The sequence below is a fragment of the Hibiscus syriacus genome, unplaced genomic scaffold (genome assembly GCF_006381635.1).
Source record: "Hibiscus syriacus cultivar Baekdansim isolate YM2019G1 unplaced genomic scaffold, ASM638163v2 tig00112530_pilon, whole genome shotgun sequence".
NCBI classification, from domain to species: Eukaryota; Viridiplantae; Streptophyta; class Magnoliopsida; order Malvales; family Malvaceae; genus Hibiscus; species Hibiscus syriacus.
The window spans coordinates 371,742-441,495 of NW_024063358.1; the positions used below are offsets into that span (position 1 = coordinate 371,742).

General features: G+C 35.4%; 8 protein-coding genes, 1 non-coding gene and 2 pseudogenes across 10 annotated transcripts; 7 read left to right on the top strand and 4 right to left on the bottom strand.

The window, feature by feature from the left end:
- Positions 1–5,540: 5,540 nt before the first annotated feature.
- On the top strand, positions 5,541–7,565 carry LOC120181671 (pentatricopeptide repeat-containing protein At5g39350-like). Its single transcript, XM_039186758.1, is given in 2 exon segments — positions 5,541–6,163; positions 6,166–7,565. Coding segments are annotated over 2 exon segments (1,995 nt in total). The 5' UTR covers positions 5,541–5,568.
- Positions 7,566–8,330: 765 nt separating this feature from the next.
- Positions 8,331–8,401, bottom strand: TRNAC-GCA. Its single transcript has one exon. It is a non-coding gene; the product is annotated as a tRNA-Cys (tRNA).
- A 452-nt stretch (positions 8,402–8,853) lies between these two features.
- LOC120181617 (membrane-anchored ubiquitin-fold protein 1-like) lies at positions 8,854–10,384 on the top strand. The gene is made up of 4 exons (XM_039186707.1): positions 8,854–9,132; positions 9,867–10,028; positions 10,118–10,205; positions 10,296–10,384. The coding sequence occupies exons 1-3, from the start codon at positions 9,000–9,002 to the stop codon at positions 10,168–10,170; spliced, it is 348 nt and encodes a 115-aa protein (XP_039042638.1). The 5' UTR covers positions 8,854–8,999; the 3' UTR covers positions 10,171–10,205; positions 10,296–10,384.
- A 331-nt stretch (positions 10,385–10,715) lies between these two features.
- LOC120181615 lies at positions 10,716–13,123 on the bottom strand. The gene is made up of 6 exons (XM_039186706.1): positions 12,794–13,123; positions 12,536–12,685; positions 11,922–12,180; positions 11,620–11,838; positions 11,359–11,501; positions 10,716–11,137 (listed from the first exon to the last, which is right to left on the bottom strand). Exons 1-6 carry the CDS (start codon positions 13,097–13,099, stop codon positions 10,838–10,840), a joined length of 1,377 nt encoding a protein of 458 aa, XP_039042637.1. The 5' UTR covers positions 13,100–13,123; the 3' UTR covers positions 10,716–10,837.
- A 10,044-nt stretch (positions 13,124–23,167) lies between these two features.
- LOC120181737 (phosphatidylinositol 3,4,5-trisphosphate 3-phosphatase and protein-tyrosine-phosphatase PTEN1-like) lies at positions 23,168–24,982 on the top strand. Its single transcript, XM_039186816.1, has 6 exons — positions 23,168–23,632; positions 23,716–23,829; positions 23,973–24,161; positions 24,268–24,504; positions 24,652–24,753; positions 24,830–24,982. The coding sequence occupies exons 1-6, from the start codon at positions 23,168–23,170 to the stop codon at positions 24,980–24,982; spliced, it is 1,260 nt and encodes a 419-aa protein (XP_039042747.1).
- A 565-nt stretch (positions 24,983–25,547) lies between these two features.
- On the bottom strand, positions 25,548–28,069 carry LOC120181674 (tRNA (guanosine(18)-2'-O)-methyltransferase-like). Its single transcript, XM_039186762.1, has 6 exons — positions 27,878–28,069; positions 27,178–27,631; positions 26,851–26,989; positions 26,593–26,654; positions 26,239–26,377; positions 25,548–25,595 (listed from the first exon to the last, which is right to left on the bottom strand). The coding sequence occupies exons 1-5, from the start codon at positions 27,987–27,989 to the stop codon at positions 26,251–26,253; spliced, it is 894 nt and encodes a 297-aa protein (XP_039042693.1). The 5' UTR covers positions 27,990–28,069; the 3' UTR covers positions 25,548–25,595; positions 26,239–26,250.
- A 1,194-nt stretch (positions 28,070–29,263) lies between these two features.
- Positions 29,264–35,675, top strand: LOC120181738 (chorismate mutase 1, chloroplastic-like). The gene is made up of 5 exons (XM_039186817.1): positions 29,264–29,542; positions 29,626–29,928; positions 30,007–30,250; positions 30,347–30,547; positions 35,622–35,675. The coding sequence occupies exons 1-5, from the start codon at positions 29,358–29,360 to the stop codon at positions 35,673–35,675; spliced, it is 987 nt and encodes a 328-aa protein (XP_039042748.1). The 5' UTR covers positions 29,264–29,357.
- Positions 35,676–36,095: 420 nt separating this feature from the next.
- On the top strand, positions 36,096–37,820 carry LOC120181676 (annotated as a pseudogene).
- Positions 37,821–38,851: 1,031 nt separating this feature from the next.
- LOC120181673 lies at positions 38,852–43,215 on the bottom strand. Of its 2 annotated transcripts, XM_039186760.1 has the most exons (10): positions 42,987–43,215; positions 41,865–42,135; positions 41,652–41,735; positions 40,953–41,276; positions 40,705–40,840; positions 40,454–40,616; positions 40,235–40,363; positions 39,872–40,066; positions 39,446–39,568; positions 38,868–39,114 (listed from the first exon to the last, which is right to left on the bottom strand). In XM_039186760.1, exons 2-10 carry the CDS (start codon positions 42,046–42,048, stop codon positions 39,001–39,003), a joined length of 1,452 nt encoding a protein of 483 aa, XP_039042691.1. In that variant the 5' UTR covers positions 42,049–42,135; positions 42,987–43,215; the 3' UTR covers positions 38,868–39,000. The 2 variants fall into 2 exon arrangements, with proteins under 2 accessions (XP_039042692.1, XP_039042691.1); XM_039186761.1 differs by lacking the exon at positions 39,446–39,568 and having other exon boundaries at positions 38,852–39,114.
- Positions 43,216–45,507: 2,292 nt separating this feature from the next.
- LOC120181677 lies at positions 45,508–46,878 on the top strand (annotated as a pseudogene).
- Positions 46,879–48,207: 1,329 nt separating this feature from the next.
- LOC120181675 (vesicle transport v-SNARE 13-like) lies at positions 48,208–50,881 on the top strand. Its single transcript, XM_039186764.1, has 5 exons — positions 48,208–48,352; positions 49,484–49,542; positions 49,628–49,816; positions 49,917–50,087; positions 50,641–50,881. The coding sequence occupies exons 1-5, from the start codon at positions 48,259–48,261 to the stop codon at positions 50,791–50,793; spliced, it is 666 nt and encodes a 221-aa protein (XP_039042695.1). The 5' UTR covers positions 48,208–48,258; the 3' UTR covers positions 50,794–50,881.
- The last annotated feature ends 18,873 nt before the right edge of the window (positions 50,882–69,754 follow it).

Sequence of the window (69,754 nt, forward strand, 5' to 3'; positions counted from 1 at the left end):
CGGCTCAAATAATCAGAAATTGAAATGGTGGATTCCCTCGGAAGCCTAACAGTTTAGGGAAAGACTCTCATGCTCACACATCTTTTGTACGATCTGAATCTTCGAAACACATGTCAACTTTCGAGAAAGATTTGGGGTGAAGAAATAGAAGGACTCAGCATTTGATATTCACTATATTTGTCCATTGTTTTTCCTTTGTATATACTTGTTTTCTTGTCCCAAAAGATTGTACTTTCTCATTACCTATCTTCAGTGAAATTTTTGAATTTGATTCAATATCCTTGAATATATTCACCAAATTACTAATCAATAACATCGGTTATTATGCCTTACTCGGAAAAGTGTCAGAGTATGGGGATTTTGAAACAGGTGTTCGCCAGAGAACACATACAAAGGCACGCTCCCATCAATCATTAAACAAATCATTGAGAAAAAAGAGGGTTTAAATTAAAGAAATCAGTTTCAACATAATCATACTTTTCCCAAGCAAAGAAGTCCCAATTTAAAGGCATGCCACAAGGAAAGACCATTCTGAATGAATTTTCTCTGAAAAATCAATCAATGACCAAAGAATCAAAGAGGCAAGATAAACTCTCTCGGGGTAGATCAGAAGGACCAAGTCAAAGAATATTTAATGAGAGGTCAAGGAAGTAACCAGGCATGGACAAACGCATAAATATCGCATATTCCGGTCAAAGAGTATGAGAGATTCCCAATGCCAGGATCGAACTGAGCATAACCCTTTAAACATGCATTTAGATCATCCTTAGGGCATATTGCTAACATGAAATCATGGCATATGACCATTTTTACAGGATCTTCAAGACTTATTTCATTATTGAAGCAATGAATCAGTCAACATCAACTGACCAGATCTCCTCATCACATAGGAGAGTGTCAACATTAGGATAACCAGCCGTCCTCATCACGTAGGAACCGAGTTATCACCCTTCCTAAAGATGGCCAGAGTTCTTCATCATGTATGAACCATGTCATCTACCCTTAGACGACCAGACTTCCTCATCACGTAGGAGCCGTGTCAACCTTAGATAATCAGCCGTCCTCATCACGTAGGAACCGAGTTATCACCCTTCTTAAAGATGACCAGAACTCTTCATCGCGTATGAGCCGTGTCATCCCTTGATCAGCCGTCCTCATCACGTAGGAACCGAGTTATCACCCTTCTTAAAGATGACCAGAACTCTTCATCGCGTATGAGCCGTGTCATCCCTCGACCAGATTTCCTCATCACGTAGGAACCGCGTTAACCTTAAAACGACCCGAACCTTTCATCACGTATGAGCAGTGTCGTCTCCACCAACAAAACTATCCATTTTTTTTAAACCAAAAAGGGAGAAAACCAGACAAAAAATGTGATGACTTGTCATCTTTGCCATATTCTTGTTAACACAAGAATGTGCAAAGAGGGGCAGCTGTAGACACCCGTTTTTGTCCGGGTCTTTTCTATCTAATTATTATTATTATTATTATTATTATTATTATTATTATTATGCTTATTTTTATTAACATATTAATACAATTTTTGCAGGCCAATTATTGAGGCCCGATCAGCTAACCTACCCATGAGCCCAATTACAACATTTTCCAGGCCCAGTACAATGACCAGAAGCCCACTTGGATGGCCCAACAACTAACCCTAACTCTAGGGTTTCTCCTTCTCTGCTTTAGCCGTCCCTCTCACCAGCCGTTGGATCTGGACCTAAATCAATGGTCCAGATCAGGAGATATTTAGGGTTTCAACCCTAATCCCCTAACTACACAGCCGCCGCTCAAGCCAGATTCCAATCCCCAGCCGCACGTTGATCTTCACCGGTCATTCCTGAGCCGCGTGAGTTGCTATCGAGCCAACCCAAGCCACCGGGCATCTCTCAAGTCAAGTTCATCATCAACAGTGGATGAAAAATAATCCATCAGTCAGTGATTCAAAGAAAAAATCAAATAAAATCAAGCAAGTACACAAGAAATCCCGAAAAATCGGGATGTAATCATGCAAAGTTAGTGAGACCCATCCCCTATTTTTCCTAGATATCATCATCATCTCACCAGAAATCCACATGGAAGCAAACATAAAAGAGAAAAGAAGAGTAATCCGTGAAAGAGGACACGAAAAAAGAAAAAAGGAAAAAAAAATAAAAACCAGGCAAAGAGAAAGAGAAAAAGACCGAAAGGTCTTACCTTCCGAGCTATCACCGTCGTGAGCTTCACTGGACCAAACCCCTTTTGTTTCGAAGGTAAAGATTTAGTTGTTTTAGTTTGGTTGTGGGAAAAGGGGCTCTGTTTCTATGTTGGGTTTTTAGGAAAGTAGAGGAGAAAGAAAGAGAGGAGGGGCTTTTATGGCGTTTAACCCCGTGGCCAACGTTCGCGGTGGCCGGGGCTTTGGTTTGCCACATACGGCGGCGTGAGGGTTGTAGCAGAGAGAACTCTCTCTTTCTGTTTGTGATTTTGCTGAGAAGAGCAAATGAAATGGTTAAAGGGAGAGATGAAACCCTATTTTGGGTTTTAATCAATACGACACCGTTTAAGGGTTAAAAGGAGGTCTACGTGTTTCATATTTAGGGTTAATATCAGAATAGGTCACCGTAATTCTGTAATCTCACGCGTTTTCTTTTCATTTTCGGGGTAAATTACATTTTAAATCCCTTTAGCTTTGTAATGTTTGTAATATGATCCTTAATGAAATTTCATCTTTCTATTTTGAGCTCTTTATTTATTTCTTGTTTCGTTTTAATCCTATATGATTAGTATTATATTTTCTAAGTGTTTAGATTTTTGGTTGCTTGTTTTGTATAGTGTTCGTTTTAGTCCTCATTTACATGTTTTGTGTAATTATTTGATTTTGAGCCTTAGAGTTTAGATTTGCTTCATTCCAGTCCTTATTTCATGTTGTTTCTTATTTTTTACGTCATTTAATTTCGTGCATATTATTTTGTAGATCTCCATTTTAATCTTATTGGTATTGGTTTTATTTGATTCTAGTGCATGTTTCTTTTCTGAAATTTATTATCAGGTCCTTGTTCTTTCTCATCATTGTTGTATAATCTTAAGGCTGATTATTTCTTTAGATCTGGTCAACATGATGTAATATTTATTTTATATTATATATATATATATATATATATATATATATATATTCCCTTATATTTTCTACAACTCACGCATAGTACTTTGTGTAATAAATCATTATTTTATAGATAACGTATATATATATACTAAATATGTTTTATTTTGTGTTATATTATGCGCATATTTATTTATCTATTTCAATTTATATTCTTATTTTTATAATCTCTTTACATGTTTAAATATGCATTTAGCTATTAATTTTTACTCATTTATGTGTTGTTATTCGAATGTATTTCAAGAACACGTATTTGTAGAATGGGCGTGGAGAGTATCACTTGATCGAAGTGGTACAATCTAATACGACGTTCAAACAAGAATAAAAAAAAATGCAAATTCTTCCTTTTACAAGCTTATAGAAATTATTTTTATTGTTATTCTATTTTTTATTTGATGTTCATATTGTTTAATATTTAAATTTTAATCTTTATTATTATTTCTTCATTGAATCTTAATATGAGTGATGTATGTTTTGGAAAAATAAAATGCATTTTATGTCAATTTTCGATATTATTTTTTAATTTAAAGAGAAAATATTCTTTACAAGTAAGAAATAGACGAGGTAGCTTTCCCGACGGAGGATTGCAAATCTCGGGATTTCTTGTCAAGAAAAGGGTTTTTTCTTTTATTTTAACTAATATTCAATAAATAGATCATAATTTATTTATTATTCTATTTTTATAATTTTTATTGTATTAACGGTTTTTATGTTAATATTAACGATACATGTTTTAGATAAATTAAGCATATTTTATTTTCTACTCATGTCGATATTATTTGGTGGTAATTCAAAGATAGAACATACTTTATAGATAAGAAATAGATGAGATAGCTTTCCCGTTGGAGGATTGCAAATCTTGAGATTTCTTACCAAGTGAAGTATTTCTATTATTTTAACAAATATTCAATAAATAGATCATATTTTTACTTCTGATTCAAACTTTAAGTTCTACCATTTATGACGATATATTAAGCGACTAAGTACCGATTGTGGGCGTTGTGGATGTTTATCTTTTCCACAGACGTAACCGACTTCCGAACCCCTAAATTTTCTTCTGATAACGCAGACTTGTATTTGTATAAAAAATGATTTTCCTTAAAATTGTTTTTTAAATTAAAAACGTTTTTTAGGTATTCGACCTACCTAACCCAAAGGTCGATGGCGACTCATTTTCAATTTAATTTTAATTAATCCATAATCTCTAATTTTTTTAAATTAAAGTCATAATTGTTTTTTTAAAAAATAATAAAAAAATAGTTTTATAAAAAATGGTTATGACAGAAGGTATATAACCTAATCTAAATGAATCGAGCTTGTGTATTCGTTGGCTAGAATTTGTGGTCCCTTTAGTGATTAATGCTGTGGTGGATTAAATCTTAAGAGCTTGTCTAGGGTTGTTCATTAACTAGGGAAATAATCAAAGAGCTTCTCTTGATTATCGAGAAACTAAGGAGAGACAAGTTGTTAGAGCTTCTCAATAATCATAACCAATTTAGTGAAAAGTAGAATATTTTATCATTGCATCTATGATCAATTCTATGAACCAATTATGAAATTATGCCTTTAGTTGGATATTTGCTTAATATTAATTTCTCTAAATTCTTAGTTAATTATAATTGTTTTTTCTTTTTATCTTTCTCAATTTTAAACCCTTTTATTTGTTTTAATTTTCATTAAAATAAATCTACCAAATCTATGTGGATTCTACCTTACTTATCGTTACTATAATTTTATATTTTCTAAAGCAAATATTATTATTTGTTGGATTCGGCCCTCACCAAGTTATGTTGTACCTTGTTTTCCCCAAAGTGAGCCAAAGCATAACCGAAAGTTTACCATCATGATGAAGATAAAAGAAAGGCTATCCGTTATGCCTAATATTCTTCTTGTTTGTTAGGGAACTTTTGTTCTTGTTCGATTTAATTATAAAAAAAAAAATCATGATTAGTTATTTTAAATTAATCACTTTCAAAGTTATTAAGATTAAATAATTTTAATATATTAAATTTTTAAATATCAAAATTGAGGTCTTTTTTTGGAAGGTTAATTAGATAAACTACCTATTTGGTCATTTATTTATTATTTTATTTATGTTTTGATTATTCAATTATTATTTCTTTAAAATTATATCTTATTAAGTTATGTTATAGTTTTGTTTTGATCATCTACTGTTAAAAAAGTTAACGGTGATATTGATGTATCACTGTAGTTACGTCAATATTAAAAATAAAAAAAAATTAATGATAGGCTCATAAATATAATTTTATATATAATTTTGAGAAAATAATAATTAGAGAAACAAAACGTAAACTAAATAATTGGGGTAGGTGACCAAGTAGCTAGTTTACCCAATTAATTAATGTATAGAAACATTAATTTCAGGACAAAAAAAGGGGGGCAATATTGCTGACAGAGAGGCAGACTTAATGAATGTGCAACCTCTGGTCTTGTCCATAAGCAAACAATGCAAATCTCTCTTAAAACACTACACTGCTGCTAAGTCCCTCACCAAAACAACACAACTCCATGCCTTGATCATAACGTCAGGCCTCCTTTGCCCCCGTTTATCCTCAGACCTTTTATGTTTTTATGCTTCTTGCGGTCACATCGAAAATGCTCGCAAACTGTTGTATGAAATGCCTCAACCAACTTTGTTTTCATATAACATGATGTTCAAAATGTACTCAAAGCGTGGGTTTTTTTTGGAAACCCTTAATTTGTTTGTTGAGATGATTAGCTCGGGAAAATGTATGGCGGATAATTTCACTTACCCTTTTGCTTTTAAGGCTATTGGGGAAGAAAAATTGGTTGGTTTTGGTAGGGTAGTTCATGGGAGAGCTTTGATGGGTGGTCTTGAAAATGATAGTTTTGTGATGAATTCTTTGTTGGCAATGTATATGAATTGTGGGAAGAAAGAGGAAGGAGGAAAAGTTTTTGATTTTATGTGGAAGCCTAACGTTGTATCATGGAATTCGATGATTAGTGGGTACTTTAAAAATGTATGGGCCAAGGAAGCTTTGGGATTTTTAATAAGATGGTGGATGATGAGGTGATAGTGGACATTGCTACCGTTGTTTCGGTTTTGCCTGTTAGTGGATTTTTGAAGGCTCTGGAGGTTGGGAAAAGGGTTTATGAGTTGGTAAAAGAGAAGGGTTGGGAGAAGGAAATAGTTGTAAGGAATGCATTGGTGGATATGTTTGCAAAGTGTGGGAGCATGGCGGAAGCTAGGTCGGTTTTCAATGGGATGGATCAGAGAGATGTGGTTACTTGTACTTCTTTGATCAATGCGCATATTTTGAATGGCGATTTACGAGCTGCAGTGAGACTCTGCTTCTCGATGGTACTTGAAGGTGTGAGGCCGAATTCGGTTACCCTTGCATCTCTTCTTTCAGTTTGCGGGGAGTCGAACAATTTAATGGACGGCAGGTGTTTGCATGGTTGGGCAATAAGGCAAAAGCTCGAGTCTGATGTTATGGTGGAGACTTCATTGATTGATATGTATGCTAAATGCAATTGTATTGATCTTAGCTTTCAAGTTTTCAAGAGAACTTCGAAAAAGAAAACGGTTCCATGGAATGCAATTCTTGCTGGGTGCATTCATAATAGACTTGGAAACGAAGCTATAAAACTTTTTAAAGAAATGCTGATAGAAGGTGTGAAACCTGATGGTGCTACCTTGAAGAGCTTTCTACCTGCATATGCCATTCATGCGAATTTACAGCAAGCAATGAACATGCATTCTTATTTGGTAAGGTCTGGATTATTGTCAAACAGTGAAATCGCTATAGCGGTGGTTGATATATATTCAAAATGCGGTTGTTTAGAATCTGCTCACATGGTCTTTAACGGGATACCGGACTTGAACAAGGACATTTATGCATGGAGTGTGATAATACCTGGTTATGGAGCACATGGGAACGGTGAGGTTGCTGTTTCTCTTTTCACAGAGATGGTTCGAGCCGGGGTAAAGCCTAACGAAGTGACTTTCGGTTCTGTGCTGCATGCCTGCAGCCATGCTGGTTTGGTGGACGAGGGTTTGGATTTGTTCAACTTCATGCTTAGGAACTACCAAATAAGCCCCAAAACCGATCATTACACTTGCATTGTCGACCTTCTTGGCCGTTCTGGAAGACCGGACGAAGCTTATGATATCATTCGAACAATGCCGTTCTCACCTAATCATGCCGTTTGGGGTGCATTGCTCGGTGCTTGCGTGATACATGGGAATGTTGATCTAGGGGAGATAGCTGCAAAGCGGCTTTTCGAGCTGGAGCCGGGAAACACTGGAAATTATGTCCTGATGGCTAAAATATATTCTGCTGTTGGAAGGTGGGAAGATGCGGAAAATATGAGACGAATAATAAATGAAATCGGATTGCGGAAAGCACCAGCTCACAATTTGATTCAGGTCAGAAATATGTAAAATTTTGTGCTTGGATAATTATTTTGAATGATTCAAAACCATACCTAACGTTTAGTACCTAAACTATGTATTTAGTACCTAAATTATTAGTTTTGAACCGTTTTAGTATCTAAACTTTTATTTTTTTTAAATCATACTTAACGTTTAGTTTTTATTTCATTTTAATATCTCGGCATTAAAAACTTCAACATTTTTAGTACTTAAATTATCAGTTTTGGTCTATTTTAAAAACTTAACACGTTTAGTACTTAAACTATACAAATGAGTTTGTTAGGAGCTGTAACATTTTGCAATGGTAGTTAAGTGAATTGACGGTTTAGAAGGAACGGTATACGTAGAAGAGAAGCAAGCTAGTCGAGTGGGGTTAGTTTTATCGCAGCCTGAACATTTTCTGGAGGCTTATTAAGAAGGTGAGATTACAAATTGGGCAAGAAAGCAACAATTTTGACAACAGGATTGGTTCTATTGACATTTTTTTAGGAAGGAACTGCTGGTTACGTAATTGGTTCTATTAGTTTGTAACATAGCAAGCAATGGTTTTCTGGGTTCTCACATTGCTTTTCCTATATACTTGTCTGGAACAAGGTGCAAAAATATACAGACAGATTAGAAATGGGGAAAGAGAACTTTGACTCTATTTTTTTCCCCTTTCCAATGAGAAAATATATTCTTTTATTGGTTTCATTATCTTTCTGCCCTCTCCATTTTGAATTTCTTATTTAAATTTGTTAAATATTTTAAAATATATATATATATATGCAAATTAGGGCCCAACCGGACTTGAACCGGTGACCTCTTGATCTGCAGTCAAATGCTCTACACTGAGCTACGGGCCCTGCTTATAGTAAGTAAAAACATATTTTAATGATTATTTTAATTACTAATTATTTTCTCCTTTGAATTAGGCTTGATCATTAACTTTTTTATAAAAAAATTATCCATTTTGTACTTAGATTTTATTATTTTAATGATGTAAAAATTTTGAGATTGAATCATATAATATAATTTTAAAGTACTATGTTTTCAAAAGGATTAAAGATGAAAGAGTTATTAAATTCAAGATAGAGATAAAAGTAGATTAAAAATATCTTCTTCTTTATCAATTTAAAGATGAAAGAGTTTTTAAATTCAAGATAGAGTTATTGAATCATATAATATAATATAATTTTGAGAAAGAATCATATAATATAATTTTAAAGTTGCAGCCTTTTATGGTTCCCCTGCATATCTGTTTCTACCTTGTTTATGAATTAAATTGTTCAATTTTTCTTTTTTATCAAAAGAGTTGCAGATGATGGTATTCGAAGTTTGAACTGGTTGAATGCCCACCTTTTGGTGTCTTTACAGCATTCCAGACCGAGGTTCTTGTTTACACTAAAGGAGAAGGGGCCAAGTAAAGATCTTCAGGAGTAGGGATTTTCAAGGTTCCTGGAGATGGCCTGTGTTCAAGATCAATTGGAGATCAAATTTAGATTGACCGATGGATCGGATATCGGTCCTAAAACCTTTCCTGCTGCTACCAGTGTTGCAACCTTGAAGGAAAGTTTTCTTGCACAATGGCCTAAAGGTCAGTTCGAAGTTTGACTAAATCAGAAATTTATTTGTGATAGTCAGACTTATCAGGTTTATTGTATTTAAATGTATCTGTTCTTCATCTAATTGTCTTTTGATTACTGTTTCATTCTTCAATATGGCTTGAACTAGGAAGATGGGATCATGATATTGGTTTTAGCAATTTGTTTTGTATTGCTGGTTGAATATCCAGATGAATAGAAACTATGCATGAAAATATTATCTTATGCTAGAAAAATTCATGGCAGAGAAACTGGAATGTGTTCTTTGATCATTAAATTTTATTAGAAATGGTGATTATTTACTGTTGTATGAAATGCCTAACAATGAAATATTTCCTAGGCAACCAAAATAATATGTTACCAAATATGAACAAAGAATGATTTGAGCCTTTCCCCATGAACAGAAAGGTCATTTTTTCTTCTATTTGTATAAACTTGTATCATTTGATGAGTCAGTGTGTCACTGAATACTTCTCTTTCTTATCACTTAAACCATCATATTGTACTGGTATTCGGTTTGCTTCAGTGCATCATTGGTGTTTTTATTGGAAATGGGTGTGTATCGGATGCCGGGTTTTCAAACTTCTTCAGAGATTATCTGGGCTGAAGTTCAAAGATTTATGGTAGTATATCGTTGCTGTCGGTTTGTTTTTGCCTGTTTTTTTGTGTGCATTGTCATGTTAAAGTTGTTCCAAGCAAGTAATCACACTTGTTTAATTTTGTTCAGAGGAGGAGGATGGTCCAAGAACAGTGAAAGATCTCAAGTTAATTAGTGCTGGAAAAATATTGGAGAACAACAGAACACTGGGGGAGTGCCAAAGCCCTCTTTGTGATATTCCTGGCGGGTTGACAACGATGCATGTCGTCGTTCAGACTCCTCCAGGGAAAGGTACAGTTATTATCTGTGGGGATCCATAAATTATAATCTGAACTTTCTCATATGCAGTTTAGAATTAATTTTCTTTCCTTATCAAGCAGAAAAGGCAGCAAATAAAACACAGCAGAACAAATATGTCTCTGTCATATTATAATCCACAGCTCGCCGAGAGGATAACGTCATTTTCAGGTGGTTTTCGTTACTCTACTGTTTCTTTTGCAGCTAACATAACATAACCCTTGGTTTTTAAACCGAATTTCATTCAAAAAAATTCTGCAGACGAGGAGTGCTTGAACTGGTATAGAAGTTCAACTTGGGGACTTTTACGATTGATGAAGGTGATCAGCAACTCAGCATCTTGCATATTTATCATATAGGTTGTGTTTTTTAGCTTCCGGTTTACAGATCACCATCCACGCTTTCCTTTCCTTTCCTTTCCTTTCCTTTCACTTCTCTCGTTTCAAGTTATCAAATCGCAGATTTTGTCCAACTTCGTCACACCAAATGCATTTTCTGTGCTCCGATTCGTCTTCCCTTGTACAATATCGCCTTTTATCTTGTAATCGAACTCATGTTGGTTGTCATACTTTTTACCGATTATAAAGATCCATGTTGACCTCCTTTTGCAAATGCTGCCAATATTTCATCATCTCATTTTTGCATTTCATTTCAAATAAACAGTAAAATTTCAAAGAAGGGTAATAAAAAATCTTGTTTTGTTGCCCTTAAGATTATAAACATGTTTGCATAATTGTGAAATGGTATACGATGATGTATAAGCTTAGACATATCTAAGTTCCTGCGGGTTAAGGAGCTCCATGTCATCGTTTCCGACCTGAGACCGTCTTTTTAACAGCTCTGACGGACACTAAAAACTCATCGAGGGATGATAAGGTCCTCATATCATCTGGCGGGAAGTAACTGGCTGCCTTCCCCATGAGTGATGTGAAGAGAAGAGAGAGTGAAGGCCGAGTGACATAACGCTCACCCAAAAGATCATCAAGAAATACAAATGCAGTTAACAGTTCGGCTCGGCCTGCTTTGATTGGTCCTGCGAAATGTGCTGGGATTATCCTCTTAAATTTCCAGTCCCTTGCAATGCCATCGATCCAATCCCGAACCTGAATTTCGGAGAAGGATGAACAATAGTTAAACAGTTACACCCAAAATCAAATCACTTAAATGGAAACATACAAAACGACTAGGCCAGGGATTCTTGACAGATGAAATAATCTCTTCTGGTTTATGCTGTAAGAAAATCGGTGTGTCAAATATACTAGTTGGAAACGGAAAAATGTTAGAGTTCGGGATAACATAGATCAAATGGGCTCTTAGTTCTTACCTTTTCTGGAACTTTGCTGAAGACTAGTGTCTTTACAATCGGAGAAACAATTAACTTTTGAGACATCTGAGCAAAACTAGCATTTGGTTCCAAAAGATTCGACGGACCGAGGAACAGTATCTGTAGAACCATTCTTTCCCATCCTGTGACATCATGCATTACTCTCATTCAAGTTCGAGTATACGTGAACACAGTCAAGTTATATCAAACTAATTTGAAAGTATTTGAGCTCTTCAAAATAATTCGACATGAAAATCTAACCTTTTTGACGGTTTCTTTCGTTGTCAACAACCGGTTCATCAATAACTTTCTTCCCTTTGCTAAGAATCTTCACTGCCAATCCATTTTTGGCTGATGCCAAGAGGTACTCTTTGTTGATACACTCTGGTGGCTTTTTCGGAACATATATGACAGCGTCTGTAACCAGAAGTGTTCTCGAACGTTTATGATAGAAAGCAACCTCTACGTATGGTCCAATCCCTGAAATGGTTCAAGGAAATCGAGCTCGAACTTTGAACATCTTTAGAGATATAGTTGAAAGCAGCAGCTAATATTTAACTTACCAACTTCTGGTGAGCTCAGAACTTTCTGTTCAATCTCATCCGCCCATGGAGTTGATGGATCGTTGTTTTTCAAGATTTTGGCACGAAAAATCCCGAAAAACTCGAGGGGTAAATTCAAGGGCCAGCTCCACTGCCTCGGTGCCACCCAAACTTGAGCCTTTGGAAATTTTCTAGAAAATGGACCCACGAAAATCTTATGCTCGTATGCAAATGTAGGCAGGACAATGTATTCTACCGGAGCTCCTAATTCCTTCAGAAGCTGGGAAATAACAGACAAATCCCTATTCCCTTGTTAGATTATGCATAACGAGTTCGTTAAAGAGCAAAACCGGAGTAGAGGTCAAACACTCAAACCAATGATGCCTTTGAGCCACCAGTTCTTTTGGTCCGATTGTTCAGATCAAATGTTTAACTACAGAACTTGAAGTTCTATAACAAATAACAGACAGTAGCTGGTTCATGCCACTATTCGTTAAGGTTTTCATCTTCTAAGATGAAGCAATTCAATGAATTTTCTTGTTTTCATTTTACAGGATTCATATCCTACTCAAAGCAGCTGCAATCAAAATCGATGCATAATCGAAAAGTCGAGAATTTAGAGAGGAAAAATGAACCTCAATGCACTCTTTGGTAGGGGCAATAGGTGCATGAACCCATAGTCCCCCAGATTTCAGTTTGATGACTGTCATCCGAATGTTTGTGGACACACTGCTGAACCCTAAAGCTTGCTCTTGTTCGAATAGCCATATGGAGCCTTTCACAGCCTTGCAAAACACGAAAAAGAAGAAGAATCAGTATAAGAAATTATAGATCGATTAAACTTCAAAATTCAAACTTTGGCATGACATTAATTAAAAGAAGAAAAATCTGACCTCAGTCCTAGTGGTGCGCCTGTTAAGAAAAGGACCGAGGGGGAAAGGGAAGCCAGTGATATTAAAGTAAAACCTGTTGGCGGAGCCACCACTATCTCTTCCAGCTGCGGCGGCGGTGGAACCAGAACCAGCTGAAGCAACCACCAAGCTGAAATTGCAATCCTTTTGCTGGCTTCTTCTTGGTTTCAACTCTAAAGAAAATCCCTTCAAGGAATTACCAAGGAAACTCAAATTGGAATCTCTTAAAGAGATTGGACTATGAAAAAGAGTTGAATTTGGAGAAGAAACAGCGATGACTGCCACCATTTTTTTTCCTTTTGGGAATCTTTGTTTAGTAAATGTGGCAGTTTTAACTTGAAACAACAGCCAGAAAGTTCTTGCACGGAGGAGAAAGACAAGATGCAATTACGGGACATGGTTCCGACACGTGGAGGTTCATAGTCCAACTTGGATTTATGTGAGGAAGGAAAAATAATGAAACAAAAGGAATCATGAAAGTTAAAGGCTTATACACTGTGGCCCTAAATTGAAGCTTAAATAATTTTTTGATTTAAAATAAGTGTTTAACGTTTTATTCATTATATTTTTAATTTTTAGATATTTTTTATTATATTTTTTATTTTTAAGCCATAATACATTTTTAGGTGTGCGATAACTTAACTATTTTTTTAAGTTTATATATAATGCTATATTTTGGTTATGTTTTGATCATCGATAGTTAAAAAATAATGATTTTGACATACCACATTATCATTGAAAAATAAAAAAAATTACCACGTCAATATTTATATTTATTTTCTAACGATGAGTGATCAAAACATAAATAAAATATATCTAACATTAGTTATGATTTAAAAAAATAATTAGGTGATCAAAATAAAATCATATGAATAAATAGGTGACTAAATACGTAGTTTACTCTTGAAGACACTAGTTTTTTCTTATATATTTGGTTTTTTTATTATATTTATTATTTTTATTACTATTATTATTATTTTTATTATTAATATTATTTTTATTATTAATATTATTATTTTATTACAGATACAACCCAAGGCCCAACTCTGGCCCGATTACAACCAGGCCCGATCAGAAATGGCCCAAGCATAACCCTAAACCCATTTATAGTTGGCCCAAACTAGATAGAAATCCTAAAACATTTAGGGTTTCAGCTAGGGTTTTCTAACCCTAGCCCCGCGTGGCGCCGCCTCATGTTTCCATATCATCCAGCCGCCTCAGCATCACAGCCGTTGGATCTGAGAGATCCAACGGCCCACACGCATCCAGCACAAACCCTAGGGTGTTGATACCCTAGGGCCACGCGGCCGCCGCAGCTACTCCCACCATCTCCACCGCTGCCATGTCTCGTCGAAAGCTTCCATAAGAGCCACTCCAGCTGCACACATGTCACCCCAACGGTGAGTCACCACTGGAAGTCCGGTGACTCACCAAACTCCACTCTTTTACCCGGTCCGAGAGCCACACCGGTGATGGCTATAAAGCCATCGACCACCTGCAAACAAGAGGGGACAAAGAGAAAGAAAAAAAACAAGAAAAAAAGAGAAAGCAAACCAGCAACCACAAATACAAAAAAAAACAAGGAGAAGACGGAGAGATACTTACTGAGGAAGCTGTAACATCACCGGAGCCTTCACACGTCATCGGAAACCTTCGAAAACCGAAGGTATTTTCTTAGATTTGCTCCGATCGGGAGTGTTTTAAGGGAAACGGTCATCGGAACCATCAATAGGATGGTTCGATCTATATTTAGGTGTAAAAAAAAATTTCGGCCACCGGATACGGTGGCCGGTGGCGGGGTTAACGCCGGCGAACGGCTGCCGGCCGGTGCCATTCTCTCTGTTTTAGAGAGAAGAGAGAGAGAGAGTGAAAGTGAGAAATGAGAAATGAGAACTGGCCCTTCGGGCCGGTTAGGGGCTTAAATAGCCCTCCCCAAACGATGTCGTTTTGGGAAGGGGTCTGTATGTAATTAACTAAAAGTTAAACCCTTTCCGCAGCCATCCTAATTTATAATCTTTACATTTTAGTCACTAAATCAATTTATAATCCTTTTAATTCGGTTCTTTAATTTTACTTTTATTTATTTTAGTCCTTTATATTAAAATAATATATTTAGGATAAATAACATATTTAGTCCTTTAATTTTAATAATTGATATTTTAAACCCCGAACATCATATTTCAATTTATTTTTAATTTGATATACGAATTTTATATAATTTTAGTTTAGTCACCAAATTAATAAATAAGAAGAATAGCATGTTTAATCCCTGTAATTTTAAATAATTAATCATGAATTAGGTATTTAATTTTATTAGATTATAATTTAGTCACTAATTTTAAATATTTTCATTTATTATAAAGTTTTACTGCTTTTAAATATATAGTTCTAATTTTATTTTTATTGTTTATTTATGTTTTAATTTTACTTGTTTATATTTAAATATTATTTTTATTATTATTATATAGTCATATAAATATATATAATAAATAATAATTTATATTAAGTCTTAATTTGATTTTACATAAATTATTTTTATCATATTTTAATATTTATTTATTTTTCAATATAAAAAAAGGGTAGTCTTAATATAAATGGATGTCATATTCTGGTATTTTAAAATTAAATATTATAAAAAATTATAATTTAATTTTATTTAAATTATTATATTGTTAATATCAAAGAAAAGAACTGTCTTAAGGCAACTAGAAGTCCTTTTCTGCTATTTTTAAATAAATAAATATTTTATTTATAAATATATATAAATTAATATATATTTTTCATAATTATAATAATCTTAAAATAATAGGATTATAAATTAAAAATATTTTGAATTTTGAATTTCTAATAATAGAGACAATGTATAATTAAAAAGTACCAATTTTGGGCGTTGTAGGGGTGCTAATCCTTCCCTAAACGTAACCGATCACGAATCCCTTTTTATTATTAAAAAGAATGAATTTTTGGTTAAAACGCAGATCAGTTTATCTTTTAATCGATGTTTTCTTAAAAACTCTTTTAAAAGACGATTTTTAGGTATTCGACCTACCTAACCCAAAAGGCCGATGGCGACTCCCAAAATATTTTTTAAAAAAATCAAAAACTATTTATTCACATCACTTTTCCCGCCAAGTAAAAAATTCGTGCCCGGACAAAAACCGGTTACGACAGCTTGGCAACTCCGCTGGGGACACTGGTCAAACTTTTAAAATCAATTATAAATTGTCTCTATTAATTATAAATTAAAAATTCATATATTTAATTTATAATTCTTTCTTTTTAAATTTTTTTATATACTTATTATTTTTATAGTATTTATATTAATATTTCATTTTACTTGTAAGTATTTTATTTCATTATTTATTTTTCTGTCAGAGGTTTGAATATTTCTCCTCACACACAACACTTGCATTGCATAACATAAAGCTCTATAATTGAGTTTGTCCCTTTTAAGTGGGAGTGAAAGCGACGTCTTCGTGAGAATTTATTCTCTGTGTCAGACCTAGCAAGTAACTTTCGGGGTTCATATGCTCTATGTCTTCGTGAGAATTTATTCTCCGTGTCAGGCATATAGAAGTGTATCCCCTCGAATTGAACTCGATCCACTTTAGTCTGTGATGGACTAGGATTGAGGGTTAACAGCCCAAGGGGGCACTAACAAGGACAATTCGGGTATCTTTATTCTTAGATCAGAAACCTTGCATATAATAAACCCTAGAAACTCTTCCGATCTGAAGCCATGCCGAAATTTTGTCCAAAATAGGTGTACACACAGGAGAAATGAATTCTAACTTTCCTTTTAATTTATTTATTTATTTTCTTACTGATTAAATTGCATGTGAATTTAAATTATTTAAAATATGAAGAAAACATGTTTAAATAAGGATATTTAGGTAGACATTATTATTAAATTTTTTTTATTATGTAAACTAATGTATTTCTTTGTGTGTTCTTTATTTCTTCTGTTTGCATAGCATCATACATGATAAAAGACATTGATCCTCGTGTTAATTGTCTCATTGGAAAACCTTCATCCATGGATAAAAAGTGTTCAAATCAAATAGTTCTAAACTCAGAAGTAAGACAGTGGGCTGAGGACTTACAAAGACAAGGAGGAGACAGTCTGCAAGATGACTATGTATCTGACTTGGCCAGTTATGCTCCAGTTTCGCTAAAAAGAAATTATATGCAAGATTTGCGAAGCATTTGGGAAAGTTGGGACTCAAACAAAAAGTTGCAGTTTTATCAGACTTACGGAGACATCCCATATTTGCTCTATGTTGAAGTTGATGATGACTTACTTCGAGCCCTAATTCAATTCTGGAATCCAGGGTACAATTGATTCACTCTCAATAAAGAGGACTTGGTCCCTACTATTGAAGAATACACAACTTTGCTACATATAGAAGGGGCTTTGGAGAATCGAATTTATTCAAAGTCATTTAAAACTCAACATTTTCGAGTTAAATTAGCAAAGATTGCTGGAGTACGAGAGGAATGGGTGGTATCTCGTACAAAACAAAAAGGCGAAAGCGAAGGCATTGCTTGGACCAACATTAAAGAACTTATTCAGAGTCATCCATACACTAAAGTACGATTCGATCTCTTTGCTCTGGGTATGTATGGTATGGTCATCTTCCCAAAAGTATTGGGATATATTGAAGCTGCAGTAGTAGATTTGTTTGAGCAGATACCAAAAAAGATTAATCCTGCTTCTGCAATTCTAGTAGAGACTTTCATATCGTTAAACGCTTGTAGAAAGCTAGGAGGTGGAAGATTCTCAAGGTGTACCCAATTGTTATATGTCTGGATCCGTAGCCATTTTTGGAGGACAGAAAAGGTTTCATACCGGCGCTTTAATACGGATTACTCACCATTAAAAGAATTTCTGGAGCAAGAATGGCCGAAAGAAATTAAGAAAGATATGTGGATTAATGCCTTTCGAAATCTGCAAAGCAATGACATTGTTTGGCGAGCCCCGTGGCAAATCCAAAGGGAATTCTTTTACAAATGTGGTGATTACAACTGGATAATGCTGCTCGGATTGTGGGGAGGAATTGGATATGCACCACTTCTGGTCATAAAGACAGTATGAAGGTCGTCAATTTGTACCTGCACTGCTGGATTACATTCATTTGAGTTCGCATTCCACAACAAAAATTATAAGAGAAATATCATGGAAGCCTTTACAGCTTGGAAAACAACTTTTTGTATCCGAGCTAAAGCAGCAAAAGAAATGCTAACTCCTGATTATGAGGAATGGAGATCTGTCAGGAAAATGAAATATTCCTCTACCAAACCAAATGAGGATATCTCTATGGAAGATCGCATTAGGTGGTTCCATCAGAGATTGAAATCCTGAGAGCTGAGTTTGAAGCAGAAAAAGAAGATTGGTCAAGAATAGCAATGAGACGAGATAAAGCTATGTTGGGTGTTGACATGACTTTCATTCATTACAATGTGCAATGTTGAGAGAAAACAAAGAAAAAGTTGATGGTGAATTCAGAGCATTAAAGAAAAATTACCAGGAGTTATATAAATCCCAGAAAGCATCAGGACCGAGCCGATCAACAGTACAGATGACCAGAGAATTGAACATCGAGAAAAGTCGAGTTGAAGATCTGAAAGGAAAGAATAGCCGTCTACTCAAAAGCCTTGAGAAAGGAAAGCAGAAAATTGAAGATTTTGAGGTTGACAGAAGAGAACGAATTATAAAACACAAAGCTGAACACCGCAAGATCATGAATGAAATACAAAGAGAAAGGGATCGAGCCAAAGATTTAGAAGAGATGAAGAATAACATCTTTGATAAATTTGAAGGTGAGAAAAATATCATGTTCAAGGGATTTGAATCTGAAATGAACCATCTGATTGCCGAACTTGAAGTCAGGGGCCAAAGGATTGAAGAGTTCAATGTTGAAAAAGAAAAATGGGAGCTGGAAAGAAAGAATTTCAACACCAAACTTGAGGTAGAACAAGAAGTGGCTAGCAATTGGATGCAAAGATGCAGAAACAAGAATGTTCAAATCCAGAAGCTTAATCAAAGAACGCAAGAAGCACGAACAAAACTTGAAGAAGATCTGGATCAGTCTAGAAACAAAAACTCAGAGTTTAATGCTTACATTTTGCAACTTGATGAGTCATTATTTTAAGAAAATGTTCGTCTAGGACCTAGTGATCTCAAATAAAGTAATGAGGAAAGTGCTTCACTGCGAAGACGCATTAGAGATCTTGAAAAAACTCTACACAATTGTCAAGTCAGAATCACTGAGTTAGAGCAAACTCTCGAAGGAACTAATGAACAATGAAAAAAATCAATTGATTTCTATGTAGAAAGAAGTGAAGAAAGAAGTAATATGGTATTTGAGGCCATGGTACAAATGAGCGAAGTTGCTAGATATGTTGGGGAACTAGCTGTTGAAGCAAAAATAATTGAGCATCACGTTGATCCAATTTCTAAGTTCGGAAAGAATGTGTTATGGCTAATGAAAGAAATTATAGAGCTTAATAGGAAAGCTACGCCTTATCTGTAGTTATGAATTATTATAAAGAAACTTTTGTATGCCGATGAAAGTTGTTCTATGACTGTTAACTTTTTGGGATCAATACCTTTTGCATACATGCATTTTGCATACATTCATTATTCATTGCATTATTTTTTTTATGTATAATTTTTATAACATTCATTAATTAAAATTTGAAAAAATAATATCAAAAGAATTTTCAATCGCAGTTATTCTGGCCAAAAGAGAAATACAACATCACTACGGTACTAGACAAGCTACTAAGAGAATTATGGAGGATAAAATATAACGTATTGAGGAACAACATAATAAAGAACAAGCAGAAATGAGAATGAAGCTAGAGAAAATTGAAGCCAGTATTGCAAACTCACAAGACAGCATGATGCAGAAAATAGAAGACATGTTTAAAAGGCAGGCTATCATTGGAAAAATGCATGAAAATCCTGTATCTTTCGACCAAGAACCTATGTATCCTCTAGGTTTCCCACCAGAACCAATTTATCACTCTGGTACTACACCTATACAAATCAATGCCCGCACATCAGCATTTCAAGAAGCCAAACCACATGAAAATCGACAAGTGGATCCTGCATCTTCAAACAAAAATCCACTTATATCAGATATGAAAATAGGGGATTTTAATGCTGAGCATCTAATCCCAGATTTGAATGAGCTGAATGCGAAAGAAAAAGTAAATGAAGAATTGACCAGACAGATCAAGAGCTTAGAAGAACGAATGAAATCCGTGGAAATAACTGAATCATTCTATGGGTTTGACGCTAGTGAGTTGAGTTTGGTTCCAGACCTAATTCTCCCCATCAAGTTCAAAGTTCCCGAATTTGATAAATATGATGGTACCACATGCCCTTCATCCCACATTACTATGTTTTGTCGCATAATGACGAGAAATTGTTAATTCACTGCTTTCAAGATAGTTTGACAGGACCAGCCTTAAAATGGTATACTCAATTGACCAAAGCCAACATTAGATCTTGGAAAGATCTGGCTAAAGCATTCCTAGAGCAGTACCGCCACGTAACAGACATGGTCCCTGATAGATGGACTCTCCAAAATTTGGAAAAAAAGAATAACGAAACGTTCAGACAGTATGCTCAGAGATGGCGTGACACAGAAGCCCAAGTTCAACCACCTCTGTCAGAAAAAGAGGTCACAGTAATATTTGTCCATACATTGAAAGCTCCTTATTTAAATCATCTAATGGGGAATGCAACCAGAAATTTTGCAGATTTGGTCATTTCTGGATAACTCATTGAAAATGTCTTGAAAAGTGGTAAAATTGAATCAAATGAGGGGTCTAGTTCCAAAAGACCTATGTATCGAAAAAAAGAGAATGAAGTCAACAATGCAAACTCTTACAATAAGGATTCATCGAAAAGTGTTATAATAACCCAGCCAAGAGTTAAGAAAGAAGAAACAAACACTAATCGAGCAGAGTCCAGAGGATCTCGAAAGGAAAATGAAAGGTTGTCTTTTACACCTTTACCAGTACCCTATGCTGAGATCTATGATTCGCTGTTAACAGCAGATGTCATACGACCCTATCCTTTGGTTCCTATGCAACCACCATTCCCTCCATGGTATGATGTAAAGGCACATTGTGTTTACCATGAAGGAATTACGGGTCATTCTATTGAAAACTGTTTAACATTCAAAAGGGTGGTTCAAAATTTGATCAACAATGGAAAGTTGGAATTCAATTCACCATCTACATCAAATCATCCATTGCCAAATCATGGAGATAAAAACGTGAATGCAATTCAGGAAGAGAACAGAAAGAAAGCAAAAACTGACGTTTCTGAAATTAAATCTCCTTTTGTTTGGATATTTCAACAACTCTCTTTAGCCGGTATAATTCCACAACAATTCAGGCCAAAGCATAATGAAGGCAAGAATTATTGTGAATATCATCAAGAGAAGGGGCATGAAATTCAACTATGTCCTGAGTTTAGGGATTTGGTGCAAAAATTGATGAATAACAGAGAGATAGAATTCTTTGAAGAAGAACCAGGAAAAAAAGAAGATGATATTTGCTCATCAGATGATTTTAAACCTAATCAAAGAACAATTGATCCTGTGATTATTAATGTGAAAATCATCTACAATGATTCCTGCACCAACAAAGCCGAAAGTAGTTATCACAACTCCTTTACCATTTCCATACAAGGATACCCGCAGGGTACCTTGGAATTATACTACCAAACGACGCCGTTTTGGGAAGGGTCTATCTGTAATTAACTAAAAGTTAAACCCTTTCCGCAACCATCCTAATTTGTAATCTTTACATTTTAGTCACTAAATCAATTTATAATCATTTTAATTCGGTTCTTTAATTTTAATTTTATTTATTTTAGTCCTTTATATTAAAATAATATGTTTAGGATAAATAACATATTTAGTCCTTTAATTTTAATAATTGATATTTTAAACCCCGAACAACATATTTCAATTTATTTTAATTTGATATATGAATTTTATATAATTTTAGTTTAGTCACCAAATTAATAAATAAGAATAATAGCATGTTTAATCCCTGTAATTTTAAATAATTAATCACGAATTAGGTATTTAATTTTATTAGATTATAATTTAGTCACTAATTTTAAATATTTTCATTTATTATAAAGTTTTACTGCTTTTAAATATATAGTTCTAATTTTATTTTTATTGTTTATTTATGTTTTAATTTTACTTGTTTATATTTAAATATTATTTTTATTATTATTATATAGTCATATAAATATATATAATAAATAATAATTTATATTAAATCTTAATTTGATTTTACATAAATTATTTTTTTTATCATATTTTAATTTTTATTTATTTTTCAATATCAAAGAAAAGGGCAGTCTTAATACAACTGGATGTCCTATTCTGGTATTTTAAAATTAAATATTATAAAAATTATAATTTAATTTTATTTAAATTATTATATTATTAATATCAAAGAAAAAAGCTGTCTTAAGGCACCTAGAAGTCATTTTCTGATATTTTTAAATAAATAAATATTTTATTTATAAATATATATAAATTAATATATATTTTTCATAATTATAATCTTAAAATAATAGGATTATAAATTAAAAATATTTTTAATTTTTAATTTCTAATAATAGAGACAATATATAATTAAAAAGTATCAATTTTGGGCGTTGTAGGGGTGCTAATCCTTCCCTAAACGTAACAGATCACGAATCCCTTTTTATTATTAAAAAGAATGAATTTTTGGTTAAAACGCATATCAGTTTATCTTTTAATCGATGTTTTCTTAAAAACTCTTTTAAAAGATGATTTTTAGGTATTCGACCTACCTAACCCAAAAGGCCGATGGCGACTCCCAAAATATTTTTTTTTAAAAAATCAAAAACTATTTATTTACATCACTTTTCCCGCCAAGTAAAAAATTTCTTGCCCGGACAAAAACCGGTTACGACAACTCATATATAAACAACAGGAAAACATGGAAAATTTGCAACAAGGGCTACCATACCTACGAACTGTCCTACAAATTTCAGTTACCCCAACTGTAATTTTGTTGACACATTTTTCTTGTCTAAATTGCCTGGATTTGCTCCAAATATGGAGGTTGAGAAAATGATGTCTAACTTTCATCCAAATTAGAATATAGCACCCAAAAATCCCACTCATCTGTTCTGTCTTTCCATCAGGGGATGTAACAGAAACAATATGAAAAATGGTCGTCTTCATCACCTCCATCATGGTCTTCATCCTCGACATTCATCTCCCGGTGGGCTCCGTGAAGCATCCAAAGCATTTTACTTTGTTGTTGTGTCTGAGGCAGTATCAGCAAATGGGGTTGAAGTTTTCCAAGGCAGGGCCGGCGAAGGGTGAAAACACCACCACTTTTGTCCTCCCGCATCGAATGTTTTCTTATCTTTCGGCGAGTTCTTGGATACGGAACTTGGTGTCCAAGAAAAGAAGGCGAATCGTAGTCGGCGGATACGATCTTGACATGTCTTATATAACCGATCGTGTGTTGGCAATGTCCTTCCCCGCCGAACGTATGCGGGCGGTGTATCGGAATCCTCTATGGCAGGTCAAGTCTGTGCTGGAAATGAGACATCAGGGGCATTACAAGGTCTATAACTTGTGCATAGAAGAAGACTATGATCCATCAAACTTCCATGGTCGAGTCGAGCGGTTCCCTTTCGATGACAATCATGTTCCCCACTTCGAAATGATGATGAAGTTGTGTGAGAGTGTTCATTCATGGCTATCAAAGGACCCTAAAAACATTGCAGTCGTGCATTGCATGGTATTAGCTCGTAAAATCGAACATATCCGTGTCAAACACATATCCTTATCTTCCTGAATTTTTATTCTTCACTGAATTTGCAGGCAGGCAAAGGTCGAACAGGCTTAATGGTATGTGCCTACCTTGTTTACACTGGAATGTCAGCTGAGGAAGCACTTCAGTTATACGCCCAAATGCGGACCACTAACAATGAAGGGGTAAGTAATTATGTTGCCCCGACTCTTCATTTTCTCGAAAAACTTTGATCGAATAACATAGCTCTAATATATATTTCATTGCATCAACTTGCTTTTGAGAATTGTTTTTATTGTGTTCAAAATTGTTGCACTTTTGTTGATAGGTTTCTATTCCAAGCCAACGTCGTTATGTGGGGTACTGGGAAAAGATACTTTCTTTTCCTAGGGGAATTGGCAACGGACCTCCCGAAGTGAACTTGCCTCAACCATGCAGCCGAGAATTGCGACGGATTCGGCTTTACGATACGGTTAATGCCAACTGTGTCTTCTTCGTTGTCTCTGAGCTCCAAGAGGTTAGGTCAATTGTAACACCACGTAAACTCGCATGTACGAATAAAGTGCCATGATATAACGTTATAAACTGAGCTTGATTTCACGTTCTATACCCTTGTACGGCAGATCCCGGATCAGATGTACCGCCCACAGGTGGAAGTTGCCAAGGGTTGCTGTAGAGAAATCAAAAAGGGATCTGAAGGGAATTGCAGTCCTAGGTATTTTTTGTCATACGTCGAAGGAGACAACGAAGGGGATGCACCGGAATCGAAAGGACCTCGTTTTGTAGTTCAAATGGACACAGAGAGTCAAGTGTTATATCAGAGGAACTGTCTTGACTATTGTTTCACAAAACCTGTTGAAGTAAGTCACTTGCATCTATGTACTAATATGTCTGCTTTTCTATGATGTATCATGAAAAACTCAAATTCGAAGAACGCCAAATATTTAACCTACATCCATATGCGTAATGTATGAATTCAAATATGATCATATGCTTGGATGCAACAGGTTAAGGGAGATGTGCGTGTCATATTCTATCAAAAAATGATCGGAGGCCGCCTTTTTTATGCCTGTTTCAATACGGCCTTCATCAAGAACAGCTTGTCACAGGTACGTTCTGAGAAGTTTTCCGCGATTCATAAACCGATATGCGCCAAGAAACTTACTGCATTGTTCAACTTGCCAGTTTAAGATCCGGGATCTGGACAAAGTTGGGAGTGCTGGTAGATCGATATGCGGCCCCGCATTCTGTGTCGAATTGTTATTCGGTCCGGCAAATCAGAGGCTCTCAGGGTCTGCATCATCTGATTATGAAGATGAAGTAATGAACTTGTTCTAAAACCTAAACTCAAAAGATTTATGTAAAAAAGAAACAATAAATGATTGTACATGAGCATATGATTTCAATTTTTTTCATGTAGAAACACTCATATTGTTAGAAGTTTTGTACTCTCAGATTTGCCCGAACTCTTTTCATTGAATTAAATCAGATATTACTACCCGAATCTAGTTAAATCAGTAAAATATGAATAAAAGATACACATATCCGACATGAGTATACTTTTCCTGCCATATCCCATACTCGTGCTTATATAATATCGATACTTCAAGAACAATAGTCGAAGAAAATATTATAATTCTGCATTATAATTTTCTAGAATGTGTGAATACTGCATCAGCTACGATAAAAAAAATAACAATGCTTTTAACTCTGTGCATTGCATCTGACTTGGCTGCAACATCTACTGAGACTTTGGAGTTGAAAAGTATCATAATCGTACATAAATCATACGTTGACTTTTACTGCTCCATCATAGTCTTGGTATGGGAGGTATACGTGCCTTCCGCTTAGCGTACTCGTGAGCTATGCTGATTGAGCTATTATTATGACGCAACAAGAACTCCGCAAGTAAGATTTGGCTTTCGTCCTCACTCAAATCACCATGGCAACCCTGTGTCGGACAAAATCTATGTAATTAAAATAAATCGAAGCTGACAAACAACTTCACGAGGAAGTTACTACTATTGCAAATACTAGAAGCATACATATCTTGTAATCTATGTCCGGAAGGAATCCACCATTCTGTAATGGAGAGGGCTTATCTCTAATTAATAGTTAATGTAGTGCAATGCTCCATGGAACTCGATATGAAATGGTCTGAAACTCGGAACAACAATTGCAAAAAGGACCAAGTAAACTGACGTGCAGATAAAAGTGTATTTCAACCTCCCTGAGTTTAGAACACTAATCAAGAAAAAAAACCCCATGACTTGATAGCCCAAGGATATTTATAGATGCATAGGAAAAAGAATTGATTCATATCTAGAAAAGGTTGAAAATGTTCGAGACCGGTTGAAACAGGAACATTTCGTTTCTAAAGGAAAAGACTTTTAATCGTCGCAATGCAACAAAAATCCTGTCTATGGACTAGAGTAGAAACGAGTACAGATAACAGGTTCAGTCAGTTTTGGGAAACAGAGATTCATGCAAGTATCTTCTACTATCTCTTTAATCGGGCAAGATTTATTAAAAGATAGAACAATCACAATTCGTGCGATGCCAATAGGTCTATGGATTTAGACAGTAAATATTACCAGGCGCATTGTTCAGTCACAAACAGCTTGGTGCATGACTATGCCAGCGGCCACTGAAACATTGAAAGAATCAACCATGCCTTTCATCGGAATACTGCAATGCAAATCTGACAGTTCCAGTGCCTCATCACTTATTCCCCTGAAATCAGGGTAACATAAACCTCAAGGAACATCAAAAGAGAGAATAGCACGGAGAACCATGACAAAAAAATTTGGCCATATTACAGAAACAAAAACAGCACATAATTATATTACAAGGCATGGAACACATCAACAAAACCAGGGCATTGGATGGACTTGAAATGAGAAAATCATAAAACACCTTTAATATTGTAATAAACTACAGAAATTTACCTATTTTCATTCCCAACTACAATTGCAGTTGGCCTTGACCAATCCATGTCATATATGGAAACCTGCAAATAGAGAGTTATGCAAGTATCCCAACTTAGAATATTCTAACTTTGATCATCCGAGGCCATATACTTGCTAAGGATTTTAATTTTTTTTGTCAGTGAAAGAAAATCTGATTTAAGAGAAAAAGAGAGCAATCTGATTTAAGGATCACTATTTTAAAAAGAAGTACTATCAAAAGTGGGGGAAAATCAATACCGCATCCATTCTTAAGTGTGTGGTAGCGATCCGGTAACTGCATGATTTTAAAACTTCAAAAAACTCCTTCGGAGAGTTCCAAAGTTCGATATCCAACCATTTCTCTGCACCCATGCTAACATGTCTGTTTTCTCTGTATCTGGATAGACAAATGATGTTCGGAAAGCAATTGATTGATTGAACAAACTAAAAACAGAAGAAATTACGCAAGTCAAACTGCGAATTTACTATATGCAACAATAATGTAAGGTACAACAACTTAAAATGCTTGAACTAAACAACCACAACCAAAAACAAGACCCATCTTGGCTTGAATCATCTTACCACCTTTTCGAGCTGTCACACGATACAACATGAACCGACTGCAAGCCAAGGGCATCAGCAAACCTGAACGTGGCCGAAACATTGCCAAAATCAGACAACCCTTCCACAACCAAGCAAACTGAATAGCTCCTATTTCTCACCACCCTCTTCAACCTTTCTTTCCTCTCCTCCATCAAGGCAGGTTCGATGGCCTCTATAACTTCGCTGCTGCTCAGGGATTCATTCCCACACCTAAACCTATCGAAGTAAGGAAACCACCGCTTGCTATGGAAATCCATTCCCGATTTCCTCTCCATTTTCATCAGCTTCGAAATATCATCTTGGTGAGTCAGCAGGTGTGCCACGGTGTCCTTTGCCAAATCATCCGGGGATTCATCTTCTAAATGGGCTACTTCTTGTAAAGCCGAGAAAGGCCTCGTTCGGATTCTACTAGAACTAATTGGACTGCATAAAGGAACTGCATTTAACCGAATTAAGATGAATAAAGGGATAGCTTCTTTCATCTACATACAATTAATCTAACTCTTCCAGAATGTTCTCCAAATAAGGAATACCTTCCAGGAAGGCGCTAAATTTAAACCCTCCAAAAAACAGAAAACAAAAAGACATTACATTTAACTAATAGAACATGAAATTAAGAAACAAAAAATATGGGTTTTGCAAGTAACATAAAAAAATGAAGGTTTTATTCAACGAAGCGTACCTGAAGTGAGCGGGCGAAGTGAAAGAGGAAGAGAGAAGGGTTTAGGGTTCAAGTCAAGTTTACAATGAAGATTAGATAAATATGTACTGATTAGACGATTGCAAGTACTCATCCCCCCCTTTTTTTCCGGGGTTGTTACAGAGATTTAAACAGAAACGGCAGCTGTTTATGGCGCCAAGGAATTGAAATGTTGAAGCAGAGGAAAAGGCTTTTTATTTAATGGACAGGGTTTCTGAAAAAACAGGAAGAAGATAATTGCATGGCGAAACGCTGTCGCTTTACTGCTTTGGTTTTCTTCTTCCTTAATGTATGATTGTAAATGAGATAAGACAGATCGCGAACTCGAGATCGACTATGAACATGAATCGAGATCGAACTCGACTCGAGTTCTTAACGAACCAAAATGAATTATTTGATATTTGACTTGAAAAGCTCGTGAGCAGCTCGAAAATATAATATATTAAGCTTTTATTTTCTTTAAAAATAAATTATTAATAATATTAACATTTATGTATTGATTTTTTTAAAATACAGTAAGATTTTTATGTATTTAAAGTTTAAGTTCGAGTTTGAGTTTGAGGCATCGATCGAGTTAAGTTTAAGAATATTTTTTTTTTCATTTCGTGCCTTTTCGAGCTATTCACGAGCTTCAGTTCAAGTTTTCGAGTTCGAGTCAAGCTTGAAAATTTTAAACTCACGAGTTTTCGAGTCAAATCGAGCTCAATTTCAGAGTTTTCAAATCGAACTCAACAATATTCGAACACGACTCGCCTCGTTTATACCCCTACCTGAAGGAAATCAAAATCATTTAATTGGAAGATCCTTAGATTATGTTCAAATTAAGCGTCTAAAATATTAGATCAATAGTATCGACTAATCACACACAATCTTTAAATTTGAGATTTATTCTAATATTACCATCTTGATTTTTAGTGTTGACACGTCAATAAATCCACCATTTATGTTTACAAGAACCAATAGGTATAAAGTGAATCTAAAGTCGATTTTTAATTATTTAATAATAAATATTTAAATATCAACGTATTCGAATATAAAATCTTTAAAATTAACGATAATCTTATTAATCATTAAGATCATCTAATTCGTGCAAATATGAAAATATATATTTCATATTAAATATATGAAATATGTAATGTATTTTGTTATATATATATATATATATTAGAGTAGAATTCAGAATATAATTATAAAGGACTATTATTTTATCATTTTAAAATACCACGTCAGCAAGGAAAAATTGAGAGGCAGTTAACAGTTACAGATGAAACAGCTTCTGGAACCTCGTTCTTAACTACCACAAAGAACCCGCGAATCAGTCAGTTTTCTTTCCGAAATTTATATTTCTGTGCATATATATATATATATATATACTCGTATGCTTCGTATTTTTCTCAGTGAACTCATTGTTTCAAAGCTTCGAACTTCTGCATTCCTTACTATACCTTTCAGTTGAAGATCAATGGAGGCCAAGTTGCTGAGTGCTTCTTCTCCACCTTCGTTTTCTGTTAACGGAGCAACCAAGTTTTCAAGACCCAGTCTTGTTTTAACTTCACCAACAAGAGAATTCCCCATCTTCAAGCTCCAATGCCCTGCAAGATCGTCCAATAAAATAATCCAATCTGTTCATGCCTCCAAATCTATTGGGTATGAAAAAGAATTCACCCTTTCGTTCTTTACCCAGAATTCTTCTAGATTGTTCAAATGTGATCCTTTTGCTTTCTCTGTAGAACGGTAACAACGCAAAGGGTGGATGACAGCGAGAACTTGACACTCGATGCCGTGAGGTACTCGTTAATCCGACAAGAGGACAGCATAATCTTTAGCCTTCTGGAGAGAGCTCAATACTGTCAAAATAAGAGTACATATGACCCTGATTCCTTTTCAATTGAAGGTTTCCATGGCTCTTTGATCCAGTATATGCTTAGAGAAACCGAAAAGCTTCATGCCCAGGTTGGCAGATACAATAGCCCGGACGAGCATCCATTCTTCCGGGAAGAATTACCTGCCCCATTGTTACCACCTTTGACATAAGGTAAAAATGATACTTTCATCGCTCTTTTGCTAGGTTTTAGCTTCTTACTGGAGCCTTTTTCTTTTTTCCTGATAATCAAACAGGTACTGCATCCCATTGCTGATAAAATCAATATGAACCCTAAAGTGTGGGAGATCTACTTCAAGAATATCGTTCCGAAATTAGCCAAGGAAGGAGAAGACGGAAACTGTGGGTCCACTGCCGTTTGTGACGCCATGTGTTTGCAGGCTCTTTCGAAGAGGATTCGTTACGGGAAATTTGTAGCGGAATGCAAGTTCCGGGATTCTCCAGAAGCTTATCAAGCTGCCATCAAAGAACAGGTATTGTTTATGAGTTTCATTCAAAGAACACTCGGTTAAACTGAAGCCCTTGCAACGGATCGTGTGTTTTGATTATTTGTTCTTGAAACTTTGCAGGATAGAGATGGGCTGATGAATTTGCTGAAATTCCCCAAGGTCGAAGAATCGGTCAAGAAACGAGTGGAAATGAAAACCAGAACTTACGGACAAGAAGTGCCGGTTGAAATCTGCAAAGACGGTGACTGCCCAACTTACAAGATAAACCCAAGCTTGGTGGCCGACTTGTACGGCGAGTGGATCATGCCATTGACGAAGGAAGTGTTGGGAAATAAACCAAGTACAAGTAATTTCCCTATAACTAGAGTAGTGAGAATGTAAAATAAAAGCGAAAAAATAATACCCAAAATTGATAACGGAGTTCAGCTAATTGTACTTACGTCTCCGAACTGCTGCAAATCTTTTACTAAGAGAGAAAATTTACAGGTGTTTACAAAACACTCACTACTCACAAGGAAACTCTCTAGTATTGGGAGAAATAAATGATTTTTGGGATAGTTTTGAAGCTAAATGAGCTAGGGTATTTATAGTTGAAACTTAAGGACTTAATCTTGTAAATACCCTAAAACCTAGGGATTAATTGTGATTATCCCATTATTATTTTTCAACAAACATCTACCAAACTTTGAAAAACTATTTTTCAAAGAAACATTTACCAAACTTTAAAAACCATTTTCAAAGAAACATTTACCAAACTTTGAAAACCATTTTTTCAAAGTTGGTTACCAAACTTGAAAACCATTTTAATACTTTCAACAATCTTCCACTTGAAGACTGATTTTAATCTGTCTTCACACCTCGATCAATGCAACAGCTTTTCTAGTCTTGTTACTCTAGCATGCCAACTGAAGTTGAACAAAACTTCAGTTTGTCTGTAGTCACCGTCTTTGTCAACATATCTGCCGGATTTTGAGCTCCACTGATCTTTTCAAGTTTCAAAATCTCATCTTCCAGAAGAGACCGGATAAAATGATATCGCAATTGTATGTGCTTTGTCCTGGAATGAAAAGACGGATTCTTTGCTAGATGTATAGCACTTTGACTGTCGCAATACAAGACATTGTTTTCTTGTTTCTTGCCTAACTCTTCCAAGAAACTTTGGAGCCAAACCATCTCCTTGCTAGCTTCCGTAACAGCGACATATTCTGCTTCAGTTGTGGAGAGAGCAACTATCTTCTGTAGTTGAGAAACCCAACTCACTGCGGTTTCTCCTAGAGTATAGACATACCCTGTAGTGCTCCTTCTGATGTCAACATTTCCGGCTAAGTCAGCATCTACATAGCCTGTCAGTATCGTATCTCCACCTTTGAAACAAAGTGCTTTGTTTGTGATACCCCGCAGATATCTGAGGATCCATTTGACTGCTTCCCAGTGTACCTTGCCCGGATTATTCATGTACCTGCTAACAGCTCCCACTGCTTGAGCAATATCTGGTCTGGTACAAACCATGGCATACATTAGACTTCCAATCGCTGAGGTGTACGGCAACTTCACCATGTGTGCACGTTCTTCCTCCGTCTTTGGTGACTGTTCTTTGGAGAGTCTGAAATGAACACCTAAAGGTGTACTTACTGGTTTAGCATCTTGCATGTTGAACCTGGAGAGTACTTTGTTGATGTACTCAGCCTGTGAAAATATCAAAGTCCCTGACTTTGTGTCTCTCTTGATCCTCATCCCAAGAATCTGCTTTGTAGCGCCCAGATCCTTCATAGCAAACTGCTTTGACAATTTTTGCTTCAAGTTTATAATCTCTTGCATGTCTGAGCCTGCAACGAGCATGTCATCAACGTACAACAATAAAATAATGAAGCTATTGTCGAACCTCTTGATGTAGCAACAATGATCTGCTTGGCATCTGGTAAAACCACTGCTACTCATGAAACTATCGAACTTCTTGTACCACTGTCTAGGAGCTTGTTTTAAACCATACAAGCTCTTCTTCAACCTGCATACCAGGTTTTTCTTGTCTGCCTCTATGAAGCCTTCTGGCTGCCTCATATAGATTTCTTCCTCCAAATCACCATGAAGGAAAGCTGTCTTTACATCTAACTGCTCAAGATGTAAATTCTCTACAGCTACAATTTTCAACACCAGTCTGATTGTAGACAGTTTCACGACTGGAGAAAAAATTTCATTGTAGTCAATACCTTCTTTTTGCTGAAAACCTTTGACAATCAATCTCGCTTTATAGCGTTTGCTCCCATCGTGCTCTTCTTTGATCCTGTAAATCCACTTGTTGTGAAGCGCTTTCTTGCCTGGTGGTAATTCAGCTAATTCCCACGTCTGATTTGACAAAATCGAGTCCATCTCATCTTTCATGGAAGACTCCCACTTGACTGAATCATCCACTTGCATTGCTTCATCATAGCACTCTGGTTCACCATTGTCAGTCAGCAACAAGTAGTGCAAAGAAGGAGAATACCGTTGGGTTGGTTTAGGAATTCTGGAGGAGCATCTTAGTTCCGGTGTGACTGGTTCTTCTTGAACTGCTTCAGGACTGATCTGAACATCATTTCCAGAAATCTCCTCAAACTCAGCAAATTCCTTTGTTTCAGCTTTGGTATTGGAGCTGCTTGATTCTACAGTTGACCTGTCTTTGTACATCACATTCTCATTGAAAATGACATCTCTGCTTATAATGATCTTCCGATTTTCATAGTCCCAAAACCGGTAACCGAACTCATCACCGCCGTAACCAACAAAGGCACATTTGTTGGACTTAGCATCAAGTTTATTTCTTTCAGCGGAGTCTATGTGTACATAAGAAATACAACCAAACACTCTTAAGTGTGAAAGGTTTATTTCTTTCTTGCTCCAAACTTCCTCTGGTATTCTGCCATCCAAAGGAACTGAGGGCCCACGGTTGATAAGGTAAGTTGCAGTGTTAATAGCTTCAGCCCATAGAAATTTGGGCAATCCGGCATGTATCCTCATGCTTCTGGCACGTTCATTCAGAGTTATGTTCATGCGCTCTGCTACGCCATTCTGCTGCGGTGTCATGGGAACTGTTGTCTCCATCTTGATCCCATTGTTTGCGCAAAAATCTCTGAATCTCCTATTTCTGTACTCTCCTCCATTGTCAGACCTCAACCGCTTGACTTTCATACCATTCTCATTTTCCACCATGGCCTTCCATTTTCTGAAGGTATCAAAGACTTCTGATTTTTTCTTCAGAAAATAAACCCACACATTCCTTGTAGAATCATCGATGAAGGTGACATAATATAATGAGCCTGCAAGAGATGGAACTGGAGATAGTCCCCATACATCAGTATGAACTAACTCTAACTTTTCAGCCTTGGGTGTCTTACCAATCTTTGCAAAGCTGACTTTCTTTTGTTTGCCAAAGATGCAATCCTCGCATAGTCCGACATCTACATTCTTTAGATCCAGCAGCTTCCCCTTTGACAAAAGTGTCTTCATCCCTTTCTCGCTCATATGACCAAACCTTTGGTGCCATAGGTTTGATTTTCCATCAGCATCTGCTACTGCAATGATATTCTCTAAATTTGAGGTTACATAGAGAGTACCAGTATTCTTACCACGAGCAATGACGATTGCTCCTTTGGTAATCTTCCATTTACAACCTGAAAAGGTTGTACTGTATCCTTCTCCATCAAGCTGTCCTACAGAAATCAAATTTCTTTTGAGACCAGGAATATGTCTCACTCCTGTCAGCTTCCAGGTGGTCTGGTTTGGCAGTTTTAGTCGGATGTCTCCTTTTCCGACGAGCTTCAAGGTTTCATCATCAGCAAGATGAACCTTCCCAAAATCACCACTAACATAGTTCTCCATGATTTCTTGGCATGGCGTGGAGTGGAAAGATGCCCCTGAATCCAAAATTCATGATTCAATCGGACTGTTGACGCTTAAAATCATGGCATCACCTGTCTCCTCCGTCATGTTGGCAGATTCCTGTGCGCCGGTATTTTTCTTCGGTGCTCGGCAATCTCTTTTGAAGTCTTGATTTTCCCCTTCTGGATTTCGATATGCCACGATTTGAATTTCTTTATAAAGTTCTCCATCTGGACTCCGTGTGCAAGGGTGAGGAGGTTGATGCTTCACCCGATTCTCTCCGTCGAATTTCTTCGCTCAGTACCAGATCTCGAACATCGTCGAATTTTAATTTGCTGTTTCCCGACGAACTGCTGACTGCTGTAACAGTAGCATTCCAACTGTCTGGTAAAGATGATAAGAGAATTAAAGCTCGAACTTCATCATCAAATTCAATTTCCACTGAACTCAACTGGGTTGTGATTGTGTTGAGTTCATTTAGGTGTTGTGCCACCGATGCCCCTTCTGTCATCCGCAAATTGAATAATCGCCTCATCAAATGAACTTTGTTTGAGGTCGATGGCTTCTCATACATACTGGAGAGAGCCGTCATAAGACCCGCCGTGGTCTTTTCCTTTGTTATGTTGAAAGTAACATTGTGGGATAACGTCAGTAGGATAACTCCGAGGGCTTGTCTGTCGAGAAGAGCTCAGTCTTCATTCTTCATGCCCTCTGGTTGTTTTCCTGAGAGGGGTTGATATAGATTTTTCTGGTATAGAAAATCTTCAATTTGCATCTTCCAAAATCCAAAGTCCGCGCCATCGAACTTTTCAATTTTCACATTCCCTTCGTCTGCAGCCATCGCTCCCACTCGAATCTGGCTTCGTTTGGATCGTTTCTGACAATTTTGCGAACCGCCGTGTATTAGAACACCTCCGTCGACAAACTCGTATCACCGACCGAATTTTACTATTCACGAAATTCACTATTCACGTGAATAGTAACCCGAATAGTAACATCGCAAAAAATTGACAAAATTCACAACTCAAAAGCTCTGATACCAGTTGTTGAGAAATAAACCAAGTACAAGTAATTTCCCTATAACCAGATTAGTGAGAATACAAAATAAAAGCGGAAAAATAATACCCAAAATTGATAACAGAGTTCAGCCAATTGTGCTTACGTCTCCGGACTGCTGCAGATCTTTTACTAAGAGAGAAAATTTACAGGTGTTTACAAAACACTCACTACTCACAAGGAAACTCTCTAGTATTGGGAAAAAGAAATGATTTTTGGGATAGTTTTGAAGCTAAATGAGCTAGGGTATTTATAGTTGAAACTTAAGGACTTAATCTTGTAAATACCCTAAAACCTAGAGATTAATTGTGATTATCCCATTATCATTTTTCAACAAACATCTACTAAACTTTGAAAAACTATTTTTCAAAGAAACATTTACCAAACTTTAAAAATCATTTCAAAGAAATATTTACCAAACTTTAAAAATTATTTTTTTAAAATTAATTACCACACTTGAAAACCATTTTAATACTTTCAACAGAAAGTCCAAGTCGAGTACCTGTTGAGAAGGTTAGACAAATCCCAAGGAAATTGAGCGGGGTTTTTGTTGGTAGTTGTGATGAAAAAGAAAATGTATAGATAATCAAGTTTCCAGTGGCTGTTCATTAACAGTTTGATGGCATACTGTGTTGATATTGATGTTGATATGGAATAGGCAACAACTATATTTCCCACTCTACTTAGTTTTCGAATCAACATTAAATCTTAAATCAAACTTTCGATTTTGTTTTAGTTTGATTTGAAATCTTCAACGTCTAATCAACATCGGGTCGAAGATGCCTTTCTTTCTTAATTATCCTATCATTCACATTTGAGGGGGGGGGGGATCTATGAGACCGATTAATTAAACAAGTTTACAAATTTAGGTTTGAGAGAAATGTTATTATTCTAAATAAAATAATAAAAAAATCTGAAGCAGTTGAAGTCCCATAACCAGAAGCAAAAACCCATTTCACAGCAAAGCAGTCAAGCTCAGCAATGGAGAGAAGCAAAGTGGTGATGATGATGGAAATGGCAGCTTTTGGACTGGTTTTACTGTTAATGGTGCCACAGGCCGATGCTACTAGGTACATCGTTGGAGGGGGAGGCGTGGGTTGGACCACTAATGTCAATTACAGTGTCTGGGCTCAAGGAAAGCACTTCTACAATGGCGACTGGCTCTGTAACTTGTTATCCCTTCATCTTTCTTTAGATCTACTGCTGAATTACGCTATCTTTTCTGCATTTTCAAACACTTTGGCTTGTTTTCTGGTTGATAAAATTGATAGATCTGCGCATGGGTTGTTTTCAAATGAATTGACAGTCTCAAGTCTTCAACTTTTTGTCTTTGTTTTCCTGGAAAGCTATAGTTTACCTGCTAGGTTTAGAATATTCTCTCGTTTTACATAATCGCTTTACTTTTTTTGAAAGGGAATATAATAATCTAGGTTTAAAAGATTATAGTTTTTAAATGTGCTTTTTGGGTGTGTGTATTGGTCTACAAAGTGATGTTAAAGTTCATACTTTAGCTGCCCAGGAAGTGCATAAGCATTAAGGAAAGTGAGAAAAAGAAGTTTAAAGTTTTTCCCAGGTCTGGAAACTTTACTTTGTTGTTTCTGCGGTTGATATTCATAGCTTATATTTACTCAATTGATCGAAATGCATTCATCGACCTGACTGAAAACTAATTTAAATCCTTGGTCCTGAGTGTTAACAATGGTTATTCAAGTTTCTTATGCTAAATGAAATCTTTTAGGTCTTCAAAACCCTATAAAAGCCTCTCTAAGCATTGGACCTATGCTATTCCGGTTCTTTATTTTTCTTGAAGTATTTATGTCCGATAGTCTCCTGACGTTTACACTTGAGTTCTAGTAGCAAAGAAAGATGGTAACCACTCATACATCTATAGGTTTTCAAATTGTGACTAACTTTTGAGGTTAAGGCTTTGTTTTAACATAATAGAAACCTTTGTTATCCGGACTTCTTTGTTTTTCTCAAAATACTCCTATCTAACATTAATGTCAGACACGTATATGAATATGAATGAGCATCAAGGAATGATCCTCTGTAACGTATTATACTCACCTCTTGAGACCGGATAACATAGCCTGAGGCTGAGACAATTAAGTTGCTGCAAATCCCATTTTTTGAGTTACGGTTGATTGAAATTATTGTTTTAACAACCTGGCCAATTGTTATCTATGGTGTCTGATTGATTGTGTTTGTTCACTTGTTTCCCAATCTTTGTATATGACCGGAACCAGATGAATGTTCTAGAGGTGAACAAGACAAACTATGAGTCCTGCAATTCTGATCATCCACTTCACAACTGGACAACTGGAGCTGGAAGGGATGTGGTTCCGCTTAACGTGACTCGCCATTATTATTTCATTAGTTGCAAAGGGTTCTGCTACGGCGGCATGAAGCTGCAGTCCGTGTGGAGAACCCGCCTCCACCTCCTAAAGCTGCTCCATTGACCGAAAAGAGTGGCTCCTCACCAAGTACCGTTTTCTACAGAGGCCAGCTTGTTTTACCAGTTGCTTTTGCCATTGCTTCACTGTGGGACACATTTGTTCGAATCTGGTAGTTTCGGGATCGAGATCGAATGTAGACAATTCCTTCATCAATTGTGAAAGCGAATAGAAACTATTCATATTCCATTTCTTCTTAAATTATTGGTGGTTTTTTCCCAGAAAGAGTTGATATGAAACTAGATTTAGGAGGGGTTTGAACTTTGAACATTGAGATGTAATGGGGGTTTGCTGGTAGAGAAGCATTTGAGGCTACTCTGTGGGAGACATTATTGCATGAATTTGTGGCAAAATCAAGAAGATAGACACTTATTTCGTTATCACTAGTTTTAATTATGGGAGAAGTTTTTGGTTTAAATCTAGAAGATACACACTTATTTGATCGTGGTGCTCTTCTTAGCTAGCTCACCGTATGCTTCGATCTACTGCTCTGCAATCCTCATTGTCATCACTCCCTTGCCCCAACTCGAGCTGATCTTGACCATGACATCCCTTATCAACTTTGCCATAGCTTTTGCATGGCCCGTAGCTAAATTGAGCTGACATATTTTTGGTTTCCAATTCCAAAATCACCAAATTCCTCCTCCCACCGGCGATGTTAATACTGGTTTGTTTTGGCCCCTTGGAATTCAGAATCCACTCATGTTTCCTGCATTCTGCTTCTGCTTGAAGGTCCATCGACGTCTTTGTGCCTTCAGGCGATTATATATCTTTGATCTCGTATTGCAAGCACTCGAGTCCCCAATCTGTTTCAAAGGCACATGGTTAATAACATCGAAGATGCTCTTGTTGAGCGCATCGAAAGTCTTGTTGAGCATAATCTTCCCAAGTTCACCCTGCATCTAGTTTGCACTAATTGAATGACTGCCAATATAGGATCTTCAACGCAATAAGATGACAATAAAGGATCTAAAATCTTCATTGAAAGTACCCACCCCATCAATGGTTATAGGAACACTTTTTTATTGCAGCAATTTGATCTGATATGGTTATTGCTTGATCCTTGAGAGAATGCACATACCTGATTTTATCAACTATCGATATCAAGAAGTTAAGGCTCGGATCAAGAGTCGCCAAATATTTTCTGAATCTTTAGACAACATAAGATCACTTTTCGGGAACAAGTTGATACTTATCGGTATTGATCAGTACAAGTCGATATGGATTCGTATGAAAACTGAAACAATACGATGTAAATACCATTTTAATTGTAATGAGAAATCAAGTGTTCCGTTTAGATATTTGCAGTAAAGCTGGTATTATAATGAGTAAGCTTCAACAAATAAAATCGATCCCTCCATACAAGAGTTTCTAAATTTGGTATCCTGCACCTTGACAACGACGACCTAATTAAGTATCCAGAACTGTCCGGAGTGTCGGTATTTGGCCGTGATCAGAAAAGTCAATCTTGTTTAGTCTCAGGCAGCACAAAACTTGCTCCGGAAGTTCCTCTTGTTTTTGTGCCTGTCAATCAAAGCCAAAGATCATTATCCGAAGTTACACATCGACAAGTCTGAAGGAAGTTTACCCTATTCAAAGTATAATTTCCTCAGTTTTTGATGATTTTTGTAATTTAATGATGATCAAACATTGGAAGGGCTGTGTCGAAGCCGGTTGTAACGGACTTGTCTGACTTTAATGACATTACTCGGTTATAGTTATCAGTTCAAGTAGGTTATGTAGGTAGGTTCTGTGAAATGACTGATCGAACCAGGCAGCACAGCCCTTGTTCAGTCATTAACCAGTTCATTTAACAAAGATGCCAGATAACACATGCAATCAGAGTGTGTGTTACCTGGATGGTCAAACCCAGATCAAGAACTCCATTTTTCAATCGATCTCGAAACGACTCAAGCCCCTTTCTCGATATATAACTGAAGCGATGAATGTCCAGATCAATCTCAAAGTAATTAGAACCCTGCATGAGAAATAGAATAAACATCCTCGTATCTGATCCTATTAATGACTTGGCAGTCACTACTCGAACAGACATAGGGTTTGTAGAGCAAGCTTCAAGACTTAAACCCGTTGGCATTATCTCAAGGATCAACAAACTATGTCAGCGAATTAAGTCATGCCCAAATTACAAGGTTGGTGTGTCTTAACTAACCTCATAAGGCAAATTCTGGTTAATGATAGTGCTGCCCATTTATGATCGTAATCTTTCGGTTGAACTAAACACTGAAAAAGTCAATGAACAAAGCAGAAGCTTATACTATACCTTATAAAAATTGTGCTGAGGGCGTGAGAGAACCGGCTTTTCGTTATAAGCATTTACGAGTTTCTTCTCGGTAGAACTCAAATTGAGATCATCAGGATTAACCAAGCCGGCCATGATCTTCAGCCTTTCTCTGAAGGGAACACTAGAGTCTATTGCGAACCCTTTAACTTTTTCCATCTCATCATCGACCAATTTCTGGAGCAAAAGCAGAAATTCTCAACAGATAGTTCCAAGACGACGGAAATTACCGATGCTTATCCTCATTATACCGCAAGATCACGCTACAGAGTTATAACTGGCTGAAATATACAAATTAAATAAATATAATATAGGCTTTCTGACAGTGAAATGTTATAATGTTACCTTGATGCTCTCCTGATACAGTGGAGAGATGAGTCCGTCAAAATCCTCGGAAATTTTGAAATAAAGAACAAGACTCATTCCTTCACCATCACCATCTCCGAGGAACATTGCAGTAGGATAAGTAGGCAACTGCAAGAGAAGACATGAGACGATAGAAATAGCTTAAAAGAAATTGCCAGGAAGCATTTTTATTAATGATTAAACTGCAGGGAAATATACCTGAATATTAACAATTAGAAGAGGAGGGATTTTCCCATTTGCTTTCTCATTAGGAAGCTCGATATGTTGAGCAATATGATTTATCTTTCTCGGGCAGATAAATAAGTCGACGCCTATTGGAGTATACGGGGAGTAATGCGGTGCCGGACACTTCCGTTTATCTCTGTAAAAAAAGGAAAGCAACGATCATAAACTTCAATAGAAAGCTACTAACACAAAAGCTAAGCCAAGGGTGAGAATTACTAGCATACTTGAAATAGGTCTCGCCTCGTAGTTTAAAAGTTGAGGGCGGAATCTCGGACCAACACCCTCGACTCACCTTGTCATCCTTGCTACATGGAATTATATATCCTGCTCTGGGACGATATAAAAATCGTTTTGCTGTACCTGATATCAATGAAGTTGATATTATACGTAAAATTCCTACTCTAGGAGCAATCATTGAACTAAAAAAACACTAAATAGAGCTTTGGAAATAAACTTGACTCGAATTACTTACAGTCTTCAAGTTTGTCTTCAGTATCACATGATCTCTTCTTAAAAGAAAGCCTTAAAACTGCTGATTTCTTTCTTTGGTATTGTGGAGTCGAACCCGATGTTAAAATCTTATTGTTGAAACTCATAGAGGGAATCATTCTTGATAATCCTGATCTTAAGTTTTTCTCTTCGGAATTACGCTTATCCTCTTTCGGACCTTTAAAGCTTCCATAACGATGATCAAATGGTTTCTTCTTCCTATTACAAATTTCATCTGCCTTTCCGTCACACTGACGCAGCTGACCACTTGACATATTCCCAATCGCATTACCCAACGGAAAACCATCTGGAAAAGAAAAATCCGGACAAATTACATTTATAAGATGGTCATGGATGATTAATCTTCCTGTTGTCCATTCAAAATTACATGAATGGAATTGCATACAAAACAACTAAACAGTCCATAATGTGGTGTGCTAGACAACACAAACTCTATGATGTAATACACCGAGAAAACTAGCAACCATAAGTTTGTGATGTATTTATCCCCCACCATTGTCTAAAACTCGGCAGATATGGAGAAACAAAGAAGAGATAATTAGTAGTTTTATACAGTGATTGATAGTTCACTCCAAAATTTTCCATTGCTGTATCATCATGCTTTACTTTCTATTACAGAACTTTAAATTACGATAAAGTAAAAGGTTGAATCATATGTTACCTCCTTGAACGCTGACGAAATCATCATCCGAATCAGATTCAAGAATACTAACCGAATCGAACCAAGCATCCTCTTGGCAAGCTCCTGCAGGAAAGAAACTTGGTCAACTTCAATTTTCATTTGCATCAATTTGACTCAGATGCCACCACTGCAACTGAGTGAGATGGAATGCAGTATTCGGATCCTCAGATGTTCTAAGAGTAGTGGTCGTACCGTTTTCAAAATCTGTATGTAAATATCCACTAACAGCTATATCCGTTACACGAGAGTCACTATTCCTTTTCTTGGTTGCATCTGTCATAGAACCGGAACCCTTCCCACGGCATTTCCGGATGCGGCGGCGGGATCTCCTCACAGTCCTGATTTTTTTCTGAGGTGCTGATACACAACTCCCCATCAAGACTGTTTAATTGCAGACCTTGGTTAAGAGCAAATATTGTTTAACAATAGATATGCCAGCCGTTTTCGCCACAAGCCGTCCTTACTGTAAAAAAAAAAAAAAACTAGCAATTAGTGGTAGACATAATCACATGGTCAATTCAAGGAGAAGAAAAAAAAAGTTTTAAATAGGTGAATATATATGGAACCAACCAAAAAAATAACAGTGAAAACGTAAGATTATCAAGCGAAGAAAACCAGTGCCTAAACTTGGAGCAGAAATTCCTTGAAGTTTAACTAGATATATAAAAACGAAGAGAAAAGACAACATACACACCGTATCCAATGAGGTTAAGGAGATAAAAATGAGCAGAAAAAAATGAAATCTGTCCCACATCAGAAAGGAGCTTAATTATTTTTAATTGTATAAAAATTAATTAAAAACACACCTAAATTGGAAAATACTTGTTTTTCTTCAATGAAAAGAAGCAAAACAATGTTCAACCTTCAAAGAAACTTGTGTCAAGAAGACTTGACAAAGACAATTCAACCTTCACAGAAACTTGTGTCAAGAAGACTTGACAAAGACAATGTTAAGAACATATGCTATTTCTTCGAAAATGGTAAAGGGAAAAAAAAGAAACTTCGAATCCAACACTGAAATTTGGCAAATACACAATCAATCAATCAATCATATGTTCAAAATTAAGTATCTTTACCAAAAGGAGGAAGAAGAAGAAGAAGAAGAAGAAAAGCATTATTGAAATTAATATTAAAAGTCAATGCTGCTAACTAAAACCATAAACTTTGAATCTAAAGTAGAAATTACGGGAAAAAGCCAATATCTTTATAGAGAGAGAGAGAGAGAACCCAATGTTAATGGAATATTACAGCAGACATTATAAACAAAACTCAGAAAACATAAATAAAAATCGGATCAAATTTAAATAAAATTACTTTGATCGTTTTCTTTTCTCTCCAGAAATGGGATCTCTCAGCTGAGAAAAGCAGGCAAGGAACAATCAAGGTCGGGTCGGATCCGGGTAAAAGACCAAACAAAGAAAATCTGCAAGCTCTGTGTTTTTTCTTTGGGGGTGTTCAAATGTTGGGAAAAATGAATGAATGAATGAATAAATAAATAAAGAGCTGAAAGAATGTAAAGTAATAGAGAAGAGATTTGAATGATTTGTTCCTTGTCTCCACAAATTTAGCTTTTGTTTTAAAGCTTCGGTCCTTTTAATTTTCTTCCCTTTACTGGATTGTGATAATGTTGTTTGATCCCCATTTTTAACCTTATTATTATTATTATTATTATTATCCGGAAAATTATAATTAAAGGTAAAAATGTGATTTTTTATTCATCTAATTTATCACTTTTGGTCTTATATCAATTTAACCCTCAAAACTACTCAATTGCATCATTCTATAACTATGCCTCTAACGTAAAATCCTAAATTATAATTTTTAAACCCTAAATCATAATCCTAATATCTCCAAACACTAATTTATGACTTATAATTTAGGGTTTTAAGTCAGTGAAAGAGCATAAAATGATACAATTAAACAACTTTAAAGATTAAATTGATGTGAAAATATGATAAGAGTAAAAATAATAAATTTGATCTATTATAGGGATAAAGATGACCCTTAAGCCATAATTAAATGAACGAGATTATTTTTTTTTTCAAATTCTTAAGAGTAAATTACATGTTTATTCACTAAACTTTACTCTATCTCCTATTTCACTCACCATACTTTCAATTTTTTCAATTTGCTCACTGAACTTTAGACATTGAATTTTTTTGGTCACTCGACCATTTACTCAATAACGGGGTGCTTACGTGGCTTATTTTAATAATAAAACATGCCACACATTTACTCAATAAACTTTACACTCTCTCCTATTTCACTCATTATACTTTTAATTTTTTTCAATTTAATTTAATATCGTTAGAAATTTAACGGTCGAGTGACAAAAAATTCAATGTTTAAAGTTCAGCGAACTGATTGAAAAAGTTGAAAGGACGATGAGAGAAATAAGAGAGTAAATTTCAGTGAGTAAGCGTGTAATTTACCCGATTCTTAAAGTAAACTAGTCAACAAAACCACAAGTGTACTAGTAAAATTGTTTCAAGTAGGGATCATCCTCCTGTGTATTTTGCCCACCGTATCTTTATAGCTTATTCGGAAATAATTTTAAGAATAGACATAGGTATATCAATATGAGAAAATAATCTCAGTGACCAAAAATCTCAGATAATATACGATTTTGATCAATTTTTTTTGGATTTGCGAAAATGACCAACAAAATCGCAATGCGATCTCTAATTCGCATTGCGATCTCCACTATCGTAAATTCGCGTTACATTTCGCGTTGCGATAATTGAAAATCGCGTTGCGATAGTTGAAAATCGCGTTGTGATTTTTCAGTCCGCGTTGCGATTTTCTAAATTCGTTGCGATTTTCCAAATTCGTTGCGAAAATCGCGTTGCGATTTTTCATTTCGCGTTGCGATAGTTGAAAATCGCGTTGCGATAGTTGAAAATCGTGTTGCGATAGTCTACAGTTGTCGTTGCGATTTTCCAAATTCGTTGCGAAAATTCGTTGTGATAGTTAAAAAAAAAAGATTTTGTTTCTTAAGAATTTTCTCTAAAAAGATAGTACGTGTCGAAGACACATATTACCACGACCACGACCACGGCCACGGCCACGGCCCGAGACGAGACAGACGACGGCGGTGGCGCGCGAGAGTCTCCTTTGTTCTCTATCACTCAACAAGGAAGTGGGAAAGCCAAGCCTTAAATACTATTCTTAATAGTGTTTCCAATACTATGTGGGATTGAACATTACCAACACTTGTTTCCAATACAATGTGATTATTCAGGAAACAATTAACAATTATGCACCTTAAAACAACTGAATCAGCAACCAATTGCATTAGTATTATACGATTAAATATGTCATAATTAAAAGTCAATCTACAATCAATCGCGATTATTGTAATTTTAAGCAAAACATTCAAAAATAATATCACTATTTAAGGCTCAATCCCACATAGTATTGGGAACAAGTGTTGGTAATGCTCAAATCCCACATAGTATTGGAAACACTATTGGGAATGGTATTTAAGGCTTGGCTTTCCCACTTCCTTGTTGAGTGATAGAGAACAAGGGGGACTCTCGCGCGCCGCCGCCGCCGCCGTCTCGTCTCGTGGTCGTGGTCGTGGTCGTGGTCGTGGTCGTGGTCGTGGTGTCTTGAGTTTTTTATCTTTTCTTGTATTTAATGGTTACCCAGTTTAGCACATAGTTGAAATATAGGTTCATTAATGCTGAAAAACTGAAAAAAAGGAGAAATTTGATGTTTATTAGTCTTTTTTTATCGAATTAATTAATATCAACTGCTAAATTTTACGTTTATTAAGCTTGGTTCTTTGGATTTGGGTGTTCAGTGATGATCTGGTTGTGTGCTTTCCAAGCTATATAATATAGTTTCTTGTTCGTCGTTGCATTTAGTAGTAAATACTATTTATTGGTGTATTGATTTGATTCTTTCGAAACTTCTTTATTTGATATCTGAAATGAGCAAATTTGTGTTCTTTTTTGTGTTTAGACAAATCTGGCTTATCTGCAAAGGATCCTAAGAGATAGTTGAGTGTTTAACTATTATGTTGTCTAGGCATCATGTTCGTTACAGTCCTTTAGCTGTTGATGAAGACGATGGGCGTTACGACCGGAGGTTTGATTATGCACCAAAAGCCTTCGATAGAATCCCATGGAAACCCATTGCCCTTGCACTTTTTATGCTTTGTCTAGGGTGCTTGCTTCTTTTTCTTTCGTTTTTCATCTTCACTGGGCATATGGGAGGAGAGCAATCGCAGGCGTATGTCCTCTTAGTCCTCGGCATTCTTACATTCCTTCCAGGTATGCCTTCTGGTCCTTGGAATTCTTTTCCTCCCAGTTACACAGCTGATTCAACAGAAAGTGTTTTTAACTGGATGATGTAGACAGTATGTTTAACTGTTGAAAGGGGGATCTCGTTTAGCAATTCAATGCACGTTCGATAGTTATGCTTGACTTGTTTTTGTAGTACCAGATTGTTAATGATATTTTGTCACATAATGGTGAAATGAGTCTGGGTTCTCGGAGATGGAAGTTGTTTATCGTCATTGGATAATAGTTGAATGCTGCAGCATAGAGCTTGTTATGAAATCATTGCTTTGGCATGTATGTTATGAAATGCTAAAGCATAAGTATCGATCCTTGCAGTTATAGATGTTCATAGGGCAATAGTGTTTCATTTTCTGTCGTTTACGTATCGCTGCGCTCCGGGAAGTGTTGGATGGTGATGCGATCTAGGTTATTTAGATCTAGGTGTGAGTGTTGCATACGAGTATGTATCCGACATAGGTATATTTATTTTTTCTGACACTGGTGTCGAACACGAACACTTCAAAAATAAAAATGAAGAGTCGAGTAACATTAGATGGCATCAACCCCTTTGTTTGGAGGGAAAACTCTATACGCATTGATCCAACACTATTTATTTCATTACGACCTCGATCGAAACAACCATTCCTGCAATAGAGCGTTACACGCCAAATAGTGCATGAGGATTACAATCTATGGCATTGGCATTGCAGGCGAAGTTTTTATTAACTTTTAAACTTTCTGATGTCTCTTTCAAAGCCTCTTTAACAGCCTGCTTTGATTGTCGAACTTCGAAAGAGCTCGACCGACACTACTTTTCGTTTATCGGAATTTGTATGCAGCAGGTTTTTACGAGACTCGGATAGCTTTATTCATGGAGGGGTGCCGAAGGATACACCTTTGCTTCCATTCCAGATTATTAGAACTTGTTTAAAGCAACCTTAGAATGCTATAAATTCTTTAATTGAATGTCGATTAGTTTCTTGGTCCATTAAATTCGGGTATTTACAGAATTAGAGTACTCGTATTTTTGGTTCATGAATATACGATTTATATTTATTTTAGTGTTTTTTTTCTTTAAATATTATTTTAAAAAAGTCCACATAGAAAAAAAAACATAAATTTTAGAAGTTTAGTATGTAATCCACGCATAACATTTATAAATTTAAATTACATAATCTAAAGATCAAAAAATTCAAAATTTTAAAAAATAAAATTAAAAAATATAACTAAATTTAAAATATTTTAAATTACAATCTAAATTTGATTGATTTTGATTTTGATTTTGGTTCTGAATGTTTTTGTTTCGGATTTAAGGAAGAAAAAATGGATGGATCGGGAGGAAGTGAGGTGGATAGTGTACTATTTCCTAATTACAAGCTTGGAAGAACGATCGGAATCGGTGCGTTTGGAAAGGTTAAAATTGCTGGACATTAACAGCAGGAGCGAAATCAACACTGTAAATTTCACTGCTTCGGTATCCATTGCATGCTCCACTAAATCTAGAGGAGATGTCAATCTTATGCTTCTCTAAACCATTTCCAACTTCAAGAGTACACCTTGATGTGGAAATACTGCTGTTTGCAAAGCAATGGAAAGTATCAATATAGGTTAAATCATGAGAAGACATGATTTGAAGGAGAAGAGAGGGAAATAAGTTTAGCATGCACAGTTTGGTTGGAAAGTATCAGTTTGGAGGTAAAGCTTTTCCATGCCTTCTTAGCCGGAGGAAACCTTATGCTCAAGCAAGATATGAAAAAAGAGATGGAAAGATGGGCAGGAGAGATTTGCAAAAGGATATTAAAATGTCTTATTTATAAAAGGAAAAAGATAAATAGCTTAGAAGAAGAAGAAGAAGAAGAAGAAGCTGCAAAAAGGAGAAGAAAAGAAACTGTCACGTCAGAGGGTTAACCGAGGTAACTGCGACGTCAGCACAAACTAATCCAAGGACCCGGCAGGGAACAAAATGAAAACCAACTAAAAGTTTGATGACTGTATTATAAATTTCAAAAAATGAGTGACCAAAATGAAAGATATTTAAAAGATCGGAGAATATTCATAGACTTTACCCTTTTTTATTATGCAACGAAATAACAATCGAAACCACCAAGACACGACGATTGCATCTCAGGTTCTCTCTCTCTCTCTCTCTCTCTCTCTCTCTCTCTCTCTCTCTCTCTCTCTCTCTATTTTCTTTACTTTTATAGTTTTTTGAATTTTTATCTGATTTTAAATCTTAATTTCCTGATTCTATTTGTTGCTGATTTTGACGAGATTTTTTATGTAGATAAAAAAATCAAAAGATGAGTGAAGTCTTCGAAGGATATGAACGGCAATATTGCGAGCTATCGGCGAATCTTTCCAAGAAGTGTACGGCTGCTGCTGCAATCAGTGGAGGTTGTAATTTCAAAATTTTCATATGAACGAATCTTTTTTTGTGTCAATTTCTTCATTTCTTGCTCCTAATTGTGGTTGTGTGATGGCATTGTTGATTTTTCCCTTTCTAATTTAGCGGAATAAAGGATTCTCAGCTTACTTTCTGCTGCTGATTAAAAAAATAGGAGATATTAAGATGAAGGAAAGAAGATCAGATCTTCTTTATCTCTCCTTGGATTTTTAAAACTGATCTAATTTGATTACTTCTCATGATTTTCATGGTGTTTATTTTCAGAATGAAGTATGTGATATTTCATTAGTTTTGTGAAATTCGCATGGAACTGTGTGTGAGATATATCACAGGAATGAATTTGAAATGCCTGAATTTTAAGCGTTAAACATGGAATTAAGAAAGTAATTCTGAAGTATCGAGTAGAATATATGTTGTGATTGGAATTAGTTCAAAGTTAATAATAAACTACCATGAATGAATAATAGTTTTGGAGTTAACGTACATTGCTTTATCATTTTTTGATGTGCGATGGAGTTTGCTTTTGTTCTTTACTTGGGTTCTTTAAATTGTTGTATTATTACATGCAAGTTATAACCGAAGAGGAAAATTATATGAAGAGTTAGGTAGATGTATGGTTACTACATTACTTGGACTCAGATATGTGTATTAGATATGGGTATACATATGACACGGATATGCTCAATTTTTTTTCAAGTTTTACCATGTATTCCACACTAATGTCTGGATTTCCACTGGATACGAGTGTATGTGGTGGGTACTACAAGAAAATTAAAGAGTTTGAGTAACATAGGATGTTTGAGATATATACTTCTTAGAAGATGAAAAGAAAGAAAAAGTTTTGGGCCTTTAAACAATGGCATCAAGCCATGTCTAAAGAAAAATAGCTGGGGAGATGTTGAATCATTGAATAGATAAAGGAATTTGATAGTAAAGTGTTTGGTAGACACAAAATTAGGACGTGAATCTAAATAATATGTATTTCCTTTTATTGAGTAATGTGGTAGGTTAGTATTTAAATTTGTAATATGTTTGATGAGAGGTTTTTTCAATTTTTATAGCACCGGCCTTTGTAATTGGCCAATTGTTCTTCAATTTATTAATTTTTTTTCTGTTTGCAGAGCAGAAGAAGCAAAAAGTTTCTGATATAAGAGGTGGATTGGAAAATGCAGAAGAACTGGTAACTGGTTATTTCATGTTTAGATACCCCTATTTGGCCTTTATTTTCCTTGGCTATTTAACTTTGATGTTTTTTATTTTATCAGATTCGGAAAATGGACCTTGAGGCAAGAAGTTTGCAGTCAAATGTCAAGGCTATGCTTCTTGCTAAGTTAAGGGAATATAAATCAGACCTTAACAATCTGAAGAGCGAAGTTAAAAGAATTGCATCTGGTAATTTAAATCCAGATGATCGAGATCAGTTGTTAGAGTCTGGAATGGCTGATGCACTCACCGTATGTTTTCATTCTTCTAACTTTTTAACATGCCGTGGTTCACCATGGTATGCTTTCCTTGCATTTAACTTTTGATCACTTATAGATGAATATGTAATAGGCATCAACTAATCAAAGATCAAGACTGATGATGACTACAGAGCGGTTGAATCAGAGCAGTGACAGAGTTAAGGACAGTAGAAGAACCATGCTTGAAACAGAAGAGCTTGGTGTTTCAATTCTTCAGGATTTGCATTCGCAGAGACAGGCTCTCTTGCATGCCAATAACACGGTATCTCTTCTATAAACTGCTTTTCTCTGTTCATGACCTCCAATTTTCTTAACACAACTACACAAGTGGTATGAATCTTGTAACGATGTTTTTCTTGTATTCGAGTTGTAATTTCTTTCAAGCTCTATATAACAACCTTGGTATAGCATCTCATGACCTCCAATTTTCTTAACACAACTACACAAGTGGTATGAATCTTGTAATGATGTTTTTCTTGTATTCGAGTTGTAATTTCTTTCAAGCTCTATATAACAACCTTGGTATAGCATCTCATGACCTCCAATTTTCTTAACACAACTACACAAGTGGTATGAATCTTGTAACGATGTTTTTCTTGTATTCGAGTTGTAATTTCTTTCAAGCTCTATATAACAACCTTGGTATAGCATCTCATGACCTCCAATTTCTTTCAGCACAACGTCGCTCGAGCATGTTACGTCGAAAGCTTATATGATACTTGAACCTCAGAATTTCTTGCATCAAGTTATATAATGTTTGATGGTAAACCATTTTGGATATGTGTTTATTGTTGGGTTTTTGCTTTAATTGCCAGCTTCACGGAGTGGATGATAACATTGGCAAGAGTAAGAAAATTTTGACAGCCATGTCAAGGAGGATGAACCGGAACAAGTGGATTATTGGGATCATTGTTACAGTTCTTATCGTTGCTGTCGTCATCGTTTTATACTTCAAACTTGTTAAATAGGTAACATCCTGCTTGTTCACTATCTTGGTTCTGGTTGTTTTTGACGTATAATTTTACTCGGCTTCATTAATCCCGACTTGGTTTTGTTCATTCATCTCAATCATGGGTTGGCACTTTTTAAAGATTATTTGGAGGATGATATGTTAGCTACAGCATCAGACATTCAAGCTAACATGCATAATTGTCCGTTTATTATATTTCGTATTTTTATTTTGGTCGCTTCGCTGAAATAATGGTCAAATTGGTTCATTTGCATTTTGAAAAGAGCAAGGTGGTCTCGTTGTTAAAATTTCCATCCAACATAGCAATTATTGAAAAAAGCAAAATGACTTTTAATCCTCTACACACACACACACACATATATATATATATAATTTAGTTCTTGATCATTAAAAATATATAACAATTCATAAAAAAAATATTATTAAAAACTTCACCTATCAATTCACCAGTTAATGATTTTTTATATTTAAATTTAATATATAATATTTTATTTTTAAAATTGCATATAAATAATTCATATCTTATATAATACAATATATAATGTCTTGTTTTTTAAATGATAATTGTCGTAGCCGGTTTTCGTCCGGGCACGAAATATTTATTTGGCGGGAAAATTGATGTGAATAAATGGTTTTGAAAATAATTTAGGAGTCGCCATCGGCCTTTTGGGTCAGGTAAGTCGAATACCTAAAAATTATTTTTTAAAAGAGTTTTAAGAAAACATCAATTAAAAATGAACTGATCTGCGTTTATAACCAAAAATTCGTTCTTTTTAATAATAAAAAGGGATTCGTGGTCGGTTACGTTTAGGGAAGGATTAGCACTCCTACAACGCCCAAAATTGGTACTTTTTAATTATAAATTGTCTCTATTATTAAAAATTAAAAATTCAAAATATATTTAATTTATAATTTCAAAATTATATAAAAATTATATAAAAAATATTTAAAAATATCAGAAAAGGACTTCTAGGTGCCTTAAGACAACTCTTTTCTTTGATATTGCTAAATATTAATTTAAATTAAATAATATTTTTATAATTTTTAATTTTAAAATACCAGAATAGGACATCCAGTTGTATTAAGACTGTCATTTTCTTCGATATTAAAGAATAAATATTAAAATAATTTATTTAAAATAAATAAATAAATATTTATTTATTATATATATATTTATGACTACATAATAAAAATATTTAAATATATAAACAAGTAAAATTAAAATAAAAATACAATTAGAGCTATATATTTAAAAGTAATAAAATAAAAAAAATATTTAAAATAAGTGACTAAATTATAGTAAAATTAAAATTAAAAACCTAATTCATAATTAATCAAAATTACAGGGATTAAACATGCTATTTTCTTATTTATTAATTTAGTGACTAAAATAAACTTATCTAAAATTCGAAATATCAGATTAAAATAAATTAAAAATATAAACTAGGGATTAAAATGTTATTTATTAAAATTAAGGGATTAAATCTGTTATTTATCCTAAATATATTATTTTAATATAAAGGACTAAAATAAATAAAACTGAAATTTAAAGATCAAATTAAAAGTATTATAAACTCGATTTAGTGACTAGAATGTAAAAATTACAAGTTGGAATGGCTTCGGACGGGGTTTACCCTTTATGAAATTACAGAAATACCCTCCCCAAAACCGACGTCGTTTGGGAGAGGGTATTAATACCCTAAACCGGCTGGCCCTACGGGCCAGCTTCTCATTTTTTCATTTCTGTTCTCTCTCTAACAGAGAGAGAACAAAATTTCTCTCTGGCTTCTCTCTAGCTTCCCTCATCGGAGGGAAGCCGGTCACCGGACGGCAACCGTCTGCCGCCGTGACCCTCACCGCCGGCCACCGTTTCCGGTGGCCGGAAAATTTTATTTTTACACCATTAGATAGATCGGACCGTCCTAAGGACGGTTCCGGTGCTCTTTTCTCCTAAATGGCTCATGATCGGAGCGAATCTAAAGAAGTACCTTCGGCTTCCGAAGGTTTTGGTGACGTTTGAAGGGGTCCGGTGGCTTCCTCGGTAAGCTCCTTTCTTTTCTTTTCCTTTCTGTTTTGGTTTTTTGCTGGTTGTGGGACGTTTGCTCTCTGTTTTCTGTCTCTCTCTGTCTCTGTGTGTTTTTTCCTTTGCAGGTTGGGTGATGGCTTTATAGCCATCACCGGCACTCGTCTCAGACCGGTCCGAAGAGCGGATTTCGGTGAGTCACCGAACTATGTGGTGACTCACTGCTAGAGTAGCAACGTGGGTGACCATCTGGGTCTTCTGGAGGCTTCGATGGAGGCGTGGCACTGGCAGCAGAGGCGGCTGGAAGCTGGACCATTGGCTGAGGCGGCTGCGGCGCTAGGGTTAGAAACCCTAGCTGAAACCCTAAATGTTTAGGGTTTCAGTTTGGTTTGGGCCGAAAAATTGGGCTTGTATTTTATTTTATTATTATTTTTTTATTATTATTTATATATATATTTAATATATTTAATAATAATAATAATTATTATTATTATTATTATAATATTTATAATAATAATAATTATAATAATAATAATAATAATAATAAATAAATCAATATGGGTAAAAAATTAGTATCTTCAGCTGCCCCTCTTTGCTCATTCTTGTGTTAACAGGAATAGGGCAAAGATGAAAAGATAATAAATTTTTTTATCCATTTGGCTTCACTTGATTATGATGGAGATGTTGAATAAATTCTTCTCTTTCTTCAGATGAGTTCTTCTTATTATAAACTTTCCACTGGGGATGATGTTGACCTTTTTCCTTTTGTGATAGAGTCATCCAAAAGGTTGAATAAGCTCTTCTTATTATGAACTTTCTTTTCTTCAAATGAGTTCTTTTCATTATGAACTTTCTTTTCTTCAGATGAGTTCTTCTCATTACGAACTCTCTTTGGCGCTGCTGATCCATCAAATGATGAATTCAAGCAAAGGGTTAAACAAGTTCTTCTCATTATGAACTTTCTTTTCTTCAGATGAGTTCTTCTCATTATGAACTCGAACTGGAAAAGTTGATCCATCAAGTGATGGGTTTGAGCAAAAGGTTGAACAAATTCTTCTCATTATGAACTTCTTCTTCCTTCTTCAGATGAGTTCTTCTCATTATGAACTCGAACTGGAAAAGCTGATCCATCAAGTGATGGATTTGAGCAAAAGGTTGAACAAATTCTTCTCATTATGAACTTCTTCTTCCTTCTTCAGATGAGTTCTTCTCATTATGAACTCGAACTGGAAAAGCTGATCCATCAAGTGATGGATTTGAGCAAAAGGTTGAACAAATTCTTCTCATTATGAACTTCTTCCTTCTTCAGATGAGTTCTTCTCATTATGAACTCGAACTGGAAAAGCTGATCCATCAAGTGATGGATTTGAGCAAAAGGTTGAACAAATTCTTCTTCCTTCTTCAGATGAGTTCTTCTCATTATGAACTCGAACTGGAAAAGCTGATCCATCAAGTGATGGATTTGAGCAAAAGGTTGAACAAATTCTTCTCATTATGAACTTCTTCTTCCTTCTTCAGATGAGTTCTTCTCATTATGAACTCAAACTGACACTGTTGATCCATTGAATAATGGATTTAAATCTTTGCTAAAATCTTTGAAATTCCTGTCAGAATTCAATATGGATGAGAATGAATGAAAATGCACCTATTTTTGCAAATGCCTAAATATGATGCATGATTGTTAAGTTATTTGATTTCAGATTGGTGAACTGAATATTTCTTCAGTTGTAGAAACCCAATAAATCTTTCTTCTTCATATCAGAGAATCTATCATCTTTGACAAATGTAGATATAATATCACAAAATCTCTTAAGAATAAAACTCAATAGTATAGGCTCCTGAAAAGCTTGCCTGCATGTGACATGTTGATTCTGATAACAACTCATCTGATTATGAAATGACCTTTCAAGATGATTTCACAAATATCGATAGTTCTTTTAATACCGTGAAATCTTGAATTCTGATTCTGATGAGGAGAATAAACTGTTATACTTGACAAAAATGGGATTCTCAGAGGCTAAATCTTCAATAGCCATGGAGAGATGTGGTTCAGATTCATCAATTGCAGACTTGACAAATTTTATATGTGCTGCTCAAATGGCTAAGGCTGCCGACACATTTCTTCCGGTAAAAGATGGGAAGCCATTATGCAATGATCCCAATTACAAGAAAAGGCAAAACTTGGGCTATGATTTGTGGAAAAGGAAGAAGCAGAGGAAGCTTGAAAAGAAGCTTCTTAATGAAGATGATCATGCAGTTCATCTTTCAATTCCAATGATCGGTTCTGGGGTTCCTACCGAATCAAATCAGATAACTCAAAGAACACTTCCAGAAGATGCTATGAGCACATTCCTCTTCCAAATTCAATGATTGATTTTACCAAACCAGATCAGATAACTCAAATAACACTTCTAGAAGATGCTATGAGCACATGGCATTTGTTCCAGTTAATGTTTGGACTGGGATATCACAGTACTTATTCGATGTAAAGCCAGAATTTGTAGATTCGAAGCATTTTCATGCTACTACACTGAAAAGGGCTATATTCATAATTCTACCAATTAAGAAAAGATTTTCTCTTATTCTGCTTCCTCCATGTGTTGATGCTTTTCCATTGACAAAGAAATGATGGCCTTCTTGGAATCCAAGAACAAAGTTGAACTGTTTATAAACATGTACAGGAAGTGCCAAATTGACAGAAAGGATTTGTATGGCTCTTGAAGCTTATGACAAAGAGCCACTTTCGAATGTTCAGAAGTATGCTCTTGATGAGTGCTGAAAATGGAATCTAGTATGGGTTGGAAGGAATAAAGTTGCTCCACTTGAACCTGATGAGGTGGAAATGCTTCTAGGTTTCCTTAAAAATCATACATAAGGATCTGTATAGAGACATGTTTCCCAGTGATATCAATGTCTTGTTTCTTTTTGCTGGAATCAATGCTGCAGAGGTCGCCTTCTATTGTCTTAGTATATCTTGAAAACAGATGTGCAAGAACTGAATGATGATCGGTTGGAGCAATTGATGAGTAGATTTGGCGGATTCAACATTGTTGTCGGTAGCATCCCGTGTAACAATCTTGATGGAAGTAATAAACATCATCATGATGAACTAGAAGATTTTTATTGGTGCATTTTCTTGCAATGACTGCTACGACAGCTGTCTCTTCTGCTGTTCCAATATATCCCATTCTTTTCAAACCATGGAACGATTTAGTTAACAGTAAAAATGGTCATCCTCAACTTTTAGAATACTGTAACAAATGTTACTCTATATATCCAGAGTGCAAATAATGACTTGTTCATGGATTTATGATGATGATGATTGGTTTACTTTGTATTCCATGCATTTAAAAGTATTAACATAAAGTGATATTCAGAAATCTTTAACTTATTTCAAAATTATGTTAATTCATAGAAGAATAAATTGAATTTTCGAAAATAAATTAAATCTCAAATAAATTGAACTTGAAATAGATAGAATTGTATTCAAAGTTATGACAAGCATAAGATTGATAAAAATTCAAATGTCTCAACAAATTATTAGCATAAGTATTTCTAAATTAATCAAATTGACACAATTTAGAGTAATGATATAAGCTTTTGTCTGAAAGATCTCAAACGTTGTCAAAATGCTTGTAGATGTGAAGTTTCTCCCAAACTGTCAAAATCTTAAGAGAGTTCAATTGCCAGATGCCTAATATCAACCTGCATTTGAGCCGCCTTTTCAGGTTTTCAACTCAAATCCTTCCTTTGGTTACAAGATGCCCTTTGCGGGTTTTCACCTTGACCCCTCTTTTTCTTTTTTCTTTTCTCTTTTTTTTCTATTTTTTTCATTAAGCATAATATTTCTTGACAGAATCTGAGTTTATTGGATTTCTCAGAATTTTTCCATCCATTTCTGCCAAGATCAACGCTCCTCCGGAAAAGGCCTTTTTCACAACGTATGGCCCTTCCCAATTAGGCATCCATTTCCCACGGAAATATTTATGTATAGGCAAGATCTTTTTTAGTACTATATCACCCTCTTGGAATTCTCTTGGATGTACTTTTTTGTCATGAGACTTCATCATCCGTTTCTGATACATCTGTCCATGGCAAATAGATTTCAATCTTTTCTCCTCAATAAGGTTCAATTGATCAAATCTAGCTTGGATCCATTCAGATTCATCCAATTTTATTTCTCTCAATATTCGAAGCGATGGAATCTCAACTTCAATTGGTAAGACTGCTTTCATCCCATAGACTAAAGAAAAAGGCATTGCCCCAGTAGAAGTTCGAACAGTAGTTCGGTATGCGTATAGAGCAAAAGGTAACTTCTCGTGCCAATCTTTGTAAGTTTCAGTGGTCTTTGTAATGATTCTCTTGATGTTCTTGTTTGCTGCTTCAACTGCCCCATTCATCTTTGGACGATATGCCACTGAGTTTGCATGTTTGATCTTAAACTGTACACAAAGTTCAGTCATCATTTTGTTGTTCAGGTTCAGAGCATTATCTGTAATGATCCTTTCTGGTAGGCCATACCGGCAAACTATCTCTTTCTTTATGAATTTGCAGACTGTGGACCTCTTAATATTGGTATATGAAGCAGCTTCAACCCATTTGGTAAAATAATCAATTGCCACAAGAATGAAACAATGTCCATTCGATGCTTTTGGTGTGATTGCACCAATGACATCTATTCCCCACATAGAAAATGGCCAGGGTGCTGTCATTACATGTAAAGGAGATGGGGGTACATGAATCTTGTCTGCATATATCTGGCATTTATGACATTTCCTTGCATAATCAATGCAATCTGTGTGCATGGTAGCCCAATAATATCCATATCTCATTATTTTTCTGGCCATGGAAAGACCATTTGCATGTGTTCCACATATTCCACTGTGTACTTCTTCAATGATGCTTTTAGCTTCGCTGGTATTTAAACATCTCAATAGCATTTGATCATTGCTTCTTCTATACATAATCTCTCCATCAAGAAAATATCCAGCAACCATTCTTCTCAAGGTTCTTTTATCAATTTCAGATGCATTTGGTGGATAACTTTGATTTTTGATATATTGCAGAATATCATGATACCATGGTTTACCATCTACTTCTTCTTCCACACTATAACAATGTGCAGGAATTTCATATACTTGCATTTTGATTGGCATCATATCAACTTTTTTAGTTGCTTGAAACATAGCAGCTAATGTAGCCAAAGCATCTGCCATTTGATTTTCTTCTCGAGGGAGATAATTGAAGGTGACTCTCTCAAATTCTTTCACTAATTCGAGGGTAAAATTTCGGTATTCCAACAATTTGGGATCTTTTGTTTCCCATTCTCCTCGCAATTGATACACCACTAACGATGAATCTCCATATATTTTGAGACATTTGATTTTTCTTTCTATAGCTGCTTTCAATCCCATGACACAAGCTTCATATTCTGCCATGTTATTGGTGCAAAAGAACTCCAGTCTACTTGTAAAGGGATAATAAACATTTTTTGGAGAAATTAACACTGCCCCGATTCCTCGTCCCAAAGCATTGGATGCTCCGTCAAAGTAAAGCTTCCAAGATGCAGATGTGTCATTTGTTCTGACTTCTTCATTCATGGATATACATAACAAATCTTCATCAGGAAAATTGAAACTCAAAGGCTGATAATCATTTGATACACGACTGGCCAGAAAATCAGCTATTACACTTCCTTTTATTGCTTTTTGGTTGACATATACAATATCAAACTCAGATAATAACATCTGCCATCTAGCCATTCTGCCTGTCAAAGCTGGTGATTCCATTAAGAATTTCAAAGGATCAAGTTTTGATATCAGCCAAGTAGTATGGTATAACATATATTGTCTGAGTCTTCGAGTAGCCCACACCAAGGCACAACATAATTTTTGTATTGGTGGATATCGAATTTCACAATCAGTAAATTTCTTGCTCAGATAATAAATAGCTTTTTCTTTTCTTCCAGATTCATCATGCTGTCCTAGTACACATCCCATCGAATTTTCGAAGACCGTCAAGTAGAGAATTAATGGTCTATCAGGCATTGGTGATACTAAAATTGGGGCATTGGATAAATATTTCTTAACAATATCCAAAGTTTCTTGACATTCTTCATTCCAGACTTCAGGATTGTTCTTTCGAAGTAATTTGAACACTGGATCACATTTGTCAGTTAATTGAGAAATGAACCGAGATATATAATTTAATCTTCCCAAAAAGCCTCGAACTTCTTTTTTTGTATTGGGTGGTGGAAGATCTTGAATTGCTTTTACTTTATCTGGATCAATCTCGATTCCTTTTTTGCTGACCACAAATCCCAAAAGTTTTCCAGAAGTTACCCCGAAAGTGCATTTAGCGGGGTTGAGCTTTAATTGATACTTCCTCAATCTCTGGAAAAGCTTTCTCAAGTCTTGAATATGTTCTTCTTTAGTTCGGGATTTGGCAATCATGTCATCTACATATACTTCAATCTCTTTGTGCATCATGTCATGAAACAAAGTTACCATGGCTCTTTGATATGTTGCCCCTGCATTTTTCAATCCAAATGGCATCACTTTATAACAGAATGTGCCCCACATGGTTACAAATGTTGTTTTTTCCATGTCTTCAGGATTCATTTTTATCTGATTATATCCTGAAAAGCCATCCATAAATGAAAACCATGCGTGCCCTGCAGTATTGTCTACCAATGTGTCTATGTGGGGTAATGGAAAACTATCTTTCGGACTAGCTTTGTTAAGATCTCTGTAATCCACACACATTCGAACTTTTCCATTTTTCTTTGGTACGGGAACAATGTTGGCTACCCATTCTGGGTATTTAGATGCCTGTAGGAAACCTGCATTGATCTGTTTCATCACTTCTTCTTTGATTTGCAACAACATTTCTGGCCTCATTCGTCTGAGCTTTTGTTGGACCGGTTTATATTCTAGATTGATTGGAAGCTTGTGCATCACTATATCTGTGCTTAAACCAGGCATATCTTGATAAGACCAGGCAAAGATATCTTTGAATTCTTGAAGAAGATTTATCAATTCTTATTTTATCTGGATTGTCAGAGTAGTACCAATTTTCACCTCTTTCATTTCTTCATCTGTTCCCAGATTCACAGTCTCAATCTCTTCTTTGTGGGGTAGAATTTGTTTGTCTTCTTTTTCTACCAATCTTAATAGTTCAGTAGGAACATCACATTCCAGTTCATCCTCACACCCATTGATTTCTTCCAGACATATAGGTTGCTCTAAATTTATCTCTTGATTAAATTTAGGAATAAACATGCTATTAACATGGTGAGACCTGCAAATTTAAGTCGGACATATTTCCGAAAGAATATAGTAAATTTATGAAATAAATAAATGTATAAATGTAAGAAAATGTAAAGAATGATTGCCATCTGAAAATTTTAAAGAAAATTTCTTATATTTAACATAATTTCTTTTACAAGATAACAAAAAAAGTTTTCATACTTTTGAGCTAAACATAAAGATTAGTTCTTAATATTACTCTGCGTTAATATTAAAAACTATAGGAAGATCTTCAGTGGTCCAATTGTTGAGTGTTTCTCCAGGAAAACATGGGCGAATCCTATCTAAGTATTTGCCAGTCTTGTTGTCATTCATGATCATGTTGATAAATAATCCATTCATAGCTTCTTCAACTATGCTTTGATCTTTCGTCACCTTTTCTTCTTTAAAGGCTTCAACAAGCTGTTGTTCTACATTAATTGTTCCCCCTAATCTGAATGTGGTCTTCAACTGTGGGAAAAACATGTGTTCCCAAAGGATTTCTTTCCCTTTCAACCTTGCATTTCTGTCTTCACATCTTCTTTTCATCTCTTTGTTCTTTTGCTGAAAATTGGGCTTAAATCCAAGCCCAAAACGATCTTTTTTCATCTGTATATTTACAGGAACCGAAATCCCTTGAAGATTCTTTCCTAAACCTTTCCCAGCTTTAGCTCCGATGCCTAAAGTTTGTTGTACCGTCATCTTGGTGCAATCAGATAATCTGGGATATGGAATTTTGCTTCCTTCTGCAATAAAGGTTGCATTTACAAATTCAAGAGCTCGGAAAGAGCATTCAAAAGCATCATCATTGGTTTTGATATATGGAACATCACTTGTTACCGACGCAATGATTTCTTCTTCAGCTCCTACGCATATTAGTTGTCCATCAACAACAAATTTCAATTTCTGATGTAATGAAGAAGGAACGGCTCCTGCTGAATGAATCCATAGCTTCCCTAATAGACAATTATATGTAGGGTGGATGTCCATCACCACAAAGTCAATATTGTACACGACTGGTCCAATTAACAACGGTATTTCCATTTTCCCAAGCACTTCTTTTTGAGTACCATCAAATGCTCGCACTACATTCTGATAACTCTTCATGTGTGATTGATCCACAAGCATTCTTTGAAGTGTGACTAGAGGCATCAAGTTAAGAGCGGATCCATTGTCAATCAATACTCCTGGCAACATATGACCATGACAATGTGTCGTGATGTTCAAAGCTTTTACTGACCCCATTCCACCTTCCGGTATTTCATCATCCGTGAACGTTATGTAATTATCAGCGGCTATATGTCCCACAATTCTGTCAAGTTTATTGAGGGATATATCTTCAGGGATAAATGTTTGATTGAGAATTTTCATCAAAGCATTTCTATGTGCTTCTGAATTCATCAATAGATCAAGAATAGAAATTCTCGCTTGTTGTTTGTGTAGTTGTTCAACCACACTATACTCACTATGTTTCAGGAATTTCAAAAATTCTTGAGCTTGTTTTTCTGTCACAGGCTCATTGAATGCTGGAGGGGATTCATCCTCAAATACCTTCTGAGGTATTACCATGGCTTTTCCTTTTGCTTTCACTTGTTCTGAAGCATTAGATGTTTCGGGAGAGTAACATCTCCCACTTCTTGTAAAGAACCCGACTTCGCTCACTGCTTCAGACTTCGATGTTGTACCCAAACTCTGTTTTTTCTCTTCTGTTTTTTCTAGAGAAACAGATCCTCCTACCATTGAAACATTGGTATTATAATTCCAAGGTACCCTGCGGGTATCTTTGTATGGAAATGGTAGAGGAGTGGTGATAACTACTTTCGGCTTTATTGGTGCAAGAATCGCCGTAGATGATTTCATATTAATGATCACAGGATCATTTATTCTTTGATTAGGTTTAGAATCCTCTGATGAGCAAACATCATCCTCTTTTTTCCCTGGTTATTCTTCAAAGAATTCTATTTCTCTGTTGTTCATCAATTTTTGCACCAAATCCCTAAACTCAGGACATAGTTGAATTTTATGCCCTTTCTCCTGATGATATTCACAATAATTCTTGCCTTCATTCTGCTTTGGCCTAAATTGTTGTGGAATTATACCGGCTAAAGAGAGTTGTTGGAATACCCAAACAAAAGGAGATTTAATTTCAGAAATGTCAGTTTTTGCTTTCTTTCTGTTCTCTTCCTGAATTGCATTCACGTTTTTATCTCCATGATTTGGCAATGGATGATTTGATGCAGATGGTGTATTGAATTCCAACTTTCCAGTATTGATCAAATTTTGGACCACCCTTTTGAATGCCAAACAGTTTTCAATAGAATGACTCGTAATTCCTTCATGGTAAACACAGTGTGCCTTTGTATCATACCAAGGAGGGAATGGTGGTTGCATGGGAACCAAAGGATAGGGCCGTATGACATCTGCTTTTAACAGCGAATCATAGATCTCCGCATATGGTACTGGTAAAGGTGTAAAAGACAACCTTTCATTTTCCTTTTGAGATCCTCTGAACTCTGTTCGATTAGTGTTTGTTTCCTCTTTCTTAACCCTTGGCTGGGTTATTGTAACACTTTTCGATGAATCCTTGTTGTAAGAATTTGCATTGTTGACTTCATTCTCTTTTTTTCGGTACATGGGTCTTTTGGAACTAGACCCCTCATTTGATTCAATTTTGCCACTTTTCAAGACATTTTCAATGAGTTCTCCAGAAATGACCAAATCTGCAAAATTTCTGGTTGCATTCCCCATTAGATGATTTAAATAAGGAGCTTTCAATGTATGGACAAATATTACTGTTGCCTCTTTTTCTGACAAATGTGGTTGAACTTGGGCTGCCGTGTCATGCCATCTCTGGGCATACTGTCTGAATGTTTCATTATTCTTTTTCTCCAAGTTTTGGAGAGTCCATCTATCAGGGACCATGTCTGTTACGTGGCGGTACTGCTCTAAGAATGCTTTAGCCAGATCTTTCCAGGATCTAATGTTGGCCTTGGTCAATTGAGTATACCATTTTAAAGTCGGTCCTGTCAAACTATCCTGAAAGCAGTGAATTAACAATTTCTCGTCTTTCACATATCCTGCCATTCTTCGACAAAACATAGTAATGTGGGATGAAGGGCATGTAGTACCGTCATATTTATCAAATTCAGGAGCTTTGAACTTGATGGGGAGGATTAAGTCTGGAACCAAACTCAACTCACTAGCGTCAAACCCATAGAATGATTCAGTTATTTCCACGGATTTCATTCGTTCTTCTAAGCTCTTGATATGTCTGGTCAATTCTTCATTTACTTTTTGTTTCTCATTCAGCTCATTCAAATCTGGGATCAAATGATCAGTATTAAGATCCCCTATTTTCACATCTGATATAAGCGGATTTTTGCTTGAAGATGCAGGATCCACTTGTTGATTTTCATGTGGTTTGGCTTCTTGTAATGCAGATGTACGAGCATTGATTTGTATAGGTGTAGTACCAGAATGATAAATTGGTTCTGGTGGAAAACCTAGAGGATACATAGGTTCTTGGTCGAAAGATACATGATTTTCATGCATTTTTCCAATGATAGCCTGTCTTTTAAACATGTCCTCTATTTTCTGCATCATGCTGTCTTGTGAATTTGCAATATTGGCTTCAATTTTCTCCAGCTTCATTCTCATTTCTGCTTGTTCTTTATTATGTTGTTCCTCAATACGTTGTATTTTATCCTCCATAATTCTCTTAGTAGCTTGTCTAATACCGTAGTGATGTTGTATTTCTCTTTTGGCCAGAATAACTGCGATTGAAAAATCTTTTAATATTATTTTTTTCAAATTTTAACTAATGAATTTATCTTAATAATAAAAAATATTCATAAAGAAAATCATGAAATGAATGATGAATGTATGCAAAATGTATGTATGCAAAAAGGTATTGATCCCAAAAAGTTAACTGTCATAGAACAACTTTCATCGGCATACAAAAGTTTCTTTATAATAATTCATAACTACAGATAAGGCATAGCTTTCCTATTAAGCTCTATAATTTCTTTCATTAACCATGACACCTTCTTTCCGCACTTAGAAACTGGATCAACGTGATGCTCAATTATTTTGGCTTCAACAGCTAATTCCCCAACATATCTAGCAACTTCGCTCATTTGTACCATGGCCTCGAACACCATATTACTTCTTTCTTCACTTCTTTCTTCACTTCTTTCCACATAGAAATCAGTTGACTTTTGCCATTGTTCATTCGTTCCTTCAAGAGTTTGCTCTAACTCAGTGATTCTGACTTGACAATTGTGCAGAATTTTTTCAAGATCTCTAATGCGTCTTCGCAGTGAAGCACTTTCCTCATTACTTTCTTTGAGATCATTAGGTCCTAGACGAACCTTTTCTTGAAACAATGATTCTTCAAGTTGCAAAATGTAAGCGTTAAACTCTGAGTTTTTGTTTCTAGACTGATCCAGATCTTCTTCAAGTTTTGTTCGTGCTTCTTGCATTCTTTGATTAAGCTTCTGGATTTGGACATCCTTGTTTCTGCATCTTTGCATCCAATTGCTAGCCACTTCCTGCTCTACCTCAAGTCTGGTGTTGAAATTTTTTCTTTCTAACTCCCATTTTTCTTTTTCGATATTGTATTCTTCCATCTTTTGGCCTCTGACTTCAAGTTCAGCAATCAACTGGTTCATTTCAGATTCAAATCCCTTTAACATGATATTTTTCTCACCTTCAAATTTATCAAAGATGTCATTCTTCATCTCTTCTAAATCTTTGGCTCGATCCCTTTCTTTTTGCATTTCATTCATGATCTCGCGGTGTTCAGCCTTGCTTTTTATAATTCGCTCTCTTCTGTCAACCTCAAAATCTTCCATTTTTTGCTTTCCTTTCTCAAGGCTTTTGAGTAGAAGGCTATTCTTTCCTTTCAGATCTTCAACTCGTCTTTTCTCGATGTTCAATTCTCTGGTCATCTGTATTGTTGCCTGGCTTGATCCTGATGATTTCCGGGATTTATATAACTCCTGGTAATTTTTCTGTAATGCTCTGAATTCATCATCAACTTTTTCTTTATCTTTTCTCAACATTGCACATTGTGATGAATGAAAGTCAATGTCAACACCCAACATAGCTTTATCTTGTCTCATTTGCTCTAATTCTTTCGACCAGCCTTCTCTTTCTGCTTCAAACTCAGCTCTCAGGATTTCAATCTCTGATGGAACCACCTTAATGCGATCTTCCATAGAGATATCCTCATTTTGATCTGGTAGAGGAATATTTTCATTTTTCCTGACATATCTCTATTCCTCATAATCAGGAGTTAGCATTTCTTTTGCTGCTTTAGCTCGAATACAAAAAGTTGTTTTCCAAGCTGTAACGACTTCCATGATATTTCTTTTATAATTTTTGATGTGGAATGCGAACTCAGATGAATGTAATCCAGCGGTGACAGGTACAAATTAACGACCTTCATATTGTCTTATGACCAGAAGTGGTGCATATCCAATTCCTCCCCATAATCCGAGCAGCATTATCCAGTTGTAATCTCCACATTTGTAAAAGAATTCCCTTTGGATTTGCCACGGGGCTCGCCAAACAATGTCACTGCTTTGCAGATTTCGAAAGGCATTAATCCACATATCTTTCTTAATTTCTTTCGGCCATTCCTGCTCCAGAAATTCTTTTAATGGTGAATAATCCGTATTAAAGAGTCGGTATGAAACCTTTTCTGTCCTCCAGAAATGACTACGGATCCAGACATATAACAACTGGGTACACCCTGAGAATCGTCCACCTCCTAGCTTTCTACAAGCATTTAACGATCTGAAGGTCTCTGCTAGGATTGCAGAAGCAGGATTAATCTTTTTCGGTAGCTGTTCAAACAAATCTACCACTGCAGCTTCAACATATCCCAATACTTTTGGGAAGATGACCATACCATACATACCCAGAGCAAATAAATCGAATCGTACTTTAATATCTGGATGGCTCTGAATAAGTTCTTTAATGTTGGTCCAAGCAATGCCTTCGTTTTCGCCTTTTTGTTTTGTACGGGATGCCACCCATTCTTCTCGTACCCCGGCAATCTTTGCTAATTTAACTCGAAAGGGTTGAGTTTTAATTGACTTTGAATAGATTCGATTCTCCAAAGCCCCTTCGATATGTAACAAAGTTGTGTACTCTTAAATAGTAGGGACCAAGTCCTCTTTATTGAGAGTGAAGCAATTGTACCCTGGATTCCAGAATTGAATTAGGGCTCTGAGTAATTCATTATCAACTTCAACATAGAGCAAATATGGGATGTCTCCGTAAGTTTGATAAAACTGCAATTTTTTGTTTGAATCCCAACTTTCCCAAATACTTCGCAAATCCTGCATATCATTTCTTTTTAGCGAAACTGAAGCATAACTGGCCAAGTCAGATACATAATCATCCTGCAGACTGTCTCCTTCTTGTCTTTGTAAGTCCTCAGCCCACTGTCTTACTTCTGAGTTTAGAATTACTTGATTTGAACACTTTTTATCCATGGATGAAGGCTTTCCAATGAGACAATTAACACAAGGATCAATGCCTTTTATCCTATATGATGCTATGCAAACAGAAAAAATAAAGAACACACAAAAAGAAATGAATTAGTTTACATAATAAAGAAATTTAATAATAACATTTACCTAAATATTTTTATTTAAACATGCTTTTTCTAAATTTAAATAATTTAAATATACATGTAATTTAATCAGTTAAAGAAAATAAATAAATTAACAGGAAAGTTAGAATTCATTTCTCCTGTGTGTACACCTATTTTGGACAAGATTTCGGCATGACTTCGAATCGGAAGAGTTTCTAGGTTTTTTTATATGCAGGGTTTCAGATCTAAGAATAAAGGTACCCGAATTGTCCTTGTTAGTGCCCCCTTGGGTTGCTAACCCTCAACCCTAGTCCATTACAGACTAAAGTGGATCGAGTTCAATTCGAGGGGATATATTTCTCTATGCCTGACACGGAGAATAAATTCTCACGAAGACATAGAGCATATGAACCCCGAAAGTTACTTGCTAGGTCTGACACAGAGAATAAATTCTCACGAAGACGTCGCTTTCACTCCCACTTAAAAGGGATAAACTCAATTATAGAGCTTTATGTTATGCAATGCAAGTGTTGTTGTGTGTGAGGATAAATGTTCAAACCTTTGACAGGAAAATAAATAATGAAATAAAATACTTGCAAATAAAATGAAACATATAAATATTATGAAAATAATAAGTAAATATAAAAATTTTGAAAAGAAAGAATTAAAAATTAAATATATGAACTTTTAATTTTTAATTAATAGAGACAATTTATAATTGATTTTAAAGTTTGACCTTCCTCAGTGGAGTCGTCAAGCTGTCGTAACCGGTTTTCGTCCGGGCACGAAATATTTATTTGGCGGGAAAATTGATGTGAATAAATGGTTTTGAAAATAATTTAGGAGTCGCCATCGGCCTTTTGGGTCAGGTAGGTCGAAAACCTAAAAATTATTTTTTAAAAGAGTTTTAAGAAAACATCAATTAAAAATGAACTGATCTGCGTTTATAACCAAAAATTCGTTCTTTTTAATAATAAAAAGGGATTCGTGGTCGGTTACGTTTAGGGAAGGATTAGCACCCCTACAACGCCCAAAATTGGTACTTTTTAATTATAAATTGTCTCTATTATTAAAAATTAAAAATTCAAAATATATTTAATTTATAATTTCAAAATTATATGAAAAAATATTTAAAAATATCAGAAAAGGACTTCTAGGTGCCTTAAGACAGCTCTTTTCTTTGATATTGCTAAATATTAATTTAAATTAAATAATAATTTTTAATTTTTAATTTTAAAATACCAGAATGGGACATCCAGTTGTATTAAGACTGTCCTTTTCTTCGATATTAAAGAATAAATATTAAAATAATTTATTTAAAATAAATATTTATTTATTATATATATATTTATGACTACATAATAAAAATATATTTAAATATATAAACAAGTAAAATTAAAATAAAAATACAATTAGAGCTATATATTTAAAAGCAATAAAATAAAAAAATATTTAAAATAAGTGACTAAATTATAGTAAAATTAAAATTAAAAACCTAATTCATAATTAATCAAAATTACAGGGATTAAACATGCTATTTTCTTATTTATTAATTTAGTGACTAAAATAAACTTATCTAAAATTCGAAATATCAGATTAAAATAAATTAAAAATATAAACTAGGGATTAAAATGTTATTTATTAAAATTAAGGGATTAAATCTGTTATTTATCCTAAATATATTATTTTAATATAAAGGACTAAAATAAATAAAACTAAAATTTAAAGATCAAATTAAAAGTATTATAAACTCGATTTAGTGACTAGAATGTAAAAATTACAAGTTGGAATGGCTTCGGACGGGGTTTACCCTTTATGAAATTACAGAAATACCCTCCCCAAAACCGACGTCGTTTGGGAGAGTGTATTAATACCCTAAACCGGCTGGCCCTACGGGCCAGCTTCTCATTTCTTCATTTCTGTTCTCTCTCTAACAGAGAGAGAACAAAATTTCTCTCTGGCTTCTCTCTAGCTTCCCTCATCGGAGGGAAGCCGGTCACCGGACGGCAACCATCTGCCGCCGTGACCCTCACCGCCGGCCACCGTTTCCGGTGGCCGGAAAATTTTATTTTTACACCATTAGATAGATCGGACCGTCCTAAGGACGGTTCCGGTGCTCTTTTCTCCTAAATGGCTCCTGATCGGAGCGAATCTAAAGAAGTACCTTCGGCTTCCGAAGGTTTTGGTGACGTTTGAAGGGGTCCGGTGGCTTCCTCGGTAAGCTCCTTTCTTTTCTTTTCCTTTCTGTTTTGGTTTTTTGCTGGTTGTAGGACGTTTGCTCTCTGTTTTCTGTCTCTCTCTGTCTCTGTGTGTTTTTTCCTTTGCAGGTTGGGTGATGGCTTTATAGCCATCACCGGCACTCGTCTCAGACCGGTCCGAAGAGCGGATTTCGGTGAGTCACCGAACTATGTGGTGACTCACTGCTAGAGTAGCAACGTGGGTGACCATCTGGGTCTTCTGGAGGCTTCGATGGAGGCGTGGCACTGGCAGCAGAGGCGGCTGGAAGCTGGACCGTTGGCTGAGGGGCGCTAGGGTTAGAAACCCTAGCTAAAACCCTAAATGTTTAGGGTTTTAGTTTTGTTTGGGTCGAAAAATTGGGCTTGTATTTTATTTTATTATTATTTTTTATTGTTATTATTATTTATATATATATTTAATATATTTAATAATAATAATAATAATAATAATAATATTTATAATAATTATAATAATAATAATAATAATAATAATAAATAAATAAATCAATATGGGTAAAAAATTAGTATCTTCAATAATAAAATCGAATTAATATTATAAATGATTAAATTTATCCAAATTCAGTGTTCTACTTATTTGAATCATTATTTGTAAATAAAAAACAATATTTTTACATAGTATTTTAAAAAAAATTACAGCAAAGCAAACATCAAGTGTTTGACAAGGTTTGGATGAATTTATGAAAAAATCGCAAAGATTTCTTTATAGATTGAACAATCCATTCCAATTGAATTTTGAGTACGTTTGTATTTGTCTTGATTCATCCTAAAATAACAATTTATTCATTTAG

What these genes read in the sequence shown, in the direction of transcription:
- LOC120181674 (XM_039186762.1), bottom strand. Translation starts at nt 27,989, where the DNA reads ATGAGTACTTGCAATCGTCTAATCAGTACATATTTATCTAATCTTCAT. An exon ending in ACTTCGCCCGCTCACTTCAG is followed by an intron (nt 27,632 to 27,877) that starts GTACGCTTCGTT and finishes GGTTAAATGCAG; the next exon opens with TTCCTTTATGCAGTCCAATT. An exon ending in CACACTTAAGAATGGATGCG is followed by an intron (nt 26,655 to 26,850) that starts GTATTGATTTTC and finishes CTCTATTTGCAG; the next exon opens with GTTTCCATATATGACATGGA.
- LOC120181673 (XM_039186760.1), bottom strand. Translation starts at nt 42,048, where the DNA reads ATGGGGAGTTGTGTATCAGCACCTCAGAAAAAAATCAGGACTGTGAGG. An exon ending in TTTCGTCAGCGTTCAAGGAG is followed by an intron (nt 41,277 to 41,651) that starts GTAACATATGAT and finishes TTTCTTTTCCAG; the next exon opens with ATGGTTTTCCGTTGGGTAAT. An exon ending in TGAAGACAAACTTGAAGACT is followed by an intron (nt 40,841 to 40,952) that starts GTAAGTAATTCG and finishes CATTGATATCAG; the next exon opens with GTACAGCAAAACGATTTTTA.
- LOC120181617 (XM_039186707.1), top strand. Translation starts at nt 9,000, where the DNA reads ATGGCCTGTGTTCAAGATCAATTGGAGATCAAATTTAGATTGACCGAT. An exon ending in TCTTGCACAATGGCCTAAAG is followed by an intron (nt 9,133 to 9,866) that starts GTCAGTTCGAAG and finishes AATTTTGTTCAG; the next exon opens with AGGAGGAGGATGGTCCAAGA. An exon ending in TCAGACTCCTCCAGGGAAAG is followed by an intron (nt 10,029 to 10,117) that starts GTACAGTTATTA and finishes CTTATCAAGCAG; the next exon opens with AAAAGGCAGCAAATAAAACA.
- LOC120181737 (XM_039186816.1), top strand. Translation starts at nt 23,168, where the DNA reads ATGGGGTTGAAGTTTTCCAAGGCAGGGCCGGCGAAGGGTGAAAACACC. An exon ending in TTGTCTCTGAGCTCCAAGAG is followed by an intron (nt 24,162 to 24,267) that starts GTTAGGTCAATT and finishes CTTGTACGGCAG; the next exon opens with ATCCCGGATCAGATGTACCG. An exon ending in GTTTCACAAAACCTGTTGAA is followed by an intron (nt 24,505 to 24,651) that starts GTAAGTCACTTG and finishes TGGATGCAACAG; the next exon opens with GTTAAGGGAGATGTGCGTGT.
- LOC120181738 (XM_039186817.1), top strand. Translation starts at nt 29,358, where the DNA reads ATGGAGGCCAAGTTGCTGAGTGCTTCTTCTCCACCTTCGTTTTCTGTT. An exon ending in CATGCCTCCAAATCTATTGG is followed by an intron (nt 29,543 to 29,625) that starts GTATGAAAAAGA and finishes CTTTCTCTGTAG; the next exon opens with AACGGTAACAACGCAAAGGG. An exon ending in TCATGCCATTGACGAAGGAA is followed by an intron (nt 30,548 to 35,621) that starts GTGTTGGGAAAT and finishes TACTTTCAACAG; the next exon opens with AAAGTCCAAGTCGAGTACCT.
- LOC120181675 (XM_039186764.1), top strand. Translation starts at nt 48,259, where the DNA reads ATGAGTGAAGTCTTCGAAGGATATGAACGGCAATATTGCGAGCTATCG. An exon ending in TGGAAAATGCAGAAGAACTG is followed by an intron (nt 49,543 to 49,627) that starts GTAACTGGTTAT and finishes TTATTTTATCAG; the next exon opens with ATTCGGAAAATGGACCTTGA. An exon ending in GAATGGCTGATGCACTCACC is followed by an intron (nt 49,817 to 49,916) that starts GTATGTTTTCAT and finishes AATATGTAATAG; the next exon opens with GCATCAACTAATCAAAGATC.
- LOC120181615 (XM_039186706.1), bottom strand. Translation starts at nt 13,099, where the DNA reads ATGGTGGCAGTCATCGCTGTTTCTTCTCCAAATTCAACTCTTTTTCAT. An exon ending in CTACCAAAGAGTGCATTGAG is followed by an intron (nt 12,181 to 12,535) that starts GTTCATTTTTCC and finishes GTTATTTCCCAG; the next exon opens with CTTCTGAAGGAATTAGGAGC. An exon ending in TCAGCAAAGTTCCAGAAAAG is followed by an intron (nt 11,138 to 11,358) that starts GTAAGAACTAAG and finishes TCCGAAATTCAG; the next exon opens with GTTCGGGATTGGATCGATGG.